The 54755-nt window shown below is 39.9% G+C and overlaps 5 protein-coding genes across 7 annotated transcripts; 3 read left to right on the plus strand and 2 right to left on the minus strand.

Annotated features, from left to right (window-relative positions):
* Positions 1–2758: 2758 nt before the first annotated feature.
* On the plus strand, positions 2759–10581 carry LOC102717554 (acylamino-acid-releasing enzyme 1). The gene is made up of 18 exons (XM_006661713.3): positions 2759–2953; positions 3668–3858; positions 3935–4247; positions 4364–4585; positions 4672–4896; positions 5198–5272; positions 6015–6150; positions 6351–6502; positions 6584–6666; positions 6757–6878; positions 6979–7057; positions 7402–7570; positions 7709–7769; positions 7873–7995; positions 9543–9740; positions 9823–9891; positions 10170–10246; positions 10342–10581. The coding sequence occupies exons 1-18, from the start codon at positions 2781–2783 to the stop codon at positions 10406–10408; spliced, it is 2535 nt and encodes an 844-aa protein (XP_006661776.2). The 5' UTR covers positions 2759–2780; the 3' UTR covers positions 10409–10581.
* Positions 10582–11105: 524 nt separating this feature from the next.
* LOC102717281 (acylamino-acid-releasing enzyme 2) lies at positions 11106–16715 on the plus strand. 2 transcript variants are annotated; one of them, XM_015841887.2, is made up of 18 exons: positions 11106–11249; positions 12371–12521; positions 12622–12931; positions 13027–13245; positions 13345–13584; positions 13737–13814; positions 13903–14041; positions 14128–14279; positions 14349–14431; positions 14525–14646; positions 14754–14832; positions 14915–15083; positions 15159–15219; positions 15283–15405; positions 15522–15719; positions 15870–15938; positions 16175–16251; positions 16398–16715. In XM_015841887.2, the coding sequence occupies exons 2-18, from the start codon at positions 12419–12421 to the stop codon at positions 16459–16461; spliced, it is 2286 nt and encodes a 761-aa protein (XP_015697373.1). In that variant the 5' UTR covers positions 11106–11249; positions 12371–12418; the 3' UTR covers positions 16462–16715. The 2 variants fall into 2 exon arrangements, with proteins under 2 accessions (XP_015697373.1, XP_015697374.1); XM_015841888.2 differs by having other exon boundaries at positions 12379–12521.
* Positions 16716–16891: 176 nt separating this feature from the next.
* Positions 16892–28960, minus strand: LOC102712297 (histone acetyltransferase GCN5). The gene is given in 25 exon segments (XM_040528060.1): positions 16892–17052; positions 17353–17494; positions 17606–17699; positions 18668–18783; positions 19484–19538; positions 20347–20415; positions 20591–20690; positions 20881–20924; positions 21359–21527; positions 21911–21982; positions 22118–22198; positions 22270–22334; positions 25760–25804; positions 25806–25832; positions 26680–26779; positions 26976–27019; positions 27450–27580; positions 27583–27632; positions 28007–28063; positions 28209–28258; positions 28261–28291; positions 28364–28428; positions 28561–28703; positions 28706–28819; positions 28822–28960. Coding segments are annotated over 25 exon segments (2067 nt in total). The 3' UTR covers positions 16892–16988.
* A 765-nt stretch (positions 28961–29725) lies between these two features.
* On the plus strand, positions 29726–33753 carry LOC102718111 (chitinase 2-like). Of its 2 annotated transcripts, XM_015841611.2 has the most exons (4): positions 29730–29823; positions 30142–30197; positions 31150–31376; positions 32574–33753. In XM_015841611.2, the coding sequence occupies exon 4, from the start codon at positions 32631–32633 to the stop codon at positions 33561–33563; it is 933 nt and encodes a 310-aa protein (XP_015697097.1). In that variant the 5' UTR covers positions 29730–29823; positions 30142–30197; positions 31150–31376; positions 32574–32630; the 3' UTR covers positions 33564–33753. The 2 variants fall into 2 exon arrangements, with proteins under 2 accessions (XP_006661777.1, XP_015697097.1); XM_006661714.3 differs by lacking the exon at positions 30142–30197 and having other exon boundaries at positions 29726–29823.
* A 756-nt stretch (positions 33754–34509) lies between these two features.
* LOC102712575 (probable 3-ketoacyl-CoA synthase 20) lies at positions 34510–39176 on the minus strand. Its single transcript, XM_040528323.1, has 2 exons — positions 38333–39176; positions 34510–35351 (listed from the first exon to the last, which is right to left on the minus strand). Exons 1-2 carry the CDS (start codon positions 39056–39058, stop codon positions 34539–34541), a joined length of 1539 nt encoding a protein of 512 aa, XP_040384257.1. The 5' UTR covers positions 39059–39176; the 3' UTR covers positions 34510–34538.
* Between the last annotated feature and the right edge of the window lie 15579 nt (positions 39177–54755).

Genomic DNA, 54755 nt, shown 5'->3' on the forward strand with positions numbered 1-54755 from the left:
CCCTCGATCCGAACGCGGTCTTAGTGTATGTACGAGCGGTGGACCAAGTGGGGCAGCGCCAGACTAGGCAGGAGGCGACAATGCATTGGGTTGCGGCGGCGCATACGCTGGGAGGCGGTGGCGCATTGGGTTAGAGGCAGGGGGTTTAATATACAAAGTCACAAATGAATGAACGATGTATATCAAATTAAGAATGTGTTTGTTTTTAGGGATGAGATTGGTTAGGATAGAGTAAACCCATCACTGACTCTGTTTGGTTGACGGATATGTTAGACCCAGTAGAGAAATATTTCTCTCAGATACAGGTCCAACCCATCCCACCAAAATGGTGGGACGGATTCATCCAGGACGACGGTTTGACGACGCTAGAGTTTTTACATTATTTGCTGATACATCATTTGATGTTGTTTAACCGGAGAATTTATTTATGATGAAACACAAATTGAGATCATGTGCATATGCGATATTTATTGTGAAATGTCCATTTTATTTTATTAGAATTATTTAAATATATAACTATGCATTTAGTTACTTTAGATTATTCATATATTAATCCTAGTATTCAATATATCATTTTGAATATAAGAGGTAACCTCACCAACTCATTATGGAGAGGTAATCACATCCAACCATCCCACATTTATCACTCGAACCAAATAAGTGATGATGAGTTTACTCCATTCCATCCCATCCCTTCAACCAAATAAAAAACAGGGTCCAACTCATCTCTCCAACCAAACAAAAAATAGAACTAACTCATCCTATGATGGATTCAATTCATACTAGCTAGTCCAGGAACTAAACATATCCTAAGGGTATTATAGAATTTACCCTAACAAATCCACTAATCCTGAAAACAAACGACTCACATATTATTTTAACTTATAATAATTCAGCTCATAGTAATTTGGCTCAATAATCTCAAACTGAATCAAACAGGACATTAGAATATAAAGAGAATATTCCATAATTTTCAGATACAAAATCACTCAAAATTTATTGAATTTGTCGCTTTCTTTCTTTTCTTTGTCGTGTGCTTGCAAATTTGGTGGTTCGGACCTTATCTTTCTCGTAGTATCGATCGATTAACTGTTCCGGATGAATATAACCCTAAATTGCAATGTGGATTGGTACAACTGACCTAGGATATCAACTTGGCGTTCCGTATATTGGTTCTTGCACCGTTTGTTTGGCTAATATTCACCTTCTTCTATTCCAAACAGTGCTTATTGCTGTTAGACTGCATCGTGTTTCACTTATTGGTACTTAACCACTTATTGATGCAATACGAACAAATCAGTGTGACCAATGTTACTGTAGCTTCTGGATCATTCCGTGCATGAAATATTTTGGGCATATTTTGATGTATTTTTTTAGAAAATTCAACAAATGCCATCGACAAAAACACCTTTCCAAGAAATAGCATCGCCGGACGCACCTATTAAAAAATGCCATGGTACAAACATGTTTGTCCAAGAAATATTATTGCCGTTAGGGTTCCATCATTCTTTCCATCCAAAAATATGATGGGGTTAACATATATGAATGGATGAAATCTCAACATGATGACATTTCTTAAACAAATGGGCTCGTAAAATGATATTTTTTAGAAGTTGCTTCAGTCGATGGCATTTCTCGGAATAAAACACTTGTCAATAGCAATTTGTTAGATTGTCTCATAATTTTATATAGATGTATATAAATGAGCATGTCTAATATTTGGATTTCGTATCAGCGTTACGGTGTGTCTGCAATCAAGTTTGTATAACATTTTTTATTTGGGGGCAGTATAACATTGTTTTATTTGTGGCAATTGCAAATTTGCCACTAGTTTAAATAGCTATTGCAAAATTGCCAATACATGCTTTCCTTTGTTTTCTAGTTTTGTGTTTCTTGGGAAATATGTTTTTCACCGTCTTTTGAGGATGCTTATATTTAGAAAAATAACAAATGTTGGCATGAACTGTTAGGTGGTTGTGTTACAACGAGCAGCATTTTATGATTGATGTGTAACGCTCTGTTTGTTTCTTGGAAAAAATGTTTTTAAATGTCTCTTGAGGATGACTGTATTGAGAGATTCACAAATAATTATTAGGAGCATTAGGGCTTTGTATTACACTGTAGTATCCTTAAAAAGGTACAGGAATTACCATAATTTATAGTGTTAATTTTAATACCTCTAGAAACTTTATTCATTGAGGTATCGTAACTTCAGAATTTTGAATTTTGGTACCTAAAGATATTTTCTTAAGGATGATAAAATTGCCCTTAATAATTTCTCCCATCATGTACAATACAGTAAAATAGAAACAAATGGACATGGAGGCTTTTGTGCTAAAATCAAGCCAAACTTATATTTTGGTTAAACCTAATATACTATTAGTGAAAATTAAAAGTACCATCTTACAAACTTACATGTAACATCAATCACATCTCACTAATTTCTATGTGATGGTTTGGAATATAGGTGGATGTATTTGATGAACAGTCCAGAGCGCAGCAGTGAAAGCTCTTGCGTGGCAGCTTGAACTGCTCTATCCATGAACTGTGCAATAGTGAAAGCTCTTGAGTGGCAGCTGGACACGGCTCTATCTGAACTTCAAAAAACATTAGTTCTTATAGATTTACAGTAACTGTAGTTATATTTGAAACTTTTTTATATAAAAACTCTTGAATGTGGTACATATTATCCTTTCAAATAAGTCAATGTGAAAAGGATAAAAATATGCACCCATAAAAAAGTAGAGGCCCGAAATGAATCCATCCAAAATTCCAAACCGATGGTGGTTTTAGCCACGACGGCTCGCACTCTCACCTGCCCGCGATTCCACTCCCGCACCTCCACCACCCCCATCGTCGCCGCCGCCGCCGCGAGTTTGCTCCTCTCGGCGTCCTCGTCCTCGTCCTCGCGTGCTCGTGCACCGGCCAGTGGATGCTCCCTGTGGCGGCGCAGGTGAGCAGCGTTCTTGAAGTCCAGGAGCTGGCGTTTTGAGGGGGGATTTTCCCCAGGGGGGAGTAGCAGTAGAGGTCAGGTGTGTTCTTGGATCGTAAACCTGTTCTTGGTCCGGTGGTTGTTCCAGTGTGGAGCTGGGATGCTTGCGCACTCTTCCTCTAATGTGCGTGATTTTTTTTTCTCGAATTAGAATGGCGGCGGCAGTATGACTTGTGCGATTTTCATGGATGACTAATATTAATCGCTCGCTAGATGGGGATGCAATTTACATAGATGTAACTGGCGAAGATAATCCGTTCGGTTCACTTTGGCGAATCGAGAGTTCTTGGTTTGCCATATCCAATGCAAATGTCAGAACAAGAATAGCCTCAGTTATGCCTTACTTTATTAGACTCCAACAGAATTACTTTCATGATTAATTAATTGCAAGAGGCAGAAGTTTTGGTAGTGCTATGACAACAACTCATATTCGTAATTAAAAAAAGAACTCCAGTAGTGCCGCATGATGGGGACAGGGCGATGAAAAGAAATCAGTTATAATCATATTATATTTTGTTCTTAGAATATGGATGTAGTTTTTTTATTTGTATGTTAAGGACCTAGTAGTGAGTGTACCTTTACGCGAATTTCTTGGTTTGCCTCATCTCTTCTGGTGATCACTAGATCCCTCTTTTCTGGCGATGCTGATTTAATCTGATCGATTCTGTATGGCAGCGTTAGTAAAATATCACACCACCCAACAGCTATGGCTGCTGCACAAGCCTCAGAAGCAGCCGCTGAGAAAGATTTGCCTTTGGGGATGGATGCCTCCATGATGGATGAATATGCTTCCCAGTCCAAGTTGCTGCAAGAATTTGTTAAAATTCCCACTATTGGCAAGGCTTGGATCTTCAATTCCAAGACTGGTATGGGCTGTTATTGTTGTCTGGTTTTGCTAAAGCTGAGGTTTCAGGTTTCTTGCTCTTCTTTTGTATTCTGCAGAAAACACATCTAGGGCGATGGTTTCTGTTGGCCAAGCAGATCTTTTGGCAAACAAAAGGAAATACTTCCTTCTAAGTTCACACATCTCAAAAAATGCCTCAAGAAAGTCTGTGGATTTTCAGTGGTCTCCCTTCCCAATTGAAATGAGTGGAGTGTCAGCAGTAATTCCATCTCCATCAGGGAAAAAGCTTTTGGTAGTACGGAATTCTGAGGACGATTCCCCTACAAAACTAGAAGTTTGGGGCCCCTGTCAGCTAGAGAATGAGATTCATGTTGCACAATCTGTTCATGGATCACTCTATGTCGATGAATGGTAAGTTACCCTGCCTCTTTCAAAACAAATTTCTTTTTTTTTTTTTGGGTGGGAGTGAATTTAATTTTTGGAAGATAAGTGGAGGGAATAAGGGAACAAGGGTTGCTTTAATGCAGGTTTGAAGGAATATCATGGAATCAGGAAGAGACTTTAGTAGCTTATGTCGCCGAGGAGCCTCCTCAACTGAAGCCAGAGTTCAATGATGCAGGATACAAGAAGGCTGGCTCTTCTGAAAAAGACTGCAAGAGCTGGAAGGGAAAAGGAGATTGGGAAGAGACATGGGGAGAAACATATTCCAAGAAAAGGATACCTGCATTGTTCGTGGTCAATATTTTAAGGTGTGTTTCTGGTTGTTCTTAAGATTGAGTCCAAAACGGCTTCCAAAGTACCACGATTTTGCGAGCAATAATAAGTATCATTGCAGTGGTGAAGTGCGAGCTGTGAAGGGCATACCAAGAACTTTAAGTGTTGGCCAAGTGATTTGGGCTCCGTCATCGTCATATAGCTTGGTTTTTGTGGCATGGTCATCTGATAATGGTTTCCAAAAGACACCAAGGAAACTTGGTATTAAATACTGCTATAACAGACCTTGTGCTCTGTATGCTGTTCCTGATCCTTTCATGGAAGAAGCTGATGAACCATCAATTAAGTGAGAACATCTGTCGTTGATATTTGTTCTGTTCTATTTCAACTATGCACTGGAGCAGTGTAGGATTCCTGTTCTTACATCTTAAGGTTTTAATTGTCACATTGAAAAACTGTAAATTCTTGTCTCAGAATATTTGTAGCCGCATATTTTTTATATCCAGAAACAAATCTGCTATATATATTTTCACTCGTTTTTCTCATTAATCATAGTCCTGAGTAGACAAATGTTAAATAGATTATGTGCATCATGCCTCAAAAAACATAGATAGTATATTCTGATGTCATTTCTCTAATTTTGACAGTGTTAGTAAAGGTGCAACTGCACCTACAATCAAGTTAACATCAAACTTGAGCAGTGGTTTTTTCCCACGATTCAGGTAGGACAACCTTCAGTTTTCTTTTATCAGTACTGTTATTCAGTTTAGCCCATACTTCTCAACTCTTATATTGGAAGAAATACAAGCTACACATCTATCCATATTTCTTTAGCTATGTATCTTTATTTGCATTATAATTGTTTAGCTGTTATTTTTTGCCATGTTTTGGAATGATAGCAACCAAATTACATCCTTAAGCATGGCTATTGATTGTTCATGCATGTTTTTAATAATGTCATGTTATGGCTGGACATTATGGTATAGTATATCAGTGGTGACGTAATAGAAATAAGTCAAGTTCAAAGTGCTTCAGGAGTTAGAGAATCCTAATAAGCTCTGTATTAGAGTTTCCTTGTTTCGTTATACGAGTCCTAGTAGTATTAGGTTCTTAGTTTGTTTCCTTTTCCCTTATCTAGAGGCACCTCAGTATGTAAAGGTAGCCTAATACTGTATTCAACCTACATTTATTTGAACAATCATAACTCAAGTGGAGTGAATTTCGAAAGTTTAGCATTTTGGGCTGATGACTAGGTATCTTCATCAATAACTTCTTGTTCCTGTGGACTGTGGACTCAGTAGATATGAATCTTTAAGCACCAGTAATGCATTTTTTTTTTGCACATCTACATTCAAAGTTTTCATGTAACTCTAGATTATGAACTTAGTATGGGTCACTTATGCATGTAGATGAATGTTACAATACTCTGTACTGCAAAAATAATATGAGTTCTTTATCATACAGTCCAGATGGGAAGTATCTTGTGTTTATCTCAGCAAAGAGTGCTGTAGATAGTGGAGCACACAATGCGACAAATTCAATGCATAAGATTTACTGGCCTGTAGATGGGAAACTGGAGGGCCTTAGTGTTGCTGATGTGGTACAACAATGCCCTTCCTTTCCTTACTAATTTATTATCGATTAATTTGTTTAGATGGTTTCCTTTTATATATAGCTTCAAAGTTATGGCTTGAAACAATACATAAAGCTACGCACACTGTTTATTTGAGCACATCACTTAGGTGCCTTCTTTTGGAAGCAATGCCGATATCATATATTCAATGCTTAGCTGTTATGTAGGTACCTATTGTGATGTGCCCTCAGGATGATGGTTTTCCTGGTCTGTACTGCTCTGGCATCCTTAGGAATCCATGGCTTCCTGATGGACAAACTATGATTTTATCTTCTGTTTGGGGAAGTAAGGAAGTGATACTTTCTGTAAATGTTGTGAGGTAATTACGAGCATTTTATCTACCAGGTACACTGACATGGCTATAAAGTTTATTTATGAAATTTCTTATTTTTCTCCTCAGCTGTGAAGTTGCAAGAGTTAGTCCTCAGGATTCAGATTATTCATGGAATGTTCTTGCACTAGACAAGGATAGTATCCTTGCAGGTACTTCCATATTTCTACGACACTTGCAGTTGTCTCCAATAGTTCCTTCGGATAATATATCATATTTATGTGCCTTCCCACCTTTTCCAGTTTCAAGCAGCCTTATTACAGTCCCTCAGATGTACTACGGGTGTGAGGTTTGTCAAACTGGAAAATCAAACCAATGGGATTGGCAGGATATTTCAACTCCTTTTCCAAATCTTTCTGATAAGGTATAGCTGCAAAAATGTATTGCTTGTCCAACTTTACCCCAAAAATTCTGACAAAAATCTGGTAGTGTTTACTAACAGTTTCTGTGATGTATTTTGGCAGATCAGTGTACTATTAGCAGACCATAAGTTCAGTATCCTCAAAATCCCGATTAGCAACGCTTCTGACAAACTCACTGATGGTACGCGCACAACTCAAAGCTCCTTCCTGTTCTTTTTCTTGATTATAATTAAACTGGCTCTAGCTGACCCTTTTCTTCTTTTTACTACTGCATTCTTCACTTGGTGCTATGTGTTTCTTGAGATCACCAATACTGTCTTGTAGATTGGTTTATTGTGAATTGTGACACAATCTAATCATGTTGCATTTACTCAAGACAATGCTAAAGTGCATGTTGTGGTTGTCTGCATCATTAAGGATGCATGTTAAAATTCAGTGGCATTTGTTTTTGGAAGTATACTCTATTAGAAGTAGTCACATTCGCTCCTCTCCTAATAATTTCTGTAATTTATAAAATCGATTCAGGAGCTAAGCTGCCATTTGAGGCCATTTTCGTGTCCTGGAAGGATTCTGCAACAAGACCAACAATTGTTGTTCTTCATGGTGGGCCACATTCTGTTTACCCATCAAGCTATTCAAAATCTCTAGCATTTCTTTATTCACAGGGATATAACCTTCTTGTTGTGAACTATAGGTGAGCTTGAATTTTATTCTTGCAATAATTTTATGTTCACCTAGAATACCTTACCCCTGTCCTTTATGAACTCTGCCTTGGAAATATACCTTATTAAACACTAACATGAATGCCTACATACACCGTTCTATTGCTTAGAGGTTCACTAGGATTCGGTGAAGAAGCATTGCAATCTCTTCCTGGCAATATTGGTTCTCAGGTGCACTGTTATTGATTTATTTCCATGTTTTCAGATTATTTGCTTAAGGTGTCAGAAATTTAATATGAACTATGACTGTGCAATTGCTGATACCCATGTACAGGATGTGAGTGATGTATTGACGGCTTTGAACTTTGTTATAAAGAAAGGATTAATAGATGCATCTAGAGTAGCTGTGGCTGGAGGTTCACACGGTGGTTTCCTGACAACTCATTTGATTGGCCAGGTTCTTAGCATGTCTTTGTTTTTTCCTGAATTCTTTATCTATGCAATCATTCATTGCATTTGAGTTTATATTTTTCATTGTTGATTCAAATTATTTTTGCCTAATCGTTTTCACAAATAATCTTGCACTATTCTTGTTGTAAACTGCATGTACTCCTTTGGACATAAATGTGAACAGTGTATTTTGATGATATACACTGTTATATTTGCAAAGCTTATAATTTTGTAAAAGAGAGCAGCACGTTAATAGAAAGCACTCAAGCAGGACGCAGTAAGTTATTATCAGTGAACTTAAATTGTCTCAATTTATAGGCTCAAAACTATGAGTTGTATATCTCATTTGCACTAGCAACAGAGCTAGGAGTTCTTAAAAAATGATAACATCGATTCGTATCAGCTACGTAGGTCATATACTGCATTGCAACGCTTAAATCTATACCAATATCCCACAGAAACATTTCTACAAGAGTATATCAGCATGTTCTTTCTTTGAAGTTACACTGAATTGCAGTGTTGCAGTCAAGCTGTTTTTGCCTTTTCATGATTAAGAAGTTCACATGTGATACTCTCAAGTGATATTTCCTGATTTTAGAATATAACTAGAAACAACGCGCGGCATTGCCGCGGACACCTAAATACTCTCTGATTTTTTTAAATGACATAATTAATTTTTAGACCCTTTATTTTTTAAAACCTTTTTGTCAAATATGCAAAATTATGAATCATACTTAAAGTTAATTTAGTATTAAATCAAATTATAACAAAAATAATCAGTAATAGTACAAATTTTTTGGATAAGATAAATAGTTAAACATAAATCAAAAGTTAATAATATCAACTAAAAAATTGGAGGGAGTATGAAAGTTTAGTATGATTATTTATTAGCCAACGATCGCAGGAGCAGTGGTGTCACCTGCAGCCGACGAGAAGAGTGCATGGAAGCTGGCTGCCGCCGGCCTCGGCGCAGCGAGAGAGCGCCCGGTGAGGGCCTTGTTGAAGCACACGCGAGCTAAAGCCATGGTCAGCAAAGTAGTAGCACCAAACTATGGTGCACTTAAGACAACATAAATTTGTCGATTGCTCCGTTCAGAGATGGCGATGCCATCATGCGAAGTGTTTGGTATATAAAGTGAGACAGAACTTGAGTAGAGGAGTCCGGAGAGAGCGTCTGGAAAGAGGGGAAGACATCCAAAACCTTCTGGTAGCCCGTAAAGAGAATGAAGCAAAATTACCACCACCTTTACCTCTACATTAAATTAAATATTCATACGTAGGTCACGGACACAGGAATGAAAGCTTGATTTTCACTGCGCCACGTGGCACACTTGTCTGGCCAGAAATTTGCCCAGAATTCGGTATTAGAGATTACTTAGTTGACAAAAACAGAGAAAAATAAGTGCTGCATGTGGGAACTAGGTCTATACTTTTCTTTGATACTATTCAGTTTACAGGTGCTAGTGGTGCACAGCTTGTATAGCACATGAATTCTTCTATTTATCAGGTTCTCTTGGGCTTGAGTTAAACTTTTATATGTATGATGAACTGCAGGCTCCAGACACTTTTGTTGCGGCAGTTGCTCGAAACCCAGTATGTAATTTATCATTGATGGTCGGCACAACTGACATACCTGATTGGTGCTTTGTGGAGATTTATGGGAAAGAAGGGAAAAACTACTTCTCAGAGTATCCTTCAGTTGATGATCTTTGTCAATTCCACCAGAAATCACCAATATCACATATATCAAAGGTAAGTATACTCTGCATTAGAACTGATTATGAAATGCTTGAGGAGAAAAGATCTTTACTTGACAGTTTTAGAAAATCTGCAGGTGAGCACGCCAACACTCTTTCTCCTCGGAGCGCAAGATCTCAGAGTTCCTATTTCTAATGGCCTACAGGTAATTCCTCATGCAGTTCTGTTCCTCCCATTCCTTATACAATTCTGTTCCTCCCTAGTGACTAATGAAGGCCTATTTCATCTTTTATGGGTGAAAAGCTTGTGAAGTATAGTTACTAGGAGCATCCATGTTATTGTTCGCGTATACAACTTCAGATCGAATTTCTGAAAGAAATTTGTTAAAGTGTATTGTTAAATTATATACATTATCTTTTCTTTGATTATTTTTTGTTTTTACATACGTTGGATTATGCCTAACCATAATTGCAACATTTTCAGTATGCAAGGGCCTTGAAGGAGAGGGGAGTTGAAACCAAAATTATTGTATTTCCAGAAGATATGCATAGCCTTGACAAGTTGGTTACTTTTACTTTTAATCTTTTTACCACTGTGATCACAAAACAGTGCCTTTCAACATTTGACTCGATCATCCTTCCCTCCCTCTGTGCAGGCCGCAGTGTGATTTTGAAAGCTTCCTCAACATAGGTGTTTGGTTCAAGAAGCACATGAGCAAATAAACAACATACCGCTGTTACCACACTATATCTTGCTTAATAAATGCTTGTAATTTGGGCCAAAGCAAACCAGGAAAACGTGGTTCCATTGGCATTCGAATAAAGTATATCTGTTGTAACATTTCTGTACTGGGATAATTCTTGAAAATGCAAATACATTTGGTTATGAAATTTTACCCCTCGTGGCATGGATTACAAATATGTGATGGTAGATTATGCTTTACTTTGAAGTGCTTCTAATTCACATTTCGATGTTAGGATTGCTATCATGCAGCCTGTTGGGCACGAGCATTCCTCTCTCTTCTTTAAAAGTAGTTGGAAAAACATTTCTTTTGAATTTAGTGAGAAAAGAATTACATGAATGCAAGTTCAATTTAGGCACATGGGAAAGCCGAGATCAGTGTAATAATCTCATTCTCTACACATAATATGCTTTGTTGTTTAAAACAGTTTTACTCATTTAAATATGACGACAATAGTACAAAGTATTGCAAATGCATCTTGTGCTGTTTGATGCTTTCTTCATCGATGCAGATCTGACGCAACCTTTTGTCTTATTGTCTGTGGTGGTATGTACGATCATTAGGAACTTTTAAGATTCCTTCTGTTATTTTGGGCTTATTCTTTAAGACCTTATTACCAAGTTGACACATAAAAGAAACTAAATTTTATTGCCATCTCACCCTCCCCAATTGTTTATTGTTAGGTTTGTTGCATAGAGCCTACATGAGAGGGATCTTTGCTAAGGTATTGAGGATGTTTTAAAGATCAATTTGCAATCTTGGATCAACCACTGTGCGGCTGGACTTGCCATCTCCTCTTCACTGCAAAAGAGGAAATATAAGTAAGCGATCTCCCTCATCTCCTGAAAGGTCACTAAGATTAATACTCTGGTTTTCAGTGCTTTGAGGCTATGAACTTGCTGAATTTTGTTGCCTCTGAGTTGTTTCTTCCTGCAATCGCTCTGGTCCTCCTGTTCATTGCTGTGGTTCAAGAAGAATTAGGTCTTTTTATCAAAACAAAAAAGAGAGAAGAATTTAGGTCTATTGTGATCAACCTGATCTAGTGAGGAGAATTAGTCCCACACTCAACAGAAAAGTTTTGGTAATGCTTATCCTCTTGTAGTGCATGGAAATCATAATTTGGTGCCAAATTCTCAAAAAAGAAAAAGAAAGAGATTTTGGTGCAAAGGAAGATACTTCGTTTTATTAGTCTGAGGTAGGCATTGAAGAAGTTACGTGTTTCCTTTGTCTAAATGATTGAATTTATTAGCTCAGCTCTCCCCGGATGTGTATATATTTTTCCTTATTAATGAAATGAAGTACAGTTCTCCTGTGTTTTCGAGAAAAAAAATGATTGAATTCATTTTTCTTGAATTGGCGCATTGAAAATGCCAAATTTGTCAATGCATTGCAACAAGAACAATAGAGAGTGTTGTTCTTGAGTTAATGGAATTTATGAAGTACGAAGTAGAGATCTGAGTCTTTGTGCCTCAAAGTATACATGGGAAACTATGATTGGAATTATGAAAAAGTTAAGGTGGCATTGATTTCAACTTTGAAGTCACTTGAAATTAGGATTCTCAATTTTCATCTTACCAGTGGAATTGACAACGAAGCATACTTGAGTTCTCCTGCAGCTTGCTTAGCATATTACCCCGGTTTTTTTAATTGACGCCGTTAACTTTTGGATCTACGTTTAACCCTTCGTCTTATTCAAAAAATTATATAATTATTGCTTGTTTTGTTATGATTTAATTTATTACTAAAGTAACTTTAATTATGATTATAATTTTGCATATTTGAACAAAACTTTTGAATAAGACAAATGATCAAATGTAAATATAAAACTCAACAGCGTCACTTAAAAAAAATCCAGAGGGAGTATATTTTTGAGCTTCCTTCAGCTTGCTCAAAATGTTATTACATTTATGAATAATTTGATTTATCCTGGCCCTTACTATAGACTTACAGGTGATTTGAGTCACCTTTGAAGAAACACAATCCAGTGGGAATGGATGCAATGACATCTGAAGAAACTTTACAATCCAAGTTACTGCAAGAGTTCACCAATGTTCCCAGCATTGACAGTGCTTGGGTTTTCAATACCAACAACGGTAGGGTGGATTTTGTTTATATACCTTATCATAATCATCCGTTAGTGTTTTCTGGACGCTATCAAAGTGGCATAAAGCAACCTTTCTGTCATGATTGCAGAAAACAAATCTACAGCAATGTATTCCATTAGCCAAACAAACTTACTGGCAAACAAGAAGAGAAAATATATTTTGTTTTCTCATATAATGAGAAATGATACTAACTCTCCGGACTTTCAATGGTCTCCTTTCCCTATTCAAATGGGTGGAGTGTCAGTTATCATACCATCCCCATCGGGATCAAAGCTTCTTGTGGTGCAGAATGGAGAGAAAGGTTCCCCTACAAAGCTTGAAATTGTTTCTCAATCACATGTGGTGAAAGAGATACACATAGCTCAGTCCGTTCACGGTCCGCTTTATACTGATGAGTGGTAAAAGTACAGCATAATACCTGCATTTTTCAGTCCACTCACCCCAATCTGTACAATATGGCTTCTGGATCATGATACTACTTTTGTTGGCATAGGTTTCATGGGATTTCCTGGAACCAAGAAGAAACCTTCATAGCGTATATTGCTGAAGAGTCACTGGCACCAAAACCTGCTTTTGATGATTCTGGATATAAAGGAAGTTCTTCTGAGAAAGACTGTAATAACTGGAAAGGACATGGGGATTGGGACGAGGACTGGGGTGAAACTTACTCCAAAAAAGGGAGACCTTCATTGTTTGTACTTGACATTGCTAGGTCTCTCAGCACCTTCTAGTGGATGAATAATGTTAAACTAGACCTAGCAACATGAATTTCTAAACCTTACTTGAATTGTTGTGTTTGGTGTATTTTCAGTGGAGAAATACAACCCGCTAAAGGCATCTCAAGATCATTGAGTGTTGGTCAAGTTGTCTGGGCTCCACCATCTTCATGTGGAAGGCAGACGTATCTGATTTTTGTTGGATGGTTAGAGCACAATGGGTTTCAGAATACTCCTAGAAAACTAGGCATCAAGTATTGTTCTAATAGGCCATGTTCTCTATATGCAATTCTTTGCCCTTTTGAAGAATCAGATGTCAATAATGCACAAGTTGGGTGAGCAACTAAGTTTCCATCTTTCAAACCATGATGTAACTCTCTAAAATTTATAAATTCTAGTTTATCACTATGTTTATAAACTATTTGCCTTTTTGAAGAACCATGTGTTTATGCCTTTATGGACCAGTTTTTCCATGCCATTTTTTCAGTGATGCTAAATCAGACTCTGCTTCAGTAGCAATCAACTTAACTCCAAGCATAAGCAGTGCTTTCTTTCCACGGTTCAGGTATGCCTGTTTTATAATCATGCATTTTCTTGAGGACTTTGAACCCTGCTATAAAAATGCTTCACTGAAAAGCTCAAATTATCAACAGTAAGGATGGAAAACTTCTGGTATTTTTATCTTCAAATCGTGCTGTAGATAGTGGAGCACATAATGCAACAGATTCACTGCATAAGATCAACTGGCCTTCTGATTGGAAAACGGATCAACGCTTGGATATCGCTGATGTGGTATGTCTTATATAGTTCTATTTATTCTTGACTAGTACAGTACTTGTAACTTTCTGCAGTCAATCGAACTTTTGAATTGTTGCCAGGTTCCTATTGTAATCTGTCCTCAAGATGGCTGCTTTCCTGGTCTGTATTGTTCTTCCGTGCTATCAGATCCTTGGCTTTCTGACCAATGCACAATGATACTCACATCTGCTTGGAGAAGTACAGAAGTAATATTATCAATCAATGTGTTAAGGTAACAGAAGGTTGCTCACTTGTGCCTTTCCAGTGCTTCAAAAATCACTCATGCTATTTCCTTCTGCAGTGGGGAATTGACAAGAATAAGTCCACAGAATTCAGAGTACTCGTGGAGTGTTCTTGCAGTAGATAGACACAATGTTCTTGCTGGTAATTGTAGATACAAATAACAGCAGTAAACTTATTCATCAGTTTGTCTTATTTTAAGTGTAATATTTTGTTTTATTTTTCTATGTTTTCTAGTGTCAAGCAGTCCCATTGACCCACCTCAAATTAAGTATGGCCGTCAAGTTCCATCAAAGGATCAGACATGTACATGGTTCTGGGATGAAGTTAATAACCCGTTGATGACAGCCAACAATAAGGTTAGCTGGTGTACAATTTGGTATACTTGTGTTCTTTGATGCTTTCAACGATCTAATTTACCAAATCATTATTTTTTTTTTCATTCTAATATTACCATCTGCTGCAGATAAAAGCTTTGTTGTCACACCACAAATTTAGCATACTAAAAGTTCCAGTCATTAACCCCTGTGATGACCTCTCTGATGGTATAGTTCTAGGCTGTTGCATTCTAGGCAGTTTTATGCGTCTTACCATCATTCACCAGGAAATATTCTTCATATCCTGCAGGTGGTAAGCTTCCATTTGAGGCTATCTTTGTGTCCTGCAAGGATAGTTCGCACAAACCAACTGTTCTTGTCCTTCATGGTGGCCCGCACTCATTATCTGTATCAAGCTATTCAAAAACATCAGCATTTCTCGCTTCACTTGGGTTCAACCTGCTTATTGTAAATTACCGGTAAGTTTGTCAGAACTTTCATACAGTTCTGATAGCTGAGGCATATTACATCATTTCACTATCATCTGAAAAAAGAGGTACACCGGGCTTTGGAGAGGAGGCTTTGCAGTCACTTCCTGGAAAAGTTGGATCTCAGGTATGTGACCTCTACATCTTTGTTCCTGATGAACCAACCTAATTTCCGATGCGTGTCAAACAGGATGTCCAAGACTGCCTTACAGCTCTAGATTATGTTATCAAGGAAGGACTAATAGACGCATCTAAAGTAGCTGTCGTTGGTATTTCGCATGGTGGATTCTTGACAACTCATTTGATTGGTCAGGTTAGCATCTTAACAGATTTGAGCCTCTCAAAGATTTATTTTAGCATGAAAAATCCTAAGAGAGACTTTGTTTCTTGTTCAGTTGTTCAACTTGTAAGTTATTGTTTTTGTTGCAGGCTCCAGATAGATTTGTGGTGGCAGCTGCTCGTAATCCTGTCTGCAACCTATCACTGATGATTGGCACCACTGACATCCCAGATTGGTGCTATGCAGTAGCCTGTGGGACTGAAGGGAGGAAATATGCATCTGAATCTCCTTCACTTGATCATCTTCGCCTCTTCTATGAGAAATCACCAATAGCCCATATTTCTAAGGTGCATTTCTGTTCTTGCTGATCAAATCAGAATTGGAGAAACCAAGTAGTGATTGGCTACTCAGAAAGGATATTTGTACGATATTACGCAGCATATCGCAATCAGTGTTGTATTACTGGATGATCCACTGAACTTTGCTGATTTCGACAGGTGAAGGCTCCCTTGCTTATGCTTCTTGGAGGAGCAGATCTTCGAGTCCCCATTTCTAATGGCCTACAGGTACATCAATATTTTTTGAAACTTGACTCATTAGCCTCAAATTAAATTCATTACAGAAATAATTCACAACAAAATGCGTAGACCCCAGAACAAACTGCTAACAATCCTGTACAGCAAAAAGGGTTTACATCAAACATATTTTCCAAATTTGACCCATCAAGTATCAATATGTCCCTGCATTTGTTTCCCTAATTTGTTGGATTTAATTACACTCGTCCTGCCCTGATTGATTTCAGTACTCAAGAGCTCTGAGAGAACGAGGTGGTGAGGTCAGGATCATGATGTTCCCAGAGGACATACATGAAATCAACATGTAAGCAAATAACTGAGCCGAATTTGAGCTCATCTGCCAGCCATTATAGTTATTTGCTTACATTTATAATGGCCGGTGCCATTCTAGATGAGCTCAACATGTATCTAATTGTGTTTCTCATTTTGGAATCTTGCTGCTGCGTCTAGACCGCAATCGGACTTCGAGAGCTTCCTCAACATTGGGGTCTGGTTCAAGAAGCATCTGAGCTGATGATCATCATCAGATGCAGCAGCATGAAGGCACCTGAAGAAGAAATAGAAGCAGCAACTATAGTTTCGTCTGCTTCAATAGGTAGAGATGCCAATCCAGGATATAAGTCCATGGATGGAGATCGTCAATTTTAAGTGTTCGATTGCATGATTCACTCATGGAGATGCTAATTATCATTTTCACGGCTAGTCGAACTAAATAATATCTGCACATTGATGCCGGGAAACAAAATAAGTCGGGGGGCGTTAGTTTACCAAAAAAAACTGGAGTATGACTGGTGCCATGGATAATGTGTGATTTTGTGAATTGCACTCCTTATACCTTTTCTGTCAAGTACTTGACACATGCCAATAGTCAACATGCCAAACTGGATGTAAGAAATTACATTGGTGAAATTAAACGAATCAGAATTACATCTCTCATTAGAAGCTGCGACATTAAAACTACATTGCTGGAAAGCAAGAATGGGGCATACAGCTGTAACAACTTTACAACAAGCGACTATATCAAATGCGCCAAAGGCCAAGTCAGTTCTTCGTTGAGGCTTGCGCAAGCTGAGATGCTACTTTGCCTGAGAAGAAGCTCTCAAGTCTGCACAAAAAAGACCATTATTAGGGTAGACGATCAGGTGGTTGGGTTTCAAATACGGACAGTAAACAATTGATGCAAAATTTTCCAGTTGGAATCAGTAAGCCACCAGCCAGGTTTAAGGTTATGATCAAAGGGCGTTACTGAATGCACTAGGTATACTGCAAGATGAGATGTAACCACCCACATTTTATAATTATGGTCACGCCAAATATTTTCAAAACAGCATTAACATATCCTGGTAACATATCCTGGCTTACAGATCAATGAATGTGCAGACACAATTTAAAGTCCATTGCTCACCGTGAGGCACATTTGTAATAAATTGTATCAGGGGAATTGTAGGTTTTTGCATTGCTGAACATTCTCTTCATGTCAGCTACAAACATCTCTAGGGTAACATAATACTGCTCGGATTCAACTCTTTTTGACATTGTCTTCAAATCTGCAGACAGCCATAGTGTTCAGAAACTGAATAGCTTAGATGGCATGCAGCACTGCTTTGCCAAGGCAGGGAAGGATAGGAAAGTATAGCCCCTAAATCATTTCAGCTTACCAATAGGATCTTTGATTATGTCATAATAGTCAGGAACATCACGTGAATCCACTGGCTCTTTGAATGGCCAAGCATCAGGATGCTCATTCATATTCTACAACAGAAGTTCTTGTAAGAATCAACTGATATAGTATTTGGCATATGCTTCATGAGACAACAGTAGATCCAACACAAATCAGGTTGTTGCAGATCTACCACATCCTTGGAACATACTCCATCCCAAAATAACTTCATTTTCACTATCCTACACATACCAATACAAAAGCAAAAAGACTATCCTCCTACTTTATCTATGCATTTATTCCTTGCTTTCACAAACTCCAAATGCAATGATTGCTCAGAAATGAATTTATTTTGGACAAACAAGTATGGGCAAAAATGATCTTATTTTTGGATGGAGGTAGCAATTCTCTGGAAAAGATGGCTATAGAGCACTGCACTTGGTTCGTCATGCCACCACCCAATCACAAAACAAAATCAGCTATATCTGCTGGTTGACACTTTATTTTTTGCTGCCGATACACACTAAAAATCAGGTCTGTTTGCCGATACTTTTTTTTTTTGCTGCTGGCAGATGTTTTGTTCGCTGGTCCATTGTAATCCATTAGCATATGCACATGCTTTAAGGTTTAAGCAAAGACATGGTTCCTTAGTTTTATTTTTCTGGTGAATAGATAAATATCACATAACCGATTTTCCCTAATTTCAAAAACAGACTGGACTGATGGTTTAGAATCAATGTTGTGGCTTGGCTTGCCTAAAGAATAATCGTCGTAACCTCTCAAAAGGATAAATATGACTGTTGTCCAACTACATGGAACAGAGTTTGCAGTGAAGTATACCAGAAATATTTAAACATTAAAACTTGTAAGAACCAGCCATTTCAATAAATGAACTGTTGAACAGACCCCATCCAGTTGGTCTGCTTTTAAAGATTATGCTTAAACAGAAAGGGTGCATAAAGTTCAATAGGGAGCAAGCAAAGTACAGGTTTATCCTGTGAAGTTAAGTACCAAATGACTTCATGTCATTGAAAAAGATTTGTGAAGATAAAAGACTTGCCTTCAACAACAGGCGCATTAGATTAGTAAGTTGTTGTCTGTAAGTATTGTAATCAGGAGAAAATGCTGATCGAGATTTGGAATGCCCCCACTGATCTGGCGTCCAGCCAGCTTCCCCTGCACAACATTGATTGTTCCAATCAAGCTTGCATCATAACTAAACGAGTAAACCTAACAGTGCAAAACATGGTCAAGGTCAAATAAGACAGAAATGGATGAACATCTTATTTTAGAATTCGGTTCCCTATGTTTGAGTTTGAGAATCTCCAGTTGCCATAAGGTCATTTCTCTCATTCCCTCTAAAGGAAACATATGCTGACAAGAGGGTGAGAATGTGGTGGAAGCAACCATCATTAATAGCAGAGGCAGCAAGCCAGTGAGACAGCAGTGCAGTGTACTCATGAATGTCAGCATGCATGGTGTCGCACTCTGGACAACCCCTTGCATACTGACTCCTGCAGCGCACAATGAGGTTCAATAGAGCTGACTGATTGGAGGATAGCAAATTTGCTAGACTGTTTGGATGGCACCCAAGTCCCTACACGTCATGCATCTGTCCATGTCCACAAAAAGAGCTCGGTGTAACCAATTGTCTACCAGCACATTTGTCATCTGTGCGCTTTCCAAACAAGCTACCACTAAAGCAATTGTAACACCTTTTGATGATATCAGCTGGAGCAGATGGTTTAAGAAGATCTTAGAAAGAGAGAACTGAGGGAACAAACATTGAAGATAACCAAATTTACTTGAACCAGACACATATGTTAATACATAAGGGTTTACTTACACATATGTTAATACAGAAGGGTTTACTTACTTAAACCTTGGATGTCTTCTGGTTTTATTGATCTTCTTGGAATACCAGCTTCTTTCTAGAAAAAAAAAAAGAAATGAGCCTGTTTAATGCCATGTTTTGCTCAATAAGGCTAATCAAGATTGCGTACAGTGTGGTAAGAAACAATGCAAAGTACATTATATACGACGTACATCACTTACCATTTGTTTGTCCTATACAAATCCAAAATGAAGAAAATAAAATATGCCAGAGTACTGGCTACCAGTAAATTTTAAAAGGCCCATATTTCCATAGATGATGCCTATAACCTAACAAGATACACACTGGATGGATTCCTCATTAATTAATCATAACAAAGTATCTATACTCTATACTACTTTCAAAGAAGGCAATGGTGGTGGCAGTTAATTTGCCACCCCCACCACATATCTTGTTTTCTTTACCAACCACTATGCCCTTTAGTGTTAAAAAAATAGTCTTTCTACATGTTATTAATATCTTATTTCATCTCTAAAATACAAGTTTACCACTCTCAAAGAATCTATGAAACATTTGATGTACCATTGCAAAGCATGGGTACTTTGCTAGTGCCTAAAAAATTACCCACCTGATAAGTAGTTATTCAAGTTTAAAAAAATAAAATGTGCAAGGCTACACCAAATTATTTTTATATTTCATTCATTGGCACAAGACAAGACTGAATGATAAACGCCCATAACATGTAACACAGACAAGGCATGTTTTACAAGGATATCAACTAAAATGGTCCTTTGTACCTAAGATAACAGCAGTTTTTTTTTCCCACTAGCAGATTCATCTACTGCACATATGAAATTGATCTTATGTAACAGAAATAGATTCCAAAATGATAAGGCAGAACTAACCTTTTGGAAGTCGATTCCAGAATAAACAATATGACAGTTCGAAAGCTCTCTGATCTTCTCGTCAATTGCCTGTTCAATCAAAATGGTCAGTTGCCCAAAAAAAACTGTAATGGACTTCTAATGATATGAATATCCCATGGTCGACTAATGGTTTGAATGGAAAATTGTAAAGCTGTCAGGACAGCTGAAAGGCATAATGTTGCTTCCACTTTATGTTTAAGTAGCTATTAGCCTTTTACACTACCTGTCTTTGACGTCGAATCATCGTTGCCAGATCAACATATGGCAACTTTTGATCAATTCTGCACTCCATCAATATCCCTCCATCATAGTCTTTAATGTACCTAGAATTAGCAACTATTGAGTTCAAAACTTGCAAGATAACCCCTGTTGTAGCCTCATACAGTAATACATAAACAGAAACAGCAAGTACTGTTATCATTATTACATTGTTACAAATTTTTTTAAGGTGTTAATGACATTTTAACTTCATGGAAATGATAAATTTAATACAGTTGACAATAAAATGCTTACCCTTGCCATCTTTCTTTGTCCAATGTGATCTCCTTTGTGAAACCCTACAAAATTGCCAGCAGCAAAGGACAAAAAAAGAAAACCAAATTATTATTTGCAAGATTTTGCTCATAAAATCTAATTGATCTCTTTTGTTTAAAATCTCAAGATTTCTTATTACCAAGAACTCTTGCTGAACATATGCCTATGGGAAATGATTTCTAGCTGAAACAAAACTGTTAGGACTTAGGAGGTAAGTTAAATAATTAAAGTTGCCACCTGATAAAATCATTTTAAGATTGCAAGACAATGCTGGACACAACATGCTTAGAAATAACTTTATAAACCATCCATCGACACATTTTTTTGTTGCTAATTCTATGAAGTCACTATTTTGTGAGGTTCAAGTGTTTTCATAGGTGCACTGGAGAACAATCACAAAAAAAAAAGGAATTTTAAGAAATGAGGCATATAGAAGAGCAAAGCCAAATAGTCTAACCTGCTTGACGAAATAGCCAACAGCATTGTTATCTGCATAAGTTAAGAAATGAGTGAGCCCATCAGCATCTCGAGCATGTTGCTTCAGGTGATTCATTAATCGTGTCCCATAGCCTTTAACTTGCTCATCGGCTGTAATTGCACAAAATGCTATTTCCCCAAACCTCTGGCTACAATTTCAAAACCTGAATTAGGACAGAAGCATATGCAGCAGAAAGGGACATCTCTGGCATGGTGCACAGGCATGACACAATTGAAATAATCAATTGCCTGACAAACAAAAATGTTCAGTCTCTGTCCTACAACATAACCTTTACTGCTTTCAGATCACAGAACAATAATCATGAATAAGTAAAATCCTATAACACACTCTTATTATCACAAATAACATAAACTTAAAAAAAAGGAAGCTCATAGCTTCCATTTGCTCTCATTTGTCAATAACTACCAGATGTTGAAACAAAAAGCATCACAACTTAATCATGCAAGTGCATACAAATAACAGATGTTGATATCATCATCATAAATTCTAGTACCAAAGTGGAAATCTTACCTTGTATAAGGCCGGTAAGTAATGCCTCCTACAACAATATTATTCCTGATGACCATCATTGACTTGTGAGTTCTACAAAACACAACACAAAAAGTTTACTTCTATAGGGACTAATGAAGAGATATATATTATTGTCCTCTGCATCCAAAAGACCACCCACATTGCTATATTGAGTTCTAACCGTAGGAACATTACAGTGACAATTACCTATCCATAACAAGACGGACAATGTACTCTTTGGGCATGTTAGGAAGCTGCCGGGCAAAGATATTCTTCAAGCCTACCAACCTGGGAAAAATACCAGCAGTTAGTAACAACTAACAGGTTGTTTGAGAAAAAAATGAAGTTAGCATACACACCAAATCATATGTTCATCAACTCCATCATTAGAATAACATAGAAATTTCAGCCTCCCAGCTTCTTCCTGTAGAACAAGAGCAGGAACTTTAGCAGAAGTCACAGTTTAAATTCGAGAAATGGAAAGAGAAATGTGGAAATTTAAAGCCTAAGCTGCCTAACCCACAAATGGTCTAGCAAAATCATCATAGCGCAAACCAATAGTTCACCTCACGCTTGAGGCCCTCCTCCCGAGCGCTGTACGCGCCGCTGGTCTGGATGTTGTCGGTGAACAGCCCCTTGGGGTCCTCCTTCCCGTCTCCGGCAGCCGCGGACGCGGCATCCGGCTTGGGAGCGGCCGCAGCCGCAGCCGCAGCAGCGGCGGCAGACACGGTCGACGACTCGGGCTTCGGCGGGCGACCGGAGGAGGACGGGGGCGCGCCGTCGAGGCGGGCGGCGGTGAAGGTGTGGAGGGAGTCGTCGTCGTCGTCGTCGGAGTGGGAGGAGGACGGGGAGGACGGCCGGGAGGGGGAGGACGGGGAGGTGGACGGCGAGGACGGCGCGGTGGTGTCGTCGTCCTCGTCGGCGGTGGCGTCGGAGAGGGACGACGGCGGGAGCTTCCGCTTGCGGTGGGAGGCTCCGCCGCCGGACGTCGCACCGGAGTGGGAGGGCGAGGGTGCGGTGAGCGCGTCCATGGTGGGGCCGGGCGTGATTCTAGAAGCTTCCAGGGGTTAGGGTTTGGGTGAGATCTGGGATCCCGAAGCTTCCGAGCCGCACCCGCACCGGCGAGGAGGATGAGAGTCGCGAGCTGCTCAGTGCTCACTGGCTGGTGGGCTCCACCTCGCATGTCCCCACCTGTCTATGGGATCTCCTCCGCGTGACTGGGATTAGAATCGGGCCCCACCTGTCAGTGTCTGTTCCAACATTAACGTCAAAATTGGCCTATCTTACTCCTTGAACTATTTCAGCTCACAAAATAAACTGGCCCACCTGTTTTAGGTTGAGGAATTCAGACTACAAATCATTTTGGCCCACCACTGTAAACGAAATTGGCCCACTTTTTTCCTCGATTGAATTCGATCGATCAGAAAATTCAGAAAGACTAATTTGCACGCGCGTGCTACCGGCCTCTCCTCGAGAACACGCGTGGCCCACGGTGAAAACGGCCCGTTTAAGTCATATGCCGGCCCATTTATGGTATACAGGTTTTCTTTTACTTTATGGGTATAAAGTTTTTTTATTTTATGATTATAAAATTTGCATGTATAAATTTATATGTATAAATCTTTTTCTATATAAATTTTATATCAATAATATATATATATATAATTTTTATATCAATAAATAAATTAGATCCTACTACCAGGTGTATCTACTCCTATGTGTAATCCTAACCTCTAAACCGATCGCGGGCGCGTATTAGACCCGCCCAGAAAATTTGGCCTAATTTTGGCCCTCTCCTTTCCTAACTGAATTCGGCCCGTCAGATAATTTGGCCCATCTCATTTTCGAGGGGTAATTCTGCCCAGAAATGAAAATTGACCCAAATTTTTCTATGGTTTAATACAGCCCAATAGTGAAATTTCCAAGGGAATTTTGGCCCAGAAATGAAATTGGACCTACGGCCCAATGATAAATTACGGAGGGGGATTTCAGCCCAACAATGGCCCATTTTTCTGTGCATTACAACGGCCCAGAAGCGAAATTGGCACAACTCGAGCCCACTTCTTTCCTCACTTGAATCCGGCCCATCATAAAATTTGGCCTACCACAATCCTCAAATGAATTCGGCCCTTTAGAAAATTTGGCCTATCTCATTTCCGGGGGAATTCTACCCAGAAATGAAATTGGTCCAATTTTTCTGTGGTTTACTACGGCCCAATGGTGAAATTTCCGAGGGGAATTCGGCCCAAAATAGCAATTGGTCCAATTTTTCCTAAAGGATTAATACGACCCAACGATAAATTTCGGAGGGGAAGTTGGCCTAGTTTTTTCTGTGCATTAATACAGCCATAGTAGAACAACTGACGGAAATTAGGCCCATAAATGAAACTTGGCCCAATTTCTGTCTGGATTTTTAGTGGGCTGACCTCTTGGCGGGCCGTCTTTTACGGGCTTAATGTGTTTCGTGGGCTTCTTTTGGTGGGGTGTTAAGCGAGTTTGTTGGGCCATCAATTTATGTGGGCTTGATGAGTAGGCCTGTATTCCGTGGGCTTCTTTTGGTGGATTATCATGTGTGTTTGTTGGGCTGTCAATGATGGGCTGTAAATCCAATAGGCCGGCTGCTCGTCTCATCAGTGGGTTAGTTTCGTCGTGGGCCGCAGCCTTTCCGGCCTGTCTAGTTGGGCCAATTGTTTGGTGGGATGCATGTGCGAAAAGGCTAATTCGCGCGCGAGCGCGCGCTCGGGCGGCGCGAGCGAACACTCTCCGTGTAAGCTGCATGCTGGGCTGACCGAGGCCCATGAAAAGCCTACGATTAAGCCCATTTATAGTATATACCTATAAAGTTTAAAAACTTTATACCTATAAAGTTTTTTACTTTATTTGTATAAAGTTTACATGTATAAATTTTTTATATATTAATTTTATATCTATTTGAGTATACGTAATTTTTATTTGTATGTATGTGTGTATATATATAAAAGTTTGCACGTACAAAATTTATGTGTATAAAGTTTACGTGCCTAAAAATTATATATATATATATATATATATATATATATATATATATATATATATATATATAAGAGCATATATACTATACGTATACGTATAGGCATAAGTACATTATATACCACTTACATCAGTTACCATTAGTTTTTCCTATACAAATCCAAAACGAAGAAAATAAAATAAAATATGCCAGAATACAGTCTAGGGGCTACCAGAAAATATTAAAAAGCCCATATTTCCATAGTTGATGCCTATAACCTAACAATATACACACGGGATGTATTCCGCATTAATCCGAACAAAGTATGTCTCAAAATATACCCACCTAATAAGTAGTTATTTTTAAAAAATAAAATGTGCAAGGCTACACCAAATTATTTTTATATTTCATTCAATGGCACAAGACTGAAAGGTAAATGCCCATAACATGTAACACAGAGTCGCAGACAAGGCATGTATTACAAGGATATCAACTATAAAATTGTCATTTATACGTACTCTCTGTCCTAAAAATCCTAAAAAGAGACAAACTTTTGGTTTTGTGTCCAGCGTTTAACCACCCATCTTATTTATTTTTTAAAATAAAATAATTAGTTACACATAAATTACTATTTATATTTTATCATATAATAAAAATAAAAATAGTAATCGTAAAAAATTTAAATAAGACAAAACATCAAACATTGTAGGTAAAATATGAAACATTGATTTATTTTGGGACGGAGAGAGTAAGATAATAGCAGGTATTTTGTTTTGCCCACCAGCAGATTCATCTATATCACATATGAAATTGATCTTATCTAACAGAAATAGATTCCAAAATGACAAGGCAGAACTAACCTTTTGGAAGTCGATTCCAGAATAAACAATATGGCATTTAGAAAGAAAGCTCTCTGATCTTCTGGTCAATTTCCTGTTCAATAAAAATATGGTCAGTTGCCAAAACAAACATTAATGGACTTCTAATGATATGAATATCCCATGGTCGACTAATGGTTTGCATGGAAAACTGTAATGCTGTCAGGACAGCCGAAAAGGGATTGTGAGTTCGGCCTGTTTGTACAAGTTTATTTTGGTCCATAGTTGCGACTCAATTTAGCCCATATGTGGTCGTGATTCCGTCTGTTGGTGTGAATTTAGCCCATAGGTGATATTGGCCCACTTTGGTTTTTAAATTGAAATCAGACTGTATTTAATCCGTAAATAAATTTAGCCCATGTAACTTTCGCGAAATAATTCAGCCCTTCATCAACTTAGGTCCTCCTCATTACTGGACGAATCAAGCCCATGATCAAAATCGGCCCACTACTTTTCCACGATTGAATTTAACCCATCTCACAATTTGGCCTAATTCTGGCCTAGCACAATGCTCGATTAAATTTGGCCCATCGACAAAATTGGCCCGTCTCATTTTCGAGAGGGAATTCGGCCCAAATACGAAATTGGCCCAATTTTGGTCACATCTTTGCTCGGTTGATTTCGGCCCATCGGACAATTTGGCCCAATTTCAGTCCAGCTTATGGTGGGCTGCCCTATTGGTGGGCCGTCCTTTTGTGGGCTTCATGAGTAGGCCTATACTTCGTGGGCTTCTTTTGGTGGGATGTCGCATGAGTTTGTTGGGCTGTCAATTTCGAACGGGCCGGCGCTTCGGCAGGCGCAGCAATGATGGGCTCTAAATCCGGTAAGCTGGGTGCTAATCTCATCAGTGGGTTAGTTTCGCTGTGGGCCACGACCTTTTCTGGATTAGCCTTTTACATTACCTGTCTTTGACGTCGAATCATCGTTGCAGAATAAACATATGGCAACTTTTGATCAATTTTTCACTCCATCAATATTCCTCCATCGTAGTCTTTAATGTACCTAAAATCAACAACTATTGAGTTCAAAACTTGCAAGATAACCCCTACTGCAGCCTAATACGGTCATGCACAAACAGAAGCAGCAAGTAGTGTTATTATCATTATTACATTGTTACAAATTTTTTTTAAGGTGTTGCTGACTTGATTTAACTTCACGGAAATGATAAATTTAATACAGTTGACAATAAAATGTTTACCCTTGCCATATTTCTTTGTCCAATGTGATCTCCTTTGTGAAACCCTACAAAATTGCCAGCAGCAAAGGACAAAAAAAAAAGAACCAAATTATTATTTACAAGATTTCGCTGTAAAATCTAATTGATCTTTTTTGTTTGAAATCTCAAGATTTCTTATTACCAAGAACTCTTGCTGAACATATGCCTATGGGAAATGGTTTATAGCTGAAACAAAACTGTTAGGACTTAGGAAGTAAGTTAAATTATTAAAGTTGCCACCTGATAATATCATTTTAAGATTGCAAGACAATGTTGGACACAACATGCTTAGAAATAACTTTATAAACCCTCCATCGACATTTTTTTTTGTCACTAGTTCTATGCAGTCGCTATTTTGTGAGGTTCAAGTTTTTCATAGGTGCACTGGAGAACAATCACAAAACATATAATTTTAAGAAATAAAGCAGATGGAAGAGCAAAGTCAAATAGTCTAACCTGCTTTACGAAATAGCCAACCGCATTGTTATCTGCATAAGTTAAGAAATGAGTGAGCCCATCAGCATCTCGAGCATGTTGCTTCAGGTGATTCATTAATCGTGTCCCATAGCCTTTAACTTGCTCATCGGTGTAATTGCACAAAAAGCTATTTCCCCAAACCTCTGGCCACAATTTCAAAACCTGAATTAGGACATAAGCATATGCAGCAGAAAGGGACATCTCTGGCATGGTGCACAGCGTGACACAATTGAAATAATCAATTGCCCGACAAACAGAAATGTTCAGTCTCTATCCTACAACATAACTTTTACTGCTTTCAGATCACAGAACAATAATTCATGAATAAGTAAAATCCTATAACACACTCTCATTATCAGAAATAACATAAACTAGAAAAAAAAAAGGAAGCTCATAGCTTCCATTTGCTTTCATTTGTCAATAACTACCATATCTTGAAACAAAAAAGTATCACAACTTAATCATGCAAGTACAAATAGAAATAACAGATGTTGATATCATCATCATAAATTCTAGCACCAAAGTGGAAATCGTACCTTGTATAAGGCCGCTAAGTAGTGCCTACTCTGATGACCATCATTGACTTGTGAGTTCTACAAAACACATCACAAAAAAATTACTTCTATAAGGACTAATGAAGAGATATATTCTTGTCCTCTGCATCCAAAAGACCACCCACATTGCTATATGAGTTCTAACCGTAGGGACATTAACAGTGATAATTACAGCGACAATTACCTATCCATAACGAGACGGATAATGTACTCTTTGGGCATATTAGGAAGCTCAGCCGGGCAAAAATATTCTTCAAGCCTACCAACCTGGGAAAAAAACCAGTAGTAAGTAACAACTCACAGGTTGTTTGAAAAAAAAAATGAAGTTTGCATACACACCAAATCATATGTTCATCAACTCCATCATTAGAATAACATAGAAATTTCAGTCTCCCAGCTTCTTCCTGTAGAACAAGCGCAGGAACTTTAATAGAAATGTCACAGTTTAAATTCGAGAAATGTGGAAATTTAAAGCCTAAGCGGCCTAACCCACAAACGGCCTAGCAGAATCATCATAGCGCAAACCAATAGTTCACCTCACGCTTGAGGCCCTCCTCCCGAGCGCTGTTCTGGACGTTGTCAGTGAACAACCCCTTGGGGTCCTCCTCATCTCCGGCAGCCATGCACGCGGCATCCGGCTTGGGAGCCGCCGCCGCCGCAGCCGCAGCCGCAGCGGCGGCGGCAGACACGGTCGACGACTCGGGGACGGCGGCGCGCCGACGAGGCGGGCGACGGTGAAGGTGTGGAGGGAGTCGTCGTCGTAGTCGCCGGAGTGGGAGGGGGACGGGGAGGTGGCGGAGTGGACGGCGCAGTGGTGTCGTCGTCCTCGGTGGCGTCGGAGAGGGACGACGGCGGGAGCTTCCTCTTGCGGTGGGAGGCTCCGCCGCCGGACGTCGCGCCGGAGTGGGAGGGCGAGGGTGCCGTGAACGCGTCCATGGTGGGGCCGGGCGGAATTCTGGAAGCTTCCAGTGGAGAATCCGGGCCCATTTCACGAACGAAAGCTGCAAGTTTTCGGTCGGGTCCAGCCCGTAAGTGGTCGTGATTTCGGCCTGTTTGTGCGAGTTAATTTGAATCAAGCCCACATTTTAATTCCGCCCGTAAGCAAATTTGGCCCACTTAATCTCGGACGATGAATTCAGCCCTATAGTGATATTGGCCCAGTTCACCTTTCGAATGAAATCAGACTATATTTAGCCCATGAATAAATTTTGCCCACTACCCTAAACGAAATTGGCCGACCTCTTTTCCTCGGTTGAATTCGACCAATCAGAAAATTTTGTAGGCGAATTTGGCCCAGTTTTATCTGTGCATTAATACAGCCCAATTGGAGAACTACAGATGGAAATTCGGCCCATAGTTGAAAATGGCCCAATTTCAACCCACCTATTTCCTCGCTTGAATTCGACCCATCATACAATTCGGCCCAATTTTGGTCTGGCTTTTTAGTGGGCTGACTAATTGGCGGGCCCGTGCTTTTGTGGGCTTCACGTGAGTTTATTGGGCCGTCAATTTATGTGGGCTTGGTGAGTAGGCCTGTATTTCGTGGGCTTCTTTTACGGGGTTGTCACGTGAATTTGTTGGGCCTCCAATTTCGAACGGGCCGTCGCTTCGGTGTGTGTGACAATAAACCGGGCCCATTTGTTTGATGGGCTGTATGTGTGGTTCGTCCCGAGAGAGAGAGAGAGAGAGAGAGAGGCAGTCTTGGTTTATGTCAACTGCGAACGGATGCCGGAAGCACGACGTGAGTCCGCCGCTGGGACGGCGGCGGCGGCCGGAGGAGGAGGACGATGAGAAATTCGGTAACGATTTGTTCTCTACTTCTCTCTATTCCATTTCGTCTCAAATTATTCCTGTCTAGATGAGCGAAGATTAGGAGGAAATATCCATCTCTCCTTTCAAATTTAGTTCCGTGCGTATATCCAAAGATGCGAGTAGTATTATTTGGGGGAAATGGTGAGGGTTCCTTCGGTCTTTGTGGGGGGGATGCTTTGATTCAGCCGAATATTGGTGCGTTTCCATTCCTTTCGCTCGTGCGCTCAGCCTGTGACGAGATTTAGTTTTGTGTTCAAATGTATATACAGTAATCTGTTCAATAGACGATATCTTTGTGGATGTAGATGGCTGCAACAACAGAATTGCAGAAGGCGTACAGCATCTTGGAAGAGCAATCTCTGTATGTTTATCTTTTATCTTTTAGATTGATTCCCGCATACTTGCTGACCTGATTGACATTTACAAAAACATCCCAATTTTGTTCTTTAGTGAAGAAGTTTAATTTAGTTTCAACTTTCAGCGATAGGTTGGTTACGTCGGTAGCCCTGTTGATACCCATTGTCTCCATGTGTATTAGGTTTTGTTTTCTGGTATAGTTGTGGACAAGCAGCCGAATTGTTAGGCAATGTTCAACTACACGAATACATCCACAAATAAAGACGAGCGAATTCACAAATAAATACGCGGTTAGTGGAAAGTTAGCACCATGTGAGCTGATAAACAGCGATATGTTCACCAAACTTGACATGCCTGATCAATTAATTCACCAGTTGTTTGTTCCTGAAATAATTGAAGTTCTGAAATGCAGTGAGATATTTGGCCTTCTAGTTTGTTGCCTTTGTTGACAAACTTCTTGTTTGCTCTGTGGAAGCTTATTTCTTTTGAATCTGTTAATCGTTGTTAACGAACAAGTAAAAGGGATTTACTAGTATGAATATGTTATCTGAAGGTTGATTTAATTTCCTTCAATACCGTGTATGCAGAAAATATTGGTGTGAAATTTAAGTGAGTTCAGAAGTTGACAACATGACTAGTTTATACACAAATATCAGACAGAACTCCATGCCTCATGCAAAATATTTTTCAATTTGAACTAACTATTACCAGATGATAGTGTATCATTGGTTACAGATGAGGAATTGTTAAGTTCTGGTATCGCTCTGTCTAGTGTCGGCCATATCTCATCTTTGCATGTAATAGGTCAATGAAAACGTGAATAATACTCCCTATCCCCCTTCCAGAGTCATTGTCTTAATACTAGTGGGTGTTATATCCATCCTTGATTGCTCACTGAGATGCTATTTTCCACAAACAATACAATTATTTGACACTTGTTCTTCCATCATGTGCAGATGTAGTGAAGATCAACGACGAGAGAAATGCTACTATGTTATTCAGTCTCCGTAACTTGCCACATGCAGGATCATGGGGCCTTAACACCCCCAAAAATGTGGTGCTAGTGGAGGGTTGGTGGAAGTATCACTGGCTTATGATGACAACTACAAACAATATAAATCAATGTTCACAATGGATCTGCTCCTGATTTAGTGATAGCAACCATGAAGACAATCCTTCACAGGCAAGTGCTATTGCTGCTTTCTGTTAGTAGCTGATCCATCCAATTCCATTTAATGTGTAGCTTTTCAAATCTTTGTAGAACACGTATTGTTTATCTAAATAATGTCCGGATATCCTTTGCAACGTACCAGTATCTCATCTTTATAGTCAAAAAGTTGTTAGTGAGAGAACAGAACATCTATCCAATAGCAGGCCTAACTTTTGGACCTACTACGTCTTAGCTCAGGGTTGGTTCCATGAAAGAACGGCCCAATTTGGTATGTGTTCTTTCCTTTTCTCTTACAACTGTAGCAAGAGAAAAAGAAAGCGAAAGATTAGCCCCACTAATCACAAACTACGAAACTAGATTGATAAAGAGCAATGTTTTAAAGGAAAAAGGTTGGATAAATAATAATGTTTTTTCTGGCTTTTATGCTAAAATACAAATAAGACAGTGCTGCAATTGACCTCTGCAGTCGGCCATAATCTGGCTTGCTTTGGATCTTCTGGAAGTGCACATGTAAGGTTTTACTTTAAGTTTGTCGATTTCAAAAGTTGGACTTTTCTTTGATAGTTAATTGGAAGAGTAAGACAGAAGTGTACCTACAAATCAATATCGTGAATTTTTTAGTCATATTCTCTATGCACATCGATTATCCTGCATGGGGAATCAAATAAGAGTCAACCATTGAGGAACTCTTCCAACTTCAACCAATCGGATCAGTTGATAATTTTGACCTTATCTACTCGGTTGAGTAGTCCATTCCAGAAGGCTATGTATTTCTACATCACAATTAATTTTCTCACTTGACAAGATCTTCAGTGTTGATTTTGGGAGCAGAAATCAAGTTATGGCTTGGTTACTTTGCGAAAATTTTTAGGTGGGTCTCATATCGAATGTTTGACCAGATGTCAAAAAAACTATTTTAGCGACTAATTAAAAACTAATTATATAGAGTGTCAGGAAATCATGAGACGAATTTTTAAGCATAATTAATTCATCATTAGCACATGTAAGTTATTATAGTAGTTATGGTAATCATGGACTAATTAGGCTCAAAAGGTTTGTATTGTAAATTTCTTCCAAACTATACAATTAGTTATTTTTTTACTATATTTAGTGCTCTATACATGTGTCTAAAGATTCGATGTGGCAGGGTGAATGCTAAAAATTTTTAAAACTAAACAGGACCTTATAAATTCAGCCATTCTTCTGCAGGTTGCAGCAGCACCTTCAACCAATCCAGTGCAAACAATTTCTCCACTGCAGTCACCAATGGGCTCCTCCAAGCTCATTGCTGTAGTCGTCGTCCTCCTCCCGGCCCTCCTGGCCTTCCAAGCTCCAATGGCCACCGCAGCAAACTCCAACCTCTTCCGGGACTACATCGGCGCCATCTTCAACGGCGTCAAGTTCACCGACGTGCCCATCAACCCGAGAGTCCGGTTCGACTTCATCCTCGCCTTCATCATCGACTACACCACGGCGACGAGCCCGCCGACGCCGACGGACGGCAAGTTCAACATCTTCTGGCAGAACGCCGTGCTCACCCCGTCGGCCGTCGCGTCCATCAAGCGGAGCAACCCCAACGTGCGGGTGGCCGTCAGCATGGGCGGCGCCACCGTGAACGACCGGCCGGTCTTCTTCAACATCACCTCCGTCGACTCGTGGGTCAGCAACGCCGTCGAGTCCCTCACCGCCATCGTCCGTGACAACCACCTCGACGGCATCGACGTCGACTACGAGCAGTTCCAGGTCGACCCGGACACCTTCGCCGAGTGCGTCGGCCGCCTCATCACGACGCTCAAGAGCAGAGGCGTCATCAAGTTCGCCTCCATCGCGCCGTTCGACAACGCCGACGTGCAGCGCCATTACCAGGCGCTGTGGGCCAAGTACGGCGCCGCCATCGACTACGTCAACTTCCAGTTCTACGCCTACGCCGCCAGCACGACGGACGCGCAGTACGTCGACTTCTTCAACAAGCAGATCGTCAACTACCCCGGCGGGAACATTCTTGCCAGCTTCACGACGGCGGCGACGACGACGTCGGTGCCGATCCAGACGGCGCTGAGCGCTTGCCGGACTCTGCAGAGGGAGGGGAAGCTGTACGGCATCTTCATCTGGGCTGCAGATCACTCCAGGAGCCAAGGATTCAAGTATGACACAGAAGCACAGGCACTGCTGGCTAATGCCACCACCGGTTACTACTAGCTAGTTCCTTCCCTGTGTTGTTTCTTACAATTTTCAGCAACAAGCACAATAGCTTTATAAGGAAAGTATACTCAAATTTGAAATTCAAATATGAATTGTATGTAGTTGCGCATCACTATCCATAGACTGCAGCTGGAATTAAGAATAAAGCAGTCGGGATACACAGGAATGCTTAATGCTGTGATATTTACTTGGTTTTGTGTATGACATTCTTGAATTGTTCCTGTTCTGTTCTGTTTTGTTTTGTTTACAGTGATCTTCTTCTAGGTGTTAATTTTAATTGCTGCCTGTTGGAGCAAGCTGACCTTGATTAGTTTGGCTAGATAACATATCTATATATTCTCTGTGTGACTCTGTGAATGTGATATAGAGCTTCTTCTTCACACCGTTGTTGATAAACTGTCCTGTCCTTGTCAATCTGTTATGACGTCCATTTCTTATGGTCAATGCTAAGCAAATAATTTCAGCAACTGTAATAAAAGTCTAAGCCAAACCCCATTTTGTATAACATTTTTCCATGTCCTCATCACAGTACAATACAGAGGATATACCATTAATGTTCTCCCACTTATCATCATCTGCCAGGTGATCAACCTCCACCATAAGTTCATTGAGATATAATTACATGCCGAAGAATTTAATCAGGACACACACAATCACAATGATTGATTGATAGCCAAATTAAAGCCCTAATAAGGCATATATATATAAATCACACATTAAGCCTAGCAATGGCAATGGTGATCATCATCATCATCATCATATCCATGAATTGCATGTTGAGATCGATCGATAGAAGAGGGAAGGAATGAAGTCTACTAGTGGTACTAGAGGGCGCACATCCTCTACAGTACTACAGACTGAGGTGAACCCCACATGCCATAGGACCCACATGCCAGTACTGCGTACGATCTCCGTTCTACTAGAGCTAGCTTAGCTATGGGGGGGGGGGGGGGGGGGTGGTGCCTGGCTTGCCTAGTTTGGGATGTGGTAGGAGCTCTCGTCAATGGGCGCGACCTTGGGCACGTCGACGGGCAGCATGTCGACCTCCTTCATCCAGGGGTTGTCGTCGGCGGCGAGGGCGGCGGCGTCGACGGTGCGCAGCGCCCTCCAGACGGCGCTGTTGCACTTGAAGCCGGAGCCGAAGGCGATCTGCCAGACGCGGTCGCCGCGCTTGATCCTGCCCTTGGCCTCGCAGTAGGCGAGCTCGTACCAGAGCGAGCTGCTGGAGGTGTTGCCGAAGCGGTAGAGCGTCATCCGCGACGGTTCCATGTGCCAGGGGCTGAGCTTGAGGCTCTTCTCGAGCTCGTCGAGGACGCCGCGGCCGCCGGCGTGGATGCAGAAGTGGTCGAGGGCGAGCTTGAAGTCCGGGAGGTAGGCCTTGACGTCGGCGCGGAACACCTTCTTGAGGACGACGGTGGCGAGGAAGCGGAGCTGCTCCGACATGGGGAGGACGAGCGGGCCCAGGGTGGTGATGTTCGTCTTCAGCGCCTCGCCGGCGACTACCATGAGCTCCTTGGAGAGGGACACGCCCACCTCGCCGGCCTCGTCCTCCTCCTGCGTCACGCAGCCGAAGCTTTGGTCGTGGGCGCCCCGGTGGGTGCGCACCGTGTGGATCAGCTGGTACTTGGCGCGCCGGCGGTCGCCGCGGCGGTTGGAGAGGAGGATCGCCGCGCCGCCGACGCGGAACAGCGTGTTCGTCACCAGCATCGGCCGGTTGTTGCCCATGTACGCGTTCAGGGTGATGTTCTCCGTGCTCACCACCAGCGCGTACGTGTTCTCGTGCACCTGTGTGCATGCATCATATCACATCGTCCATCAAAAACCTAACTAAGCAAAATAATTACTACATCCGTTTCATAATATAAAATGTTTGATTTTTTAGTTGCAATATTTGACCATTTGTCTTATTCCCTCCATCCTATGATGTATATTATAAATTACCAGTCTTGTACTAATGTTTCTTACTCCCTCCATCCTATAATATAAGACAACTAATACTGACGTAAAGAATCAAGAAAGAGTTATAGTCAACTCCTCGTTTAAATTAGCTAGATGCATGTATGCATATAATGTGGTTGGGCAGTTTGATGGTGAAGAATTTAAAATAAATCAAATTTACAGAAAACTATGTACTAATTAATGCAAGCCTTATATTACGGAATACAGAAAAATTATGGCTTATATTATAGGATATAGAGAGTATAAATTAGTAGCGGCTAGTTCCTGTGTTGGATTAATTGGCAACTCCATGATTTGTGAAATTGAACTCCATCTTCTTTGCTAGGACCACAGGGACAATGAGCTGGACCTCCATGAATATGCTCATATTCATCCGTTGGTACACGCATGCAAATTGGGATCACAAATTAAGGTTCAGGTACTCATTGATCTCGAGTTTGATCATATTTTTTTCTTTTGGACTTTTAGCATATAGGAATATTGGCACGCAGAGTTGGGCATGAACAGTGGTACTACAGAGCAGAACAAATGCTGATCTTTATTGCGTTTTCTTTGTGCATCCTATGGCCATGTGCCCATTCACGGCGCCCCATAACCTATATTTAGTGTGTGTTCTTGCATTGGTTGAATGCATATTTGGGCACATTGAAACTTTCCATTAGCTACCCTAGCTGCTTTGCACATGAATGTACTCTGAACAAGCTCCTAATTAATTAAGCACTAAAGAAAACATTTTTTTGCTGTTTGCCAGTCAGAAAGAACTAATAAATTTGACTGTCAAATACAGAGCAGAACAGTATAAACACTCCATTAGTCTCAGAAAATTACATATTTAGACACATCCTATGGTGTATTTTTTTCCTTTTTCTTTCTGCTTTTTACTTTGTACTGAAAAATATATATATTTTGAAACGGAGGGAGCAGAAGTGCTAGTTTCATAAGCAAGTACTGGGGAGCCTGGTACAACTGCACTGTATTTGCATTTGTGGAGTAGTTACTGCTGCCTCTCCTGCTACCAAAAATGCAGCTTGGAAGATGGGAGGTAAAATAACTACTCTACTGCTTCTACTGCTGGTATATCTGAACCTCCACCCAACCACATTTACATCTCTGCTGGGTCAGAGACGGAGTTCTTCACCGGTTTATGCAGGGATGCAGATATGGATCAGCATGTATGTATCATGGGGCACTCATTTCTACTAGTACTGCCTATTATCATGATAAATCGATGAGTCCATGATATATAGGACACACTAGCTACTTCATGCTATGCTTTGTCAGTGTCAAGGAGAGATTAACTCATCTTTTGTTCTGCATTTTTTGGTTTTTTTTTCAAAGAAATGGTTGCATGAGCAGTTAATTGAGTGAGATATTCATGATTGTTTTGATGATATGCAAGAGATGAGTGCATGTGCAGTTATGTTGCAATTTTGACTTTTCTTGAAGGGATATGTAGGGAGGCCTTCAAGCTTGACTTCGAGAAAAAAGGAAAACATAAATCCTTATTGTTTTGCTACTTCTTGCAGAAGGCTAGGTCATGTTGGCAAATTTGAACTTCCTAATTAATCTTCACAATTTAGAATAACTTTTAATCTAGCACTCCTAAAATAATCCACCCTACACAAAATGCAGTAAATATTAGTACAACTTATTTTTTATTGCTTCTAAAAGCAGAGGTATATTCAATATGTTCATATCAAATTTGTCTCAGGTGGTCAGTTGTTCCAGTTTCCTTGGTTAACTCTCAATTTGTGACTGTATCCAGATGCACAAGTACTTTCAGTATGATTTCAACATGCAAATTGAAGCATTAACAAGGCATGATGCTGCAGCATAAAAAGGAAGAAAATTAAAAGATAGATAGATCACTAAGCTGTGACAGTAAGTAGTATGCCCCAGGATTAAATTTTGCAACATGCATGACTGAGCATGTCATTTAAGATACTATTAAGACAGAGGCTGCTCCCCTGCACGCTGAAACACAGATGGTCCTACTCAGTGCAGTTCTTGTCTGGAATCTCATAGTCAGATGGTCTTGGCATACTATGGAGTAGGTTTCGCTTGTCACTTGTCATCCAGTGTAACATCACTAATTAACATGTCTACAAAAGCATTTAGGTTTTAACTACCTGAAGAATTATCACCTCACAATGTTGCATTTTTCATTTTCAGGAATATAGTTTTCGGGTTAAAACATAATGGTTATTTATGTATCGTCATCAGTCATTTTCTTGTGACATGCATGTACAATTCGATTCTTTTTATAGTAAAGTTACACATGGTCAAAGCATTTTGTACTCCTGTTACATTTTAACTTAGGACTGTGAGTGGGAGACCGATAGATAAAACATATTACTTAGGTCAGTCTCAATATATAGTTTCATGGCACAATTACAAGACTAAACTAGATAACCGATCAAATGAGAAACTCATCTTTCATCCTCCCTTATTTAATGTTTCTTCCAAGTTAGCAATTTTGCTGTTATTACACCCTTATAAAACATGCATTGAGACTAGCATTATCATTTCTATCTTATTATTTCTTCATTTCATATTATAAAATATTTTAATCCCCTCTAAATTTATAATAAAAAATATTACATATATATGTTCAGATTTTTTAAGGAACATTTTATATCGTGCAACTGGAGGTAAATGTTTGTACAGGGTTTGTGGGGTCAGTCTCGCATGGGAAGATGCTCTCGTATTTATTCCGTCCGTATCGTATGTAGGCGACATTAACTGCCTCGGTTTTCGTGCATGCATGAGCCATGCAATTAATGGCGGGCCGCGGGCGGGGGGCGTACCTGGAGGAGACGCTTGGCGAGGTCGATGGCGATGATGCCGGCGCTGCAGCCCATGCCGCTGAGGTTGTGGGAGACGACGTCGGGGCGCATCTTGTAGCGGCTGACGATGAGGGAGGTGAAGGACGGCGTGGGGCTGAGGAGGCTGGAGTTGAAGATGAGCACGCCGACGTCGGCCGCCGCGACGCGGGCCTTGCGGAGCACCTCGTCGACGACGCCGAAGATGACGGCGTGGGACTCCTCCCTCGCCGTGCGGAGGCACATGTCGACGGGGAGGCTGATGAGCGACGTCGGGAAGTGGGTCGCCTCGCCGAGCCCCGACCGCTCCAGCATCCGCTTCTGGAACGCCATGCTCTCCGCGCTGAACCGCCCGCACCGCCCGAAGTGGGCGATCGTCTTGGCGCGCGACGCCTCGTGCTCCGCGGGGGCCTTGTACCCGGCGAGGTCCACCAGGTACACCGGCCGCGGCCGCGACGCCGCGTACGTGTACGCCGCCAGCGCCGCCGCCCAGAGCGCCACGGCCAGGGCCGGCGCGCTCACCCCCAGCTCCGCCCACAGCACGAGCACCCAGCTGCCGCCCGCCGCCGTCAGCGTCGACAGCCGCGGCGCCGCCACCACCAGCGCCGTCACCGCCGCGATGTGCGGCAGGTGGCGCACCGCGCGCCGGCACAGCACCCCGGCGTGGTTCTTGGTCGCCAGCTTCACCGTCCTCACCAACTCCCTATCCATTATCACCAGATCAACCACACCTCCTCCTGCTCTCTCTCTCTACTCTTCGATCAATGGAGGCAAGCAGGAAGAAGAAGAGGAAGAGGAAGAGGAGGAAGGTATTGGGAGAGTGAGCAATGGCGAGAATCAGAGGCTGGATTTTATAGGGTTAGCGCGCCATGAATGGGAGCAAAAGTGAGCTTAATGCGAAGCAGCTATCGACCAGCGAATGCATTAACTGCTGCGTGGTGCAGCTGCATGCATGCACGCATGTACGTCCAACGTGGGCGTGGCAGTATATACATGGTATATCTGTACTTTGTGGTCTACACTACATATACACATGTGGGCAAGCACCTTTAGACCATCATGTACGGATGTACCCTCGCTTAGTTTGTGGCATGTAAACACATAGTTATGAGAAAAAAAATAAGGAGTGTATATTACATTTGGCAAGAAAACCCCTTTATGCAAACTTTTTTTTGAGGCACCCTTTATGCAAACTTTAATTCTGAACCATTGGATTAAAATTCCATGTTTTCTATTTATCATTCGCTCGAAAACTTTTAATCTATCAATCAATTTTTTTGTCCATTAGAATTGCTTCAATATTTGTGCTTGTACACATGCTACTTTATTTGATTTCCTTTGTTATTGTTCGATTTCAATTCAACCTCTAGCAAATTTGATTGATGGATTAAGTTTTTTTCTAGCGATCGACCAATATGTGTTCCCTTAAAATTCAATGCCCATAGTCTTCCCCATCTCTCCCTGAGGAGAAAATTGCATATCCGCCATTCTAAAATAGGGGATTCGCTAAAATACCATTAATTTCAATTGAAATCATCCCGAACCTACGTAAGCTCTAAATTAGTTACTCATGATAAAAGTTAATTCCACGCCACTGACTTAATAATACCTATAACATCCCTTTGCCATGCCAAGACACATTTGGTGGACAATAATATAAAATATCCGCAACTACATCTTATTTATTCCTAACAATTATATAGGCAATTCCCTGAATCTGATTTGAGAGCCGTTTACATGGTAGTAAATTATGTAGGGCAGCCAAGAAAGAGTGAAAGAGTAGTAGGTGGCCATGAGTTAATTCCATCGTGCAGTTAAAAGAGAGAGAGAGAGAGAGAGAGAGCAGAGATTGGAATTTATTCTTGCGTCCTTTCCGATGGATTGAATGCAGTAACACGCTCCCAGTACTGCAGCTTCTTCCTTTTACAGGCTTTGTGAAGGGGATACAATGTACAGTGCGTTCCGGATCAAGCCCAGGAAAGCAGAATGTTTCCCTAATTTGATAGTGCGATCATCCACAAATGTGAGAATTTAATTACATGGATGGATTTTGTAGTATTCTTACACGAACTGGCGAACTGTGCTCTTCTGTTTTTTCATGAAGTTCACGATGCATGGCGTCTAAAGTGTATAAGCACCCGTATATATGTTCCTGCTCTCAACTAACTGAAAGCACAGCCACCACTAAAGCACAGCCACCACTAAATCATATATAGAGTTGTTTCTATACCTTAGATACGAAGAGAGTTATACATATAGTGTATACATACATGTATGCATATATGTATGTATGAATTGTACGTGTTTTTAGTTGGAGCGATTTGGTCAATTAGCGGCACGCATATGTATATGGACCATGTTCAGCAGGCATCAGGGTATCTCATAACAATTTGAAGAAAGAAGAAATTAAACTGTACATGATGACAACTGCGAGCACATACGCAAACCGGCCTGTACAGCATAAATTAACGGGTTGTTAATTAATTTGTGCGGGGACTATTAATTCCTCGTTCGTATGACATCATAGAGGAGATAACATTTAAGTTTATGATAAAACGTACTTTAGTATTTTTTAGAAGATCATAAAATTAATCACTCTTACTGTACTGTTAACATCATGGCATTTTAGGTAAGTCCATTAATTTACCACGGAAAATTTTACGGACGTTCAAAAGCTGCTCGATGTACCAAATTAACAGTGTATAAATTTAGGACATGAGATTTAAGATACGTATTAGACCATTTCAAAGGAGGCGAAGAAACTGTTTTACCATACATGTGCATGCATGTGCACCTATATTTGTGTAATTAAAAAGTCTATTTACAATTAATACAAGTGCATGTGCATCTATACCTGTTGTCATCGGATTTGTTCTGAGCTTCGTGCGTACACAACACAAACTCAAGAAAAAGTAATACTATATAATATTGCAATACAAATTTTAATAAATCATCAAATGGCTCATCAAGTCTATAGGTGCATCAGCTAGCACTTACGTTATAAAAATACTCTTCCGTACTTTTAGGAATTAATCCATATAAATTTAGACAAGGCTAAAAGGTTTTACGATATGAAACAGACATGGTAATAAACATGCATGCATATATGTGCTATTGAGCTGGATCACATTTCAACACACACTACGTACTGCTGCCCCAAATCCTACTTGATCGATCAGATATCTGAAGCTAACTAATCAAATTAACTGCGCCAATTTCGCTCAGTTTGGTTCAGAATAGTCAGATTCAGAAGATCTAAGGTACATTAACTACCCCTAAATTAGTACACATGCACACAACATTTCTGTAACATGCATATAAAGATCACTCCGAGATATATCACGAATCTCTTACTATACCTACAGCTGCCTAGAGAGATCGATCGATCAAATCGATTAATAGTGGATGGCCACAATGCCTTCACATGGAGTAGCACTTACGTACTAACATAGATTAAGGACTTAATTATTTGGTTTGGAGGAATTTTAACCCATGAAATAGAAAAAGCTGAGGAATAGAAAGTTATGGTAATATCAATTTATAGGAATTTCTCCAAGAGATTTAAGTAGATGGAAATTTTCATATGTTTTCTCTCTATATCTAGTAGGAAGGGTAATTTTCCTTTGATTTTCCTACCAACCAAATGACTTTCAAATGAATCCAATCTTTAGGATCCTTTCTTTCCCTTCAAAACGAATAGGCCCTAAAAATAGCTACTCCATCCATCCTAAAATGTAACTATTTTAGATACTAAGCACTGAGATTAAAAATAGGTAAAAAAATATTGAAGAATACTGTGATTGATTAAGAAGAGAATATATATATATATGAGAAAATTAAATAAAAAAAGTTATGATTGGTTGAAATAATAAAATAGAAAGTAAATAATTTTATTTTGAGGAAGAAGGTGGATGGTACAAGTAGCTTTTTATTTCAGAAGCAAGAGTAGAACATAGATACTATTGATCTGGCATGCAGCAGGGCAGTCTTCGCCTCAGGCTGTGGTGTGTTCCGCTGTTTATGGAGTACAGTGGCACATGCATTGCTTGCCAGGCCTTCAATGTGATTTGCAGACTTTGTAACCCAACTGACCTGACCTGGCCCCTCTCTCAGTGTGTGTATGCGTGTGAGTGTATGTGTGTATTATATATATATATATATATATTAGAGAGAGAGATTTTTACCTGGCCTCCATATCCGGTTGGATATATGTAACCATTTTCTTAATTTTGAAACTTAGCCTAAGTAGGAAACTTAGCCCCTTAAATAACCTAACTTAAAATTAATATCCTATGAAGATTTGAAACCAAAACCTCGGTGTTGTTACTTAGCTCAACAGTCTCTCTCCATATATATCTCATTGTTTTGGATTAACACGGTTTTCAAAACACAGCCTTGACTATTATAGTAATTTTAGGATTAACCTATACATATAATCGTCTCTACATCTTTAAAATAAATATTTTAAATATAGTTAAAGTTTTAATAGTTTGACCTTAGTTTTATTGGAAACGACAAGTATCGTAAAGCTGGAGGGAGTATCTATGTAGTTATGTTACTGTCTTGGTGCACCGAGTAATTATAAATGAGATCATCTAGTTTAGTTCAGATCTTTCGCTTTCAGGGTTTTCTTGGTTAGCTGGCTGAAGACCGATGCTCTGATTGAAGACTTGGAGATCGAAATAAATCGATCGGTCAGTTTGCTGTGGAGTTAAATGACCTATACCTAGCTGGCTAAGTACTACTGCTATTTCAAATAAGGAAAGCAAACAAACTCAGTTCCTGTACCAACCAACCAACTAAAGGTGAACACAGCCATACCAAAGTGGTAAGTCCAGTCTCAATACATAATTTTATGGCATAGTTAATAAGACTGTAAACTAGGTAACTGAGTCAGATAAGTTTTATGTGGAAAAACTCCTCTCTCATCTTACGAAACTCCCTCATTTAATGATATTGCCAAGTGAGCAATTTTGCTGATGTGGCACCCTATTTAATATGCATGACACCTTCATGAAACATGCATTGAGACTAACCTAAATGCTTATCAAGAAATAGGAAAAACAGGATAGGAAAAACATGACATACAAAATTGTCAATACCTAATAATCAATACTTGCTACTAAACCACCACAATTAAGGAGGGGTGATTGTTTGGCTATTTTATGGAAAAAGGCCAAACAACATATTGCATGAATAAAACTTTTATATACGTATTTTTAGCGATCTAAAAGCCAAAGCTAAAATATAAACTTAAGTAAAAAACCCTCAAATTAACTTCAAAGTAAAAGTTGAAAATTTAAATTTTGGCTATATGAGCAAAAGCGAAAAATTAGGGGGTGTAATCCTATGTGACACTTATACATATGCAATGCAACAGTAAGCTTAGCGGTACTGCTATCATATCATATGGTACTAGAAAAGATCCATATCTTTAGATCCCCTTTAAAACAAAGGAGGTTGGGAAGGGATTTTGTAGGATCAAATAATCCTTTAGACCCTATGGATGACAGTTGAGAACACACCATATGTGTCGGATTCTCAATCAACACCTTGTAATCGGCACCAATGACCTGGGGTTATTGGTGACAGTTGAAAAATAAAAAAGAACATGCACTCATTGTCGTTGAGCCAATCAGCCATAGACCATCTCGTGGTGATCGGGCTGACGTCACCCTCCGCTTGAGTGGCATGGGTACAATAGCACCCTCGTTGCACCAGTTAGCCCTGGACCACCTCGTCGTGGGGCCAACGAGGAGGCCGATGGAAAGAAAGTGCGTCGTGACGATGATGGGGGCGACGACCACAATGTTGTAGGCCACGTTGAGGCACATTCGGGAGACTTTTCTAATGGACTTGACAAGCATGGGCTTCCTCATCACCTTCCCATGGCTCAACTTGATGGCATGGAGGATCGATGAGTAACTATTGTGGATGCACCAGAAGTTGCTTGGCTTGGTGCGTTGAATGGATTGCTTCTTGTGGCGAATGCCTTGAGTGCGAGCCAAGAAGTCATTGCAATGTTGGCATCATACACGGATGTAGCGGCGGCAGTGGCAGGGACACTAGGAGGCCATGGGATGCCGAGAGGACCGTGTGAGGGCTAGGGATGCTGGGAGGCTAGGGATACCGAGAGGACGCTAGGAGGCCGGGGGATGTCGGGAGGGAGAGGACGAGGCAAGGGGATGCTAGCAGGGGGATGAGGTGGTGGAGATGGTCGGTTGTGGCCTTCCTAGATAAGGAGAGCTATAGAGGAGAGGGAATATGAGAGAGATGTTGAGGGATAAGGATAACGGTGCGGCTAGAGGACGAGATTCCGTCCGAATGGAATAAGTTATGAAACATATGATACTAATTTGTGTCATATAGTACTAGATGATACCAACTATCTGGTATCATCAGCACCGTGCGACGAGGCAACACAGAGTGCGTGATGAAATGCGGGGAGGCATATGCCAGAGCGTGAAGTCGGTGGAGAGGAGCAACAAAGGGGGGGGGGAGCTAGTGCCAGCGTGAAGCAGAGTGGAGGAGCAGTGCCGGCGTAAAAAGCAGCATAAGGATGGCTCACCTTCGCACGGTGGGAATGAGGCGGGTGCAGGGAGGTAGCGCCAGCGGTGAAGGAGTGCACAGCGCAAGCATAGTGGAAGAAAGCGCGAAGGTGAAGGAATGTGTAGGGAATAAGACGATGGATCATAATGGATTCCCATCTGGGTGGGAGGACATCCTATGGAATTTTTGTTCCAAGAAGCGAGAACTATGGAGTAGCTAAGTATCACGTCTATATGTTCCAAGAAGCGAGGACATCCTATGGAATTTTTGTTCCAAGCAGCTAAGACATCTGGGTGGGAGGCATACCGTTTTAGAATGGGAGAGTCTGATACCTAAGTATCACGTCTAATATATGTACATGTTTAATACCTACTATCATCCTATCCCGTTTCAACGGTATTTCATTTTCTTGCATTTCTGTAGGACAAGGATGGATAGAGGAGAGGGTCAGTTAAAAGGTTTGGACCGATTTGCTCAGTTTCTATATGTGCTGTTTTTTACCTATAATATTATATATGTGTTGTTTTTACAAATAATATATTATATAGGTATTGTTTTTTTAAACAGCACCTACAATATATTGGTGCCATTTTTTAAAACACAACCACTATTTTTTGGTTTCATGTGTACAGCAGTGGCGACTGCGGCAGCATATGGCCGCTTGCCAACCATCTTGGAATGTTGAAAGAACATACAAATGATGATAGATCATGGCTGTTTGTTATCCTCCTCCATCCATCCGTATTTTAATGAATGATATCTTACATAATTATCATTTTTGATATGATTAAATTTATTAATAAATATATTTTAATTATAGCTTGTATTTTCGTACATTTACATAAACTTTTTAAATAAAGCGAATGGTCAAGTATATGTTAAAAAGTCAATGAATTTATCTATTAAAATATAGGAGTAGAATAAATGTAAAAGAATACCTCCAGAATCTTAGAAAAGCATAAGGATATATAATCTTGTTGGATAATTTACTTAAAACTATTTTTTCTAAGGATATATATACCTTAGAAAAACATGAGCACAGCAAGTGGCCGGAAACAAAGCCACTGCTCCCGGCCTCCATGATTCTTATAGCACATATTCTGATTAAAAATGTGTTTAACTTTTTTTATATTCTAATCAGCATTTGGTACACTTATTTAGTACACACTACATATTTCTGTTCCAATGTTTTTGCTGAATATTGGTGTGTGTGTGTATGTATTAAAATCCTATGAAAATTAGTGGTGGTATTTTTGATTATGAATCAAAGATATTCATGATTAAAACACATGGAAATTTTGTAGAATCTTAGAAAAAATACAAACAAAAATATAAATATGCCTCCATTCACCCCCTAATTAATAAATGTGTAGAGACCTTGGTAGTTGTGTGCACGTGAATGCATATACTGTTATACTCGCCTTGTCATGGAAATGAATTATTAATCATTTCGAGCTTTACAGAAGCTTGAGGCTCTATTTGTTGGATAGTGTGGACCACCTAGTGGATATGTCACATGCATGTTATTATTCATAATATGCATACGCGAATTGTTTAGCAAAAAAAAAACATCAATAGGAGATAGTAACCTAAACCTACCACTACTATGTATCCAATTGAAATATGTATAATTATGTAATTGACATAAAATCCACTTAGGGCATGTTCAATCGTAGAGCACATTGTTGACTCTATCTCAAGCCACGTCAGCAACAAGAGTCTATTTTATAATGATACGTACAAAGGCAGAGTCAGGCGTGGTTTCTTCATTAATATAATAAAATATTTTTTATTAAGCTAGTTTCCTTTTTATACATTCTCATGCAAGGAAGTTTCCGTTCATAAATGCTAAGAGTCGACTCTAAGCCATTATCATACATGACAACAGCTTTTCTCTCTCATTCTCTCTCTTTTATTCACGTTACCAAATTTACTTACGTGACGATTAAAAGAATCAGCTAATAGGCACTTATGTCGTTGTCGTGAGAATTAGCGTAATATCTTTTAGATAATGAAATCCACTTAATCCAGCATATGCTTTATAGAAGTTACAACTAATTAACTATTATAGAGATTGCACGATGATCACATATTACAAATTAACAACTCGGTTAAACTAGTAATTAGATCGCGAAAATCAATGGTTGATCACAAGTCGACCGAATTATGCTGCCATCAGCCACTGCTACAAAAGTGGTTTTTCTCCCTCATTTTTTCATGCAGACCATAACTAGTGGCGTCTGCAAAAATCAAGAGTCATTTTCTCATACGGACCACTTGGATGGTTTTTGAAAAACCCGAAACTAGTGTATCTCACTCATATGAACTCCAAATTTGATGGTTTTTTTTCTAAATGTTTCTAAAATCATGCTCTATCATGTTATCGTATTCTTACTGGTATTATTTTGGCTATTTTTTTTACTTTGTTTTGTCAATTAAAAATTTAAATTTCAAAACTTCAAATAATATTTTGAAGTAGTAAATGACTTTAACTGAAAAAGTCATCAATAACAAAGTTGTATAAATCATCAAGACCTATAACTTCTATTTTGATCATTTTTTCATCTGACAAAGCGATTTGCAAGATTGTTCACAAAATGTACATCTGTATATAGTTTTGGGAACAATCTTGCAAATCACTTTGTCGGATGAAGAAATGATCAAAATATAAGTTATAAATCTTGATGAGTTATACAACTTTATTATTAATGACTTTTTCAGTTGAAATTATTTAGTATTTAAAAATATTGTTTGAAGTTATCATAATTTGAAATTCATATTCAAACTATTCAAACAAAGCCATATGGAAAAATAACCAATACAAGAGTTGTAGATCATGATAAGTTATACAACTTTGTTTTTGACAATTTTTTGTCATTTCAAATCATTTACTACCTGAAAAATTATTTGAATTTTTTATATTTTAAAATTCAAATTTCATATAGTTCAATCAAACTCAGATGGCAAAATGACCTAAAGAAAAAAATATAGATCTCAATGAGTTCTGCAACTTTGCTTTTGATAACTTTTTCACATGAGTTTATTTAGCATCTTAAAATTTGACTCGAAGTTCATTTAATACCAAATTAACATTTTTAATTATTATTTTTGCATGCGGTCCTCTTAAATAGCCGCATGCAAAAAATCTAGTTTCGCATACGAATAGTTAGGTGGTTCGCATATAAAAATAACCGTAGTTTTTTAGTCATCCTCTCTCTTTCCCTCCTCACTTTTTCAAAATTTTTCAACCACCCATTTATTTCTCTCTTTCTCTCCTCTCAATCCCTCTCTCTTTCTCTCCTCTCCTCTCCTCTCTTTCTCCTCTCCTTTCTTCTCGCCAACAGCGGGCATGTGTGCAAGGCGATGGCGTTGGCGGGCGGCGAGGGTGGCAGATCCGGCGACGCCATCCTCAGGAGGGCTAGATCCGTTGCCATGGCGAGGAGCTCGGCACTCGACGGCGGACCTAGGGCGGCAGGCATGGTGATGTGCGGCGGCGCCGTCCTAGGTAGGAGCTCGGCGCTCGGCGGCGGGCACACGGCGACGGTGGCTCGGGCGGCACCGTCCTCGAGAGGCCCAGATCTGCCGCCCTATGGTGGAGCTCGGTGCTCGGCGGCGGCCATGGCGACGGCGATGGCGGCGGCGGATATGGGGGCGGCAGATCCGGCGGCGCTGTCCACGGGAGGGCCGGATCCGCCACCCTAGTCTGGAGCTCGGTGCTCGGCGACGAATCTAGGGGCGGCGGTGGTCTCCGACGGCGGCGGCGATGACGGGGGCGGAAGTGGTGGCTGCGACGAGCTCGGGCGTGCGACGGCTCTAGTTTTTTTTTGTTTTTTTATTTTGGGATTTTATTTTTTTTCATGATTTTTTCTCTTTGCATGCGGGTGCCTTGGCCACGTGCAAAGATTTGTATTTTCGTACATGATTTGGCGCTTGCCCTCCGGCCCGTTTTCAAAAACGGCTTCTGGAGTAGTGTGCGACTGTCGTCTAACTAAAGCAAAAGACAATGTCGGAGACCAGCTAACTTCTAGACCAGTCATCTGTCTAGATTATGTCAACGCCAGCACAAATACCTTAATGTCCTAAAATGGTAACCGTGTCTTCACGATCACCTTCGTCGGCATCAAGAGTACCCAAAAACTGGCCGGTCATCGTCACCAGTCACCGGAGCACCATGAAGTAGACAATCCTGGCGTGCGAGAGCATCGGCATGGAGCCATGGACGGACGGCGTGGTCTCGATTTACTCAGCGCGCTCTCGTCTGCGGCACGAGCCAGTGCAGCGCGCCTTGACGGGCATGGTGATGAGCAACGTGAGCTCAAGTCGATCGGCCTCCTCGGAAAGTGACCATGCATGAAGATCGATCTCGACGATCGACCTCCCGCCATGCCTGCTCCGCCTAGCCTCATCGGCCTCTTGGAGCGGATAGGATACCCAGGAAGACCCGCTTGACGAGCTGCCGGGGAGACGCACATGGTGATGAGGCCCATGTTGAGAAGCAGGTACGTACGTGTTGTTGAAGAATTAATCAAAGCTCCCGGCTGATGAACATGAACGCATAGTACACCGCCGTCGCCGTCTACAGCCGAATTGAATCTCATCTCGATCCTCCCCTAGTTGGCCGGATCAGCACAGAAGAACGCCCCGCCGCCGCCGCCGTCCTCGGTCGCCGCTCGACCGGCGGCGGCGAGACGTACGGAAGAAAGTGGTAGCGAAGCTAGAAAGAATATATATGGCCCAATGGCATATTGTAAAAATAATTGATAAACTTATAATCATATTAAAAAAAGGGATAAATTAGTATATGACAAATTGTTAACCGGTGCAAACTCAATATGATGTAGAGTAGGCTCTATCTTTATAAAATCACTGTGCTCTTAAAGAATCACTTCTTGCTTACTATATGCATATCCTTTCTCTTAAGAACAAGTACAATAATATGATATAATTAAGTTGCCTATAATCACTTATTTGCCCAGGATCCAAGAGAGGAGGCAGTATACATATACTAACATACATAAGCCAGAGAAGAAGATATTGGAGATTAAATATGAAACGAAGGCAACCTTATACATATAGGTAAGCCATTGCCCATTGTAGATACGTTCTCTCTCTAATACTATCTTTAGATATGGGTTTACAGCCGGCACTTAGCTCTAATGATCCTGTTTAATTCACATAACCAACAACACTGTTAGATATCAATGGCACTACTATTTGCTTGCACATACTGCTGCAGAGAACGTGTACATTTGCATATATAAATACTATTGAGCCATATTCTCTTATAAACAACCATTTGTACGTACTAAGTGTGCTGCTAGCTGGGGACCAATCTAGGGGATTGATTTGCTGTATGGAACTGCTGCCCTGATAGCCAATGGTTAGTGAGGTGTTTTTGGTACCACACACTAGCTCCCTGGCCTCTCTAGCTTGGACCATCAGTAGTGGCTCTAACTAGGAGTTTTAATTAGTTTCATCATTGAAAGGCTCTTGCTTACTGGATGACAGAAACAAAGTACATATATGGGTACTACTAAAGTCGTATGGTTTAAACTCGATCGATCCAGTTGAGCATGTGGTGGCAAAAGTGGTTAAAATCGTACCAAAGCAAGACTGTCTCGCTATACGTACGACTCAATTATACTACATGCGTACAGCTGAAACAATGGAACAATTGCAAAGGAGGTCAGGTGAGTAGCACTGCCATCGTTGATAAATTAGGTCATACGTAAGTCGGATGGTTGAGTCGTAGACGTAGCAATTTCTAAAGCAACAAATATATACATGGACTATACATTTTGGAAGGAAAGAATAAGAACACATTCTATATTCTTCTAGCTAGTAATTGCCGCACATTAACTGCAATTAATATTTTCTATGTACCCTGCTCCTCAATCAGCCAACGTTACCACAAAACAATTGAACCATTCTATTGAGCATAAAAAGAGAGATCTTGCACTTGATGGTTCATATGCTTGCTGCTATGCATCCAATTGCCCATTCTATGTGAATTGTGATGGCATTAGTGCAGCATGCATGCATGATTCAGCAGGCAACCATTCCATGTTTCTCCTGCAGTGCACATGTTCATGTGCTCACAGAATGTTCATCCAAGCATATTATACCTTTGTCCTTTGTCACAACAACTCCTAGCCCTAGTCCATGGTGTAAGCTGGACAAATAATCCCAAGAGCCAAGAAAGTTTGTCATTACTTTTTGCCCTCTTCATGACTTTGTTAGGTTCCTTGGATAATTTTGTTGACATGAATCGTGCTCATAGATTTATAGGAGTACAAACACAATTCATTTGCGGGATTTTTCTTCAACATAATCATGTCTAGCTCTAAAGAAATCATATATAACTAGATAATACCCCACGCGTTGCGACGGGCCATTGTATGGATAAAACCATACTTGCAGTGAAATAGGAGTGCTGTAGAATTCTACATGATAAAAAGGAGTAAACTAGAATTTGAGACAAAAAAATATTGGATACTTTATATTTGATAGTGTGGAAGGCATAATAATGCATGACAACTTTAGTCTTCTATAGTTGTATGTGAGGCCCAAGAAAGATAAACTGTATTTGTTTGTAGTATTAGCATATAATTTACCTATATCATCCTCTAAATAAATAATAAATAATAATATTACATATCAACATATATTTTGTAAAATAAAACAGTTTGATCAGTTAGCTACCTAGTACCATAAAACATGCCAAAAGACCAAACAAATTCCAGCATTATATGTACATATGTAAAATGTTGAGCTATCATTAGAACTTGCATCAACTCCAAACACTATCAATGAAAAACAAAGTGAGTGAGCTATCATATATTATCCACCGATGTGGTGGTGATTTAAAACACGATTAGCAACAAACATGTGTGGTGTTCTGTTATGACATGATTAATTTTGCCATGAAAAAAATTATAGACTGAGCACGATCATATACATTGTTGAGAAAGTGTTATCGGATCCGATCAAAATGGGAGCTGCTGGCGAGGAGAGCAGGTCGTGGGGCGAGAAGAGGATGGGAGGAGGTGAGGCAACATGCTGACGAGTGGCGAGGAGAGGAGAGCAGGCGGGTGGCACAGGGCGAGGGGGCAGGAGGGGAGGAGGTGAGGTGACACTCCGGCAGGCAATATATATATATTTTTTTGTCATACACATACGGTATATGTAACCAAAAAATATAGTTATCCATACAGTATATGCAACCCAAAAATATCATTTTTAATTTATTTGCTTGAAAATATGCCAGTACCTTTTGCAATATATGCAAACCATAATATGAAAACAAATATAATTCCCAAATAATTTATCATTCTGCTGCGGTATTAATTACGTTGGGCCAATTAAGCAGCAGGTTCAGCTCCTGTCCTGATCAAGATGCATGCCACCCCCCTATAAATTTGCCATCATATCAACCCATGCTGCCTAACTACTACCAACGTACATTCCATCCCATTTTGCACCAATCATCGATCGATCGATCATCTCTTTGCACATATGCCGACCGGACCGGCCCGGTGTGCTGGCATGATCTAATAGCAAACAACAGTACGAATGAAAGAAAATCATATGGCTGTGCTCTTTGGGCGATAAAAAATAAAAGATAATATTAATTGATATGTATTTAATGATATAAACGATAAATAACTGATATAATAGATTATTTGATTAATTGATATATATTTAATGATATAAACGATAAAATTAACTGATATAATAGATTATCTGATTAATTGATATATAAACTTTTCACAAGACACCCGCTGTAAAAAGCAGATAAATAATCTAGAAATAATATGTAAAGAAGAAATAACATCCTATATGCCATCTCGGTCGATATTGATTGCAAAAAAAATTCTCTGCATTAATTATTTGATGATCGATCTGGTTACACACTGTTCTTCAATTGGTGTGTACGCCATCTGATCGTCCTGATCTGTGGACACTGTTACACGTACCAAGCGTGGGTCGTCGTTCTTGCTAGCTGCGTAATGAGTGCGTGCCAGCTCCTACAATTTTGCTAATTTCACGTTTGTATGGTCCAAAGCGATCGAGTGAAAGGGACACGATCGATCGATCGATCATGGAGTTAATTATGAGCGAGGAGATGTTGAAATAATTAATATACTCGTGTGACAATAGAACAGCACATGATCGAGTTTGGCACTGAGATACGTCCATGCATCGTGATCGATGGTGCCCATTGGCTGTACGTCTGCGTTGTGTAGGGTGTGGACTCAGGCTAGGATCCAGTCAACCTAGGCTATGGCTATGGCTATGGCTGAGAAGCTAGCCTGAGAGCAAGTACTATAGACACCTAAGCACTAGCATTAATATGCTATCAAGATTTAAATAGAAAAAAGTCTACTTCATCCATGAACTATTATAGTTAGTCTACTTAACCCAACCCCTAAAGTATGAAACTGGATATATATATATATATATATATATATATATATATATATATATATATATATATATTTCATCCCCGAAGTACAAAAACTAGATCAAATAACCCCCTGAAGCGGTTTTATATAACCTCCTGAAGCAGTTTTATAGGTGGCTTTTGTTGAGTACATGATGACATGGTGGTGGTTTTGGTCACGTGGAGCATGAAAGAGGCAGTGACATGGTGGTAGTCAGTTCAGTATTTTCTTCCCACGATAAACATTAGTGATAATATCTCATTTTTAGGATTGTTGATCAATGAGTGAAAAGAAATATTTGGTTCAACTTGGGTTTAATAGATCAATCTTTATGCCATGTAAGCAATAGTGCTACCACGTCAGCATCTGCATGGCAAATCTACCTACAAAACCGTTTTAGGGGTTATTAATTGATCTAGTTTTTATATTTCAGGGGGTGAAATATCTAATTTCATACATTAGGGGGTTAAGTAGACTAACACTGATAGTGTAGGGGCGAAGTAGACTTTTTTCTTTAAAATATGATGTTATAGATTTAAAAGATGATGTACAGGATGGAAGGAAAAAGATAAGAGAAGTCACCACTATGTGTACAATTTTAATAAATAAGAGAGAAAGGGAAGAGTTGATAGTTGATTGGTAGATACACTAATAGAGCTAGTTGCACTAGAAGCGATGTATTGTATATGTTGGTTTTAAATTTATGAGTAAATGACATAGATAAATTTATATGTAGCCATTGCCTCTATCATAAAATTTGTTGAAAGAGGCTTGATATGGAAGCCTATAGATTTAGATAGTTTTTGTATGATAAATGGGTCTAGGTCAAACGAATAGGCTAGGCTGGCCACAGTTCTAGAGAAGATGGAGGAGATGAGAGAAGATTTATATCTATCTTCAACACAAATTTCAACTGATGTGTGAGAGAATGTGGTGGGAAATATATAAGCAATACATTATAGGGCATGTTTACTTGCATACACCAAACCTGGTCTGCATCCGCGCATCCCCTCTCATGTCTTGCACACGCGTATCCCCTCTCATGTCTTGCACGTCCTCCACAGCATAGGTATGCATGTGCAAATTCATCGGAAAACTGTTTTAAGCTCTCGAGGTGACGTCCCCTTGTCTATAGCATGCTATCCAAATAGTCATAAAAAATAAAAAAATTTGTGAAGATAGATTAATATGTGATGTATCAATACACAAGCATGCAAATTAAAATATGACTTCTATAATCCATAGCAAAAATAACAAACATATAATTGTGAGTATGTATATACTATTTATAGTTTAATTTGCTATTTTTGTTATGAATTGTAGAAGTCATATTTTAACTTGCATGTTTATGTAGTGATATATGACATATTAATCTATCTTTATAATTTTTTTCATATTTTTGATGACTATTTAGA

Source organism: Oryza brachyantha, chromosome 10 (assembly GCF_000231095.2).
Source record: "Oryza brachyantha chromosome 10, ObraRS2, whole genome shotgun sequence".
In the NCBI taxonomy this organism is placed as follows: Eukaryota; Viridiplantae; Streptophyta; class Magnoliopsida; order Poales; family Poaceae; genus Oryza; species Oryza brachyantha.

Excerpts from the sequence above, each read along its gene's own strand:
- LOC102717281 (XM_015841887.2), top strand. The coding sequence starts at position 12,419 with ATGGATGCAATGACATCTGAAGAAACTTTACAATCCAAGTTACTGCAA. Across the intron at positions 12,522-12,621 it reads GGTTTTCAATACCAACAACG|AAAACAAATCTACAGCAATG; the intron begins GTAGGGTGGATT and ends TCATGATTGCAG. Across the intron at positions 15,939-16,174 it reads CCATTTCTAATGGCCTACAG|TACTCAAGAGCTCTGAGAGA; the intron begins GTACATCAATAT and ends GATTGATTTCAG.
- LOC102718111 (XM_006661714.3), top strand. The coding sequence starts at position 32,631 with ATGGGCTCCTCCAAGCTCATTGCTGTAGTCGTCGTCCTCCTCCCGGCC.
- LOC102717554 (XM_006661713.3), top strand. The coding sequence starts at position 2,781 with ATGGTGGTTTTAGCCACGACGGCTCGCACTCTCACCTGCCCGCGATTC. Across the intron at positions 7,058-7,401 it reads TTCTGACAAACTCACTGATG|GAGCTAAGCTGCCATTTGAG; the intron begins GTACGCGCACAA and ends AAATCGATTCAG. Across the intron at positions 10,247-10,341 it reads GATATGCATAGCCTTGACAA|GCCGCAGTGTGATTTTGAAA; the intron begins GTTGGTTACTTT and ends CCCTCTGTGCAG.
- LOC102712575 (XM_040528323.1), bottom strand. The coding sequence starts at position 39,058 with ATGGATAGGGAGTTGGTGAGGACGGTGAAGCTGGCGACCAAGAACCAC. Across the intron at positions 35,352-38,332 it reads TCGCCAAGCGTCTCCTCCAG|GTGCACGAGAACACGTACGC; the intron begins GTACGCCCCCCG and ends GCATGCACACAG.